At 40.0% G+C, this 72,089-nt stretch overlaps 2 protein-coding genes across 2 annotated transcripts; one reads left to right on the top strand and one right to left on the bottom strand.

Moving 5' to 3' along the window:
• Positions 1-15,183: 15,183 nt before the first annotated feature.
• tyrp1b (tyrosinase-related protein 1b) lies at positions 15,184-20,935 on the top strand. Its single transcript, XM_031747109.2, has 9 exons — positions 15,184-15,249; positions 16,124-16,479; positions 16,746-16,854; positions 17,656-17,869; positions 18,185-18,389; positions 19,632-19,799; positions 20,105-20,284; positions 20,367-20,513; positions 20,597-20,935. The coding sequence occupies exons 1-9, from the start codon at positions 15,236-15,238 to the stop codon at positions 20,800-20,802; spliced, it is 1,599 nt and encodes a 532-aa protein (XP_031602969.1). The 5' UTR covers positions 15,184-15,235; the 3' UTR covers positions 20,803-20,935.
• Positions 20,936-24,366: 3,431 nt separating this feature from the next.
• Positions 24,367-71,151, bottom strand: si:dkey-92j12.5 (multiple PDZ domain protein). Its single transcript, XM_039613492.1, has 44 exons — positions 70,960-71,151; positions 70,146-70,239; positions 69,267-69,433; positions 67,796-68,011; positions 67,423-67,491; positions 67,139-67,261; positions 66,594-66,677; positions 66,336-66,443; positions 65,460-65,562; positions 65,257-65,348; positions 64,931-65,144; positions 64,540-64,614; positions 63,893-63,972; positions 63,524-63,670; positions 57,462-57,515; positions 57,101-57,262; positions 56,428-56,637; positions 54,385-54,555; positions 51,662-51,776; positions 49,382-49,580; positions 42,756-43,061; positions 40,806-40,988; positions 40,139-40,316; positions 38,773-38,883; positions 38,354-38,419; positions 37,797-37,868; positions 37,240-37,333; positions 36,064-36,272; positions 35,544-35,635; positions 35,335-35,464; positions 34,345-34,437; positions 33,728-33,802; positions 33,286-33,636; positions 32,965-33,048; positions 30,703-30,896; positions 29,810-29,957; positions 29,645-29,716; positions 29,390-29,486; positions 29,225-29,265; positions 28,859-28,981; positions 28,020-28,124; positions 26,841-26,944; positions 26,559-26,682; positions 24,367-25,896 (listed from the first exon to the last, which is right to left on the bottom strand). Exons 2-44 carry the CDS (start codon positions 70,156-70,158, stop codon positions 25,750-25,752), a joined length of 5,601 nt encoding a protein of 1,866 aa, XP_039469426.1. The 5' UTR covers positions 70,159-70,239; positions 70,960-71,151; the 3' UTR covers positions 24,367-25,749.
• Positions 71,152-72,089: the final 938 nt, after the last annotated feature.

The raw sequence follows: 72,089 nt of genomic DNA, 5'->3' as shown, positions 1-72,089 counted from the left end.
CAATGGGGAGTTTGAGAGAGGAAGCCCACAACATAAATATCCAATTACTAAACACATCAAACGCACAGAGGATGAAATATTGATAACTTTGAGATATTTATGTAATCCACAATGGTGCCTTATATAAGTGTTCCATTTAGAAGGAGAAGCAGAAGTGTGCAGGGAGGTATTGTTTTTCTTTTTTTAACATCACAGAAAGAGAAAGAAACTCTGTTGTATGTTGGCAGACAATGGTGTGAGCATATGAGAGCACTGGCTGAAAGCAGTTGAAAATGTACTCCCTCTTCCTCCCTGCGGTTCTCTCTTATCCAAAGTGCTCGCACTGAAGATACATGTGTGAGCACTTTGGGTGAGATGTCTTAACCACGAGTGTAAACCACATTTGAGAGTGAGCTCCAGTTAGAGATCCCCCTCTCAGAAATAAGACAACAAATGAAAATGAAAGCAAAATGAGTGATGACTTAATCACTAGTGGGGCTCTACTCTGCTGTTGGGTGTACATTTATGAGGGGGAGTGACTGGGATGTTTTATTTGGCAGTTCATATTCGGCTGTCAATCTTTGGGTGATAAAGCACGTTCCAAGCATATGGAGCTGACGGGGGAAGGTTTCGGGCTTCTGTCTTCGCTGCTCTGCTTTGAGCTGCAGATCATAGAGTGTTTGCAAAAGCATAAACAAGCAAGAAAATATGGATTCTCTAATTAATTGTAAATTGTCACCGCTTGAAGTGGGGATGCTGAGTGATGTGTGCATGTAAAGTGTGTGCTTGTGTTTTCATGTGTGAGAGAAAACGAGAGGGGGAAAAAACAGAGGGGAAGGCTGAATAATTTGACTTAACTTTCGTGCCTTATCAACAAGCCACTCTTCATGGTTTTTCCTTTGAAACTGCTGTTCCCCACTAAGGCCGAATAAATTAGAACTCTAAATAGGAATAATAATGAGAGCATACATTATTTCTGTTGTTGGTACTGGTTGATGTTGTTGTTGTTTGTGTCGGCAGGAAGGCTCAGATCTCCATATATGCAAAAAGAAAAAAAAAGGTAACTTCCCCACATGCTTTACAAGTTTGGAGGATCATTTTAATGGTGACCCAAAAAGATGTCCTAGATATTTGGTGAACATCCTTTTGAAAAATTCCTGAAACTACAGACAGCGAAACAGAGGGAAGAGACGGAGAGAGAGAGAGTGGAGAAAAGGCAGAGAAAAGATAGAAGAGGAAAAGATTTGATGAAATGGAACGCCTCCCTGTGTCGCGAATGACTTAGAAATTCAAACAATTCCCTGCAATGTCAGTCAAAAACATTGTTCTATTTAGACTACAAAATCTTTGTTTATCTCCAGATCTGTACTCGGTATGTTAAGTACTTCCAGACCGAGTGAAAAATCATATGGAAGATTAACTACGACTAACCTATGATACACTAACCTATGATTCAAGCATGATGCCCTGCTCTGAATGAGCATCTTAGTCTCGGTGTGGTCCTACTGGCACTCCGCTTCAGGGAATTCCCTGATGCAATGTGGAAAATATATTCACACAAGAAAGCAAATCAAAACTTACATTCCCCAAACATCTTAAGTCTTTTTAAGTTCAATACATTGTTGCCTTTTGTATAACTGGTGTTTTAATGTCCAATGTCGGGTGAAGAGGCAAATTTTACTAAGATCAACTTTAACGTTACTTACTTGAGCTGTTTATGACATGTAAAAGCAACTGTAAATATTCTAATAATATAATAATTCAGATTTATTTGATACTGGTCATTTCACATGTTATCCGTTTCTTTGGTGTTTAGTTTGTCTTCCATGGGCTGGGACGGATGATGCAGGAGTCGACTATATGCTTAGACTGTGTAGCTTAATGGTGTAATAAATGAAAAATCATGGGCTCTTTTTTGTCTTAATTTCACTTCATTGTTTTCAGTTATTCTGCCTGCTTAAGGGCAAGTGCATTCCATTTTAAAAAAATATTTTCTTTGACCCTGACCACATATTTTGAAGAAGAGTAACTAAGTGCATCACTCCAGGAAATAAAGGAGGACAAATCCTTTCCCACGATGACATAAAATATGTGTAAAACACACACACCACTAGCAGACATAAAAAACGAAAGACAAGACTTAAAAAAAAAATTTGATCATGGATCGCCTACATGTGGCAAATGTCTCAAAACTAGTAAATTCATTGTTTTCCTTCTATGTGCTTGACACTCATTAGGGAGTCTACAGTGCTGCTGTTTTCTTGCATAAGAATGATACAGCCTAGAGTGGAGTTACATCTATCTGAAAATGTAGGCCTGACAATAATGACCTTATGTTCTGATATTTTATAGAAGTGTCAATGACTCAAGCCCAAAACACTGTTTTCTTAAACAAAAAGCTTCTTGAGCATTTTTGTTAACTTTTTTGGTGCAAAATTAAAATACATCTGTGAATGATTGAAATCTGTAAGTCTTTTCTGTTCAAATCAATTTAGAACCACATAAAACTGCGTGCTATGTGCTTAAAGTGATTGTTTTCTAGTATTTCTGCTGCTAACAAATAGGTCATGTTAGTGTAGGTAGAGGTTAATGTTGGTTCCTCACCTCCACTGCCCTTTCTTCATAGAGACCGCCTGTGAAATTCCAACACTGACATGCAAAATACAGACAGCAGCTCTTATGCACTCACAGCACTGCACAAGGTGCTGCTGCCCTCAGCCCTAAACACAGAGCAGCTTCAGAGGCCACGCACTTTCTAGAGTTTCCCTTTGGTTAGATGATGGGAATAAGATAAAATAATAGAATAAGGTCTATTTTATTCACCTTTGGGGAAATCCATTGCATAAATAGGGACAGTGTCAACTATGGGTCAGTGATCATTTACATTAATAAAGATCTAATTTCATTTTTAGCCTTGTCATGGTCCCATGTTTTTGCATTGTTTTTCTTGTGGTTTAGCAAGACAAGTTTGTGTTCCTCTTGTTTCGTGTGTGAGTTAGCTTTTGCTTGTTACCCTTTTCTATATTGTTTGGTTTCATTTTAGGTGATTGCTTTCACCTGTGTCTTGTCCGCATTTATTTGTCTTATTTTAAGCTATCATCAAACGTATCAGAAATATGTGTTAGGATGCATACAGTATGCATCTTGGTAATAATTCCCCTCTCCCAGACTCAGTCACAAGCTAAGTATGAGGTGCTACTGCCTGGTAGCACAAAGCACAATGTGAAGCTCATGTGACTGTATTAACCTTTCAGACCAAATCTCCTGGAGTCACGAATGAGAGCGAGCGAGATCAGAAAGTAAAAGTTGAAGAGACTTTAAAAGCATGAAACAAAGGAAGCAGAGAACAAAACAATTGAGTTATGTCTTGTTGCTCCTCTGAAGCAACCAAGTCTCAGTTTCTATCTCTGGTTTGTTTTGACACAGAGTGTCTTTAATATGCAGAAGTGCAGATTTGGCAGTGAATTGTCAAGAAAATCAAAATGAAGCAGGGAGCACTGCGCAGCACTACATGTGGCTTCAAAAGCAACACAAAGAACTACAGAGAATTACACTGACACATTCTTATAATAAAATTGATGTTTTGTTTTTTTAAAAAACATGATTATATCCATATTTGGTTTCATAACTCGGAACAGACCAATAGACTGATGAGTCTGAAAGATAATAAACTGGTAGATGAAGGAATCTTGCTGGTTTGATGACGGGAATTTATCATTTTGCCATGCTGGTCCTGTGGTGAAAGAATCAGTGTAGCCTTTGGTCAGGATCAGATGATTCATTGAAAAGCAAGATACATTAAAGTTTCCCAGAAGTCCTACTATTATTAGGCCGATCACAATGCAGCTATGGTATGAGCTATCAAAGACACTACTTTTTCTAACAGAGATCGAGGAATGGGGGTGGTGGTGGTGTGTGTGGTTGCGTCGGGGGTGGGGTAAAAAAAATGTTATATTCCAGTGCACACTGACGTGGGGGTGAATGAATAGAGGTATTTATGTTTAGTGAATGGCTCTAGTCATGCTACCAAAGTTGAGATGATAGCGAAAATCTAGCATGACGATAAATTGTGCTAATGAAATTACTCAGCTTATTTTAAAGTGTAAAGATGGAAAGTGCATACGATGTCATGTAATCCAAACCACACTGAATATGCTCCATAGTGTGGTGTTTACACATTTGCCTGGAAAGCAAAAGTTGCCGGTTCAATTCCAGCCAGAGATGCAAATCCCCTTTTGGGTTGTGTGAGCGAGGGGATCTGGTGTAAAACTGCTGTGGTGACCCTCGTCACAGGGTCAAGAGAGCAGCAGAAAGTTTCTTCACCAAAATCTCATTGACTTGGATTTGCTGGGTGTTTTTGGTCATGTTTCTGTCTTCCTAGGCAGTACATTGGTCTAATTTCTTCAGCTAAGATTACTATTTACTAATGATTGATCTCAGTTTTAAACTAACAAACTTCACAGACTTAGTGCTGTGTGCTGTTTTTTTGAGCTGTGACACTGACATCAGCATGCTACAATCAGGAAGTTTGACAGTTTTGCATTTATAGTTTGCAAAGCAAAGTTTGCAAGCATTTAATGCTTGAACAAATTCAAGCATTAGCAAAATTTGACGGTCATCCGATAAATTAGTTGGTCACTGTAGATTATTTGTCTCTTTACTCAAAGACATAAATCTGAATCTCCTAATGCCAATAGAGAAATTCGGGGGCAAGCAAAGTCATTAGGATGCATGCATGAATAGAAAGATACAAATGGCTGATGATCACCACAGTCAAGCTTTACATGCATCCAACCATCCAAAAAGTCCTCAGATATTGCTGTCTGTAACATAGAGGTGGACAGCCTAAGCAGCCCTAGATATATGGAGCTAGCATGTGATAAACTAGGTGTAGCAACAGAACAATGTTTGGTTACTTTATTTGGCTATTGTACTCTTACAATATGGATATGCATGCTTACTTCAATGACTGTATCCATATAAAAAACAAAACTATTCAAGTGGGTGTTTGGTGCTCTTGCAGTGCCCCTGTGATGCTAACCTAGACATGAATATAAATAAACTGCAGCAAAAAAAAACCCACCTGGGGATTTTTCATTGCCTCTAGCCATACACTATGTGCATTCACAGAAACAACCCAATTAATGAAACACCTGCTTCCAATTTCCTTGGATTTCCACACTAATCATGCAATCAAGAGACTGAATAGAAACACCCTAGATGCAACAATAGGAAACCATAAGGCATCACTGTGCTGTTCTACATCCTAGCTGTGCACATTGGACTGATAACAGAGAAGTGGGTATCTTAGTAGAAATAAATGCTTTATATAATAAAAAACCTGGTAACAACAAGGGATTCTTTTTACTCTGTAAACTAACTCATTAAATATTTTAAAATATTGTGAAATTTTGTTTGTAGTCTTTTGGGCTACAACTCAGATCTGCTTTCTCTAGCACTGTTTCAGGCCTAAATGGTTGCATCACTCACACTGTCCTTATAATTGCTCCTCCAGAGTTCACTGTGTGTGTGACATGCCGTCCATGCTTCACCACAACCCTTGTAAGAGTCTCGAAACCATTTAGCGCTGCGGTGCTACCTCATCTAACGACACCATAGGGACACCTGGTGGTACAGAGAAACCTTGAGGTGACAATATTTAACATGGCGATGTTTGCTTTCCACCCTCCCTCATTTCTTCGTCACCTGCTGGGATCACACTCCATCGGGTATTTGCTGTCCAACCATCCGGAGTCTCAGTGTATGTCTTGTGGTGGTGTACACACTCACACTTGGCATTTTGAGCAAGATTTCTAGAAACAAAAGACATTAAACGGATCTTCCTGGAAATTACTGTGATTGCTTTGGAGTACACATTTGGAGTACCCATGGAGTACTGCGCTTTGAAAGGATTCCTAGTGGTTTTAATAATACAAGGTAGGGAGGTAATACATAGGTGTGATTATGTATACAGTGATGTTCTGATGAACGAGTCACAACTGCTTACTGATTCCAAACCACTAGTTTATTTAACTATAATCTACAAATGAATAATTAATAGTATGACAAAGTGAAGGAACAAGTATAAATAGATCTGTTTAGATTGATCCACTGGCAATCTGAGATAATGCTACCACATATACTTTATATGTTCATTACATGTGAAAATGTAATGCATATTATATACAAAGATGTCATAACTAGTCCTTAGGTATGTTAAATTATCAATATTCATCACTATCAATAAAAATTAAATGTCATTAAACGTACTATATTCCCGTTTGTTCACTGTGTCCTCAGGTCTGATGACCTCTATCCAATCCTCCTCTGAGGGCAGCCACTATGGACGGACCTCACCACAGGAACCAGAGCTAACCTCTGCAGGGGTGGCACCAGCAGTACTGTCCCCTCCTAGCCTGATGGAGGTGCAGCAAGCTGTGCAGGAAGCCTCAGAGCAGGTGGAGGGTCGTAGGGCAGAGGAAGTGCTGAAACAGCTGCTGGAGAAGGTGGTGGAGGTCGCTCTGGGACGAGCGGATGGAGGGAGTGATGCAAAAGTGGATCCGGGCACAGTCCAGAAAGCAGCTGAGGAAGAAGCTGACTTTGAGGCAGAAGTGCTGGAGCAGAAAGTGGAGGATGAAAATATGGGCATCAGTGAAGAAGATGCTGGTGTTGAAGAGAAGCAGGATGAAGCAGGGGTGGATGCATCTGAAAATGTATCTGATAGAGGAGTTGTCAACGAAAAGCATGAAACGGTGGCTGGATCTGTGGAGAAAACCACAGCAGGTGCAGAAACTGGAGTCAGAGAAGCAGACACTGTGAGGGTTATTGATGAGACTCTAGGAACTGAATTCAGTGATGAGGTTGTAGAGGGAGTTGGAGCCACTTTAGACGAGCCAGGAGAGGATTCAGCTGTAATGGAGAAAATTCAGGAGGACAACAAAGATCAGGCTGTGCTCTCAGAAGAAAAAGGTGCAACACTAACAGAAATACAGGAGACAAAGGAAACTCTGGATGTTGAGGAGGTGGCAGTACACAGAGAGCCTGAACTCAATCTTGGAGAGGCTGATGTGGAACAGATAGGAGATGAGGAGGAAACTCAGCTAGACAAAACAGCAGGTGAGACAATAGCGCTGCTTTCGGACAGTTATCAGATAGAAGCCACACAAACTGCAGTCAGAGAGCCAGTACTTGAGGAGGAAGATGTAAACATAGCTAAAGAGCCAGATGGACCAGAAGAAAAACAAGAACAAGGTCATTTAGTGGAGGAAGGAGCTTCAGTAGAGGTAGAATTAGGAGGTACAACTGTGGGGGAAGCAAAAGTAGATGACAGAGATGGAGAGAGTGTGATCAAGGGGGAATCAGAGGTGCTGGTGAATAAAAGAGACGGCCAAAAAGAAGCAGAAGAGGAGCAGCTTGCTTCGGAGACTTCAATTGACACTACAAAAAAGGATCAAGGTGAGGTGGAGTTGCAAAAATGTAGAAAATGCACAGGAAGTGAAGTGTAACCTACACTAAGAAATAAGGTTTCAGTCTATAATCTTTCATCTTTTAGACAGAGTAAGTTTTATCTGTCATATTAACTTTACTCTTAGTTCATCTGTCTCTGAATATCTGAAATGTAGAATATCTAGAACCAGCTCATAATTTGGGTCACAAAAACTGCAATGGTCTTTAAAATTGCATTTGCATAAGACTCAGCAGATTTGGTTGAGCATTGCATTGTGTGCATCACAGCATACCTAAAGACCTTAAATTAGGACTATAACTGCTTTTAATGCAATAAAAAAAGGCTGGTTACCAGACTATGTCTGAAAACCCCTATAATGTAAATAAGAATATTTAACACTGGCTAGTCCTGTTGTTTTTGCTCAGAAAAATCTTTTGGTAGAAAACTGACATTTCTACTCTGAGTACATTGATATAAACATGAATCCTTTATCAGTCTAATCCTCCATTCCTTTATGGTCATTGGTCATTGAGACATATGCAAAAAAGAAAACACACTTTCTGCTACAAATGCATACAAATCATGACCCAACAGCATCTTTTAGCTACGGCACTCTGTACTTTAATCTACATTCCATTGCTCCACTTGACAAAATCTTAGTCTAGGCCTCTAGTCTTCATTTTCATGTGTGTGTCACATACCAAACCTCACTTCTAGATGTGGTGGGGATCTCTGGCCCAGAACCTGATGATGGTGCTGAAACCACCATATTGCAGAGCCCTGAGAACCAGGCTTCCACTGCGGATTTATTCCTCATTGATGTGGAGACTGAAGAAAGAAACCTAGATGATGAGAAATTTAACGGCAATGAGATCATCAACCCGACCAATGACCTTTTCCCATATGACTCAGCTGATGCCCATCCTACACTGGATAATTTTATGAATGATGATCTAGCCAAACACCCCAGGACTGAAGGAGAGGCACTGGGGGAGACCAATGAGCTAGTTAAAGATCCAGGTAAAAGCTAAACGTACAGTATAGTATATTTTACATAGCCCAAAGACATGCATGGTAGATTGATTGGTGATTGCAATGTGGTCTTTGCGTTTGCCCTGGGACTGACCTCTCTAAACTTTGTTGCACCTTTTTGTCTGTGTGTGTGTTTTCACAGCAGTCTCGCAATAGCAGCTGTAACTTTTCCCTCTAGAAGTCATATATTAGATTTGCTGTAGTTCTCAAACACTTTTAGAAACACATCCTGGGCTATAAATACTTTGGGAAATATTCAACAGGAGATTTTTTTTTCCACATTAAAAACTTGGGCAGAATAAAAAAGAAGAAAACAGATCATTATCATGATTCTGCCAGCAAAATATGCAGATGGCCAGCTTGATGTTTTTCCATTTCACTGAGCAATTGAGCAGGCTAACTATACCCTAACTGGTGGGGGAACACCAGAAAGTTTGGACCATCCTGTCACACAGGCTACAACATGCTGTTTTCTGCCTCTTGTATTTGCTTCATATTTTTTGTAGGAGCCAGTGCCATTACACACATGCCAGTTTGGGCTGGCACAATTTTACTGGCAGATTGTTTAAAATGACGTAGCGGTAGCAAAAAACAAAAGGTCTTTTCTTCTATGAAAAACCATCATGTGTAATTAGACTGCACATATTTCATATAAGAGCTTCCTGTTTGTACATTTGCTGGACACGTTGACATACTTGTGGCTGCCCATCAGCCACAAGTATGTCAAACTTTTTATTAAATCTAATGCTTCCACCTGCTCTGCCCTGCAATTTATCTCTCTCTGCCTTATTGTATCTGTTTAGAATCAACTGAATTAGGCTTGGAACCATGGAAAATCGGAGTTGTTACTGCTGCAGTTTTCCTGGTTTTGCAGACGGCTGTCATCATTATCTATATCGTCAAACGTCGTCACAAAAACAAGTAAGTTGCACCAGCTTCTGTGCACTTGATCTACAGGAACATTGATTCAAAACAGTTCTTTTATAGCCCCTGAGTTCCTAAAATTACAGCTCTAATCTTTGCTTGTTAGCAAAAATGCTTTGCTTGTTAACCTCTAGCCAGCAGTATTCCTTTAAAGCCTGCCTTCCATTATTATGCTTTGATTAGGTTAGACTACACATCAAACAGCCTCATTTTAAAGCAGATTTCTTTTACAACACAAATTTGTACAATACCATTGCATGAATATCTGTCTGACTCCGTATTTGTAAAGCAGACTCCCCCTCTTTTTTAAATACTTTTGTGAACATGAATACAACTAATATTTGTTGCATTTGCACTAGTGTCAGCCACCTTCCACTTCTTCTTCTCTGATATCCGAAACAAACCATTTGATTGCTACCTGTAACAACAAAAGTGCTACAATCACAGATGGGACTCAGAGCAGAACTGGCACATGATTGCTTTAGATGTTGCCTGCGCTCAAGGTAACATTTCAACACTGATACATGATGAAATCAGACCGCTGTATCCAGTGTTGGGTCAGAATTTCCTCCTCTGTTCACAAAAGAGAATGGTCTTGCTTCAGTTATATACTTGGCTACTTTTTTATTTCTCTACATGACTCATTGCAACGTGCAGTTAATTTGTAGAAGGTCAAGAGTAAGCAAGAAGAGCAATAATAGTGATAAAGGGATATTGTTTATGTGTTTGTGTGCGTGCAGCAGCCTGCCCCGACAGCGTGCATGTGAGGAAGAGTGTGTAGAACCAGAGGCAACTACAGGAGATGACTACAGTGATGATACACTGCCTGCGGGCAATGGTGACCCTCAACAGTATGTTCTCACCAGTGTTTCTTGCAGTGTTATAGATGCGTACAGCACACATGAGAGGATCTGCAAAAATAAAGGAAAGGGACAACATTAAGAGTCATAAAATGCTGCCAGAATTGTGTCATCTTGCAATCTAACACAACCTAACACACAATCTTCCACAGGTGTTTATTTGACTTGAGATCTGCTGACTGCAAAGTCACATTCAAAACCTTTTTTCTCTCTTCCCAACCTTTTTATTTTTCTTACACTGCTCAAAAGAACATTAAGGTAATGGTTCATTTTCACAGTATAACACAGAGCCAGTTAAACTTCAGGGACATCAATCTGTCTTGTTAGAAGTCATAAACCATTGTGAATCCAATTCACCCGCTTTGGTGCAAATGAAAATGACAACAGGCGTGCTGCAGAGGCAATAACAAGACTCCCTAAAAACAGAATGGCTTTCTAAGATTTGCTTTCTTCTTGTCCCTCCTTCCTCCCTTTTTCCTAGTTTTGCTTTTTGTTAGTGTCCTTGTTACTGCTAGTAACATGAGACAGTACCAGCAGTCAATTCAGGACACATCCATGCTTGCCGCCATAAGAAGGATTACTGTGTCTCCCTATACAGTCTCAGAACTGAGGAAGAGATACTGACCATTACACAAGAACAGCTTTGCAGGGCTTCGACCAGTAGCATGACTGATATCTGCTCTTTTGCATGATAGGAGCACCCTACAAAATGATCTCCAGTGGGCTACTGACCAGACTCCATGGGCATGGCATGCATTAAGTGATCCCTTAACTTTTTTGAGCAGTGCATTTATGCAAAGTGACATCTCTTAAACTATTTTAGGACTGACAAGCAAGCAGAAGATGCAAACAACCTTCACAGATGTTGAATTAAAATGGAATCTTAACTTTAAACTTTAAAAATAATCGAACGCAACAAAGCTTAAATTTTATTGGCAGCCTTCGCTGGACTTCATCACAGATTAACTTATATTGTATGAGAGTTCTTTCTCTTTCTTTTGTCTTTCTTTCCTCGGCTACACTTACTCTGACAGTTTTTCAGTCTCTTTGCCACTTACACTAGTAGTCAGACTTTTCCATTGTGACCTGACTAAATATCATGTACTGACCTGCAAACTTGTGGCTCATAGGAGCCACCAGTTGTGTGCTTCTCAGCTGATTCCCTCTTGGCGCTTTTATAGTGTACTAGCCCCGGGATTCTGCTCAAAATGTCACATGAGAATGTGAGTCCCGTGAACCAAGAGCATTACTGGCTAATACCACTGCTTTTGCTAATCAGACTGGCGGGCTGGGATCAGTAATTAAGCTACAGTTGTGTGCTTGCAGTGAGAGACCATGTGAAAAATATGCATGCGGTGAAAATCAACTGTAAACAAAAAATACTAAAAAATCAGAGATTTAGAGATTGAGAGTCTGTGTATAACATCACAGATGACGGTTTGTGTGCTGCTTCAGCGAGTGAATGTGTATAAGACACAAGTAGAAATGTGATGCCTGCCTTGCACAGACAATAACAAAGCAACACTGAATTATTAAACAGTCGACACAGTAATTTTGAAATGTGTCCTTGTTAAGAGTCTTTGCAGCAGCAGTGACAATCCAGTCGTCATCAGAAGAACCGAAATTCCTGTTAATAGAAAACAAAATTCACTTTTTAAAATACTTTTTTTTTTAAACTCTTCTTTAGCAATAAATGTTTCCCCCAAAAAAAGTATTTCAAGAGTCAAGGCAGCTGTAAACAACTGTACCTGAACAAAAGATGCCGGGATTTACAAACAGTTTGGTATTGCACTGAACTTGGCGTCCATGAGGTTTCACTTGGAAGGACGGCATCTGTCTTTGATACACAATTCAGAGGGTGCTTAGCTGAACTCATAGCTGCAGAAAAAAGATCTTACTTTATTATCCTTGGAACTTCAAGCAAACAGCTTGACAAAAAAATCTAACTCCACAGTGCTCTAAGATTATTTTTCAGTGAGCTTTAAACTGTAAACCAAATCCAGCTCCCACCTCCATCTGAGTGACTGGTAGTTTTAACACGATCACCTTTAGCTTAGCTGGTTCGGCCTAACAGGCCCCACTCTCTTATTCAGTCTTCCCATCCATATTGAATGTTTGCCTGCCACACTTAAATGCATGATGCACATCACCTTGAAAGTCAGAGACAAGAGGACCGAAATGTCTTAATATCCATTTGACAATAACCAACGTAAACCTCACCCGAGCCCAACACAAAACCCAAAGCAGCTGTGTGAACATTAAACTCATTAGGGATTCTGGGAAACGTGCAAATATTCAGCACCCAGGCAACATAATGGAACTGCTCTTAGGACAGTCGCTTTGTTGCCCTTGAGGGGTAGTCTACTAGGACATTTTAAAAATTTCAGCCAGGACGGTATCCCCTGCAATTATTCAATAATGTCAAGTGATCTGTTTGTATCTAGGTGTGTCATTAGCTCCCAGGTATCTCATTTCAGCACAGTTCGTAAGCTTTTCCATCTGGTGTGGAAATCATTAAATAAACAGACCTTCCAGTGAGAATATTAGCATTCGCTTAGAGCAGCATACTTAACAGCAGTTTGACAACCATTACGAACAAGCCATTTGAAACTGTGTTTCAATTTCATCGCTTGAAAGGTGCCTGTCTTTGTTTTTGTGTAAAGCAAAATAGATTTTCTCATTTGTGTGAAATTTATCCCATTTTCCTGCTAGCACTACCCTAATATTATACCATTGTACTCCATGTGAGTTGTTCCTGTTGTCAAACAGCTGTGTATTTTCTCCTTTTTTTTCTGTTTCAGCTGGTCTAATCACTGCCAACTGATCTTTTGTCCTTTCCACCAGGATTGCTGCAGTTGACCCAGCTAATATGTCTTCAACCCTGGCCAAAATAAATGACCAGCAAGGAGATGAGCATGCAATAGCTATGTCAGGCCTCCCGCCCAGCTCTACAGATGAGTGGACCAATATTGGGCCAGGACCAAATTCCTCACAAGACCTCAGGACTTCCTTTCTCTAGGGGGTCCAACTGTTTCCTCATTCATGCTATATCTGAATTAAGCTCAATGAGCACACAGAGAAAGCCAGTGAATTACCTAAAAATTTCACACCCTAACCAAACCCAGTAGTGACTGTCTCACATTCCCAAGTGTATTAACTACTGTATAATCATCTTACACTTAGTGCATATGACTTATTTGTGTTTTTGCATGTGTAAATTTGAAGAAAAAAAAAACCCTAACAATTTTGGCATATATGACTGTGTGACTGAGTGAACAGAGAAATGTGTGTTTGAAAATACTGTGTACATGTGCAAGTGTGCAAATGTGACAAACCTTTTATGTATCTACTGCTGTCTAGTGGTTTGATGTCTATAAACACTTTAGGCTGCACTGGAATTGTTGAGCAACGGTTTTCAAAGTGGCCACATCGCTCATGCTGTACAAAGCTGCTGAACTACCACGAGCAATCATCCCATTTTATCAGCAAGTCTGAAGTCTGAGAATGCTGGCTGCAACATGTGCCTCATCTGAAAAGTCTTTAAAATGTAAAATGATTTTTTAAAAATGGATTTGATTTTTATTCTGCATAAGTCTTGACTTGTGTATCATAAGTTTTGCTTTGAGTAGAACAAAATTAAGTGTCCAAAGAGGCAACTAGGTCCATAAATTGTCTGACAAAGGCTCGATTATTGTATTTTTGTCTCTACACACCTTATTTATTCATTTGCATTGTGAAGCTCTGTCCAATCCAGTTTTGCTATTTCTATCTGTAGTCACATCATCAGTAATCATTGACTCCAGTGCCAGGTTCCACTGGCAACCACACACCACAACCCTGCCCCTATCATATTTTTCTCTCCCCGTCATTCTTCTGCAAGTTAATCATCTGACCTTTTTTTCCTCAGAACTGTGCAGACTCTTTTAGAGGATTTCTAAAAAACTCTAATCTGACCTTCATGTTCTTGAGTGTAACCGGTGGTTTGCACCTTGTTGTAAACCCTCTGTCTTTCATGTTCGTGGACGTTAACAATGATATCACTAACATTTTGAGAGTGTTCTCATCTTGGTTAGATTTTTTAAAGTTGTTTTTCTTAACAGTTGAAATAATTCTGTCATCATCCACTTTAGGCATGGTCTTTCAGGCCTCTTGGGTTAGCTGCGTTGGCCAATGCATTCATCCTTTTTAGAATGCACCAGATTGTTGATTTGGCCACTCCTGAAGTTTTTGGTGTCTCTCTGTTAGATTTATTTAGATTTTTTTTCAGCCTAATGTGTACCTCCCTGTCTACAGAGAAAAGTGACAAAAATACAAACTTAGGACATTGACTCAACTTCAGATATTATGTTTGCTTCATTTATCGTGAAATAACAAGGGACCAGGCCTCGTGTCACCATGAAACCGCTTGTCAGTCAATTGTCCAATTATTTTTAAGCCTATGAAAACGAGGGACTGTGCATAAAATTGGCTGAATCTCCTAAAGTGCTAGTGTAAAAATACTGTAAAACTGCTGGAATTAAAGCTGACAGTCTGTACTTCAATCACTTCTTGATTGCTTAATTTAAAATCGTCTTTTGGAGTATACAGAAACAAAATGAAAACAAACAAAAACAAAACACAATTATGGAACTAACTTCTAGTTACGTCCATGATTTACATAAATGTAGAACTTGGCTTAAACCCCAGAAATTTTCTCTTGTAAGACTTCAGCATGAATGTCAACAATAGTTGTGTGAGTATCCACAGTCTGGCGTCATTTGGTCCATGATCACAAGGTTCATGAATGAGTTTTTGAAAAAACTCAAGTACCCTCAAGTGTACACATGTGTACGGTGTGTGTGTGTGTGTGTGTGTGTGTGTGTGTGTGTGTGTGTGTGTTTCCTTGCACAAGCTGCACAAAGGCCTGCTCATGTGCTCAATAGCTATTTAAGACAGAGAAGGGCAACGGGCTGATTCTTGGGGGGGACTTCAGTTCTGCAAACAGAGGAGCAGCATGTACAGTCAGAGGTAGGGGAACAAATGATACTGATTCCTTTTTCACCAAATGAACTGTAGAATCCAAAAAGTCTTACAACTCTGCGGTATGACTTACTGCTTTAGCACCTTTACAAATTAAAAGTGTATATTGGACTAATGCGCTACATCTTTGCAGAAGAAGTGAAGTTTTGTCTCATATGATGTTACAGAGCAGATTTCCACAGAACCCAGCAGGTGATGCACCGACTCGTTAAGTCGTGCATTCAAATACTTTTAATATGCTCAAACATGTGGAGCTATTCCCCCTTTTATATTGGTAGCATTTCTTGTTAAATAATTGCTCCTGCAAATTATTAGCCACTCCTTCATTCATTTCTAATCAACAAACTTCAAAAGGCACAAAAGGCAAGCAAATCTAACTGCAAAAAAAAAGGAAGAAAAAAGAAAAAAGGTTCAAGCAAATCATTGCTTGCTGTCTATTGTTGAAAGCATTTCTGAACTTGTAAGAGTTGAAAGCTAATGGCTTTGTGAATTATAAATAATGACTTGTGCTGCCTGCAGGGATGTGTAAGAACTGAAGTTTTGGAATAATGTTAAGACAATTGGCTTTAACAAGAGAACACATACTGAGTAAGTTGTTCTGGAGCTTAATTTCAGTGGATGTGGCGTGTATGTAGGGATGTTTTTTTTTATCTTCATCTTGCTAAATGTGTTCTGGGATGGTCACTGGTCCTTCACAACCGTGAACAAGACAAGTCCTTTAGAAAAAGAAGGAGGGCTGTATAACAGCAATTCTCAACATGTAAAAGATTTCCACACACTTTGTTCTAACCTTGTTCTCACATATAAATTACTGCATGGCCCTAAAAAACTCCTTACTTCACCTCATTCTCTACTTTGTCAGCTTGTGGAGTGTGGGTTTGGTGTGGACCTTGTGCACCACGCTCACCTTGGCCCAGTTCCCGAGGGAGTGTGTCACTCCTGAGGGGCTGCAGAGCGGCCAGTGCTGCCCATCCCCTACAGGGGTGGCAGGAGACGAGTGTGGCTTCAGCACAGGAAGAGGCCAGTGTGTGACCATTGAGGCTGACAGTCGGCGCCATGGACCTCAGTACCCTTATGCCGGGCGCGATGACAGAGAGAGGTGGCCGCTGAGATTCTTCAATCGCACTTGCCGCTGTAATGGGAATTTCACTGGCTACAACTGTGGGCGATGCAGACATGGGCTAACTGGACCAAACTGTGATCAGAGGATCTCTGTGGGTAAGAGAGCAGATGCTTTTTTAAGACGTAAAAATTCATGACAACTTAAAATTTCTATCTTCTACCGTGTCCTTCAAGATTTCACAGGTCTACATCAGCCTGGGGAATGAAGACAGCATTTATTGCTAGGAGCAGGAAAAAAGTGTTAATTTTTAATAGCACTTTCTTTCCTCTACTCTTCCTTCATTCCCCCCACACTTTAACAACACTTCATTGTCTCTCTTTTTTGCTCCCTGTCTTCCTCCGCCCCATTAACCTCCCCCCAGTAAGGAGAAACATCATGCAGATGAGCACAGCTGAGAAGCAGGCGTTTGTAAATGCTCTGGATCAAGCTAAAAGGACTGTCCACCCTGACCTCGTCATCTGTACAAGACGGTACATTGGAAAAATAACATGATAATCAAGCTGAGTATAAGTAGATGATTTTACAGGGTTGATTTTTACTCTGTGATTCTCTGGTCAACACGTGTAAAACACAGCATGTTTTGCCCAAGGACCTGCACGCTCAGACTCAGCTGAGTCTGGCAGTTGAAAGAAATATATGTCCAGTATTTGTGGCTGAACCACATGCTGTGATTTTGAAATTATTTGTAAAATCAGAGAATTTCTCATGGCAACTTTCTTTAAAAGCTGTAGAAAGTTGAGCAAATGATCACTTTTGGCATGAGTAAAGGGAAATACAGTCTTCTGAATCTGTGAATAACCTCCTTCTAAATCAGCTGAGGACTGCAATAGATTAATTTTTGAAGCCATTCTTGACTGCAGCTCAAAGAAAATCTCTTAACCTCTGGATCAGACAATTAAAACAATTAAAATCCCCCTTGTTACTAATGGTCATGCTCAAGATTCTTAGTTACATGCCACATAATGAATTCCAGCTACAGAGAATAAAATGTGTATTAATATCTATATATCTATTAGTGAGTTATTCACCAGTACCATCCCCAAGTTCTGAAGCAGTGTGTGAATGGATCAGTGAAAACAAAATTGTGAAAAGCACTTTGTAGATCTACTAAGATTGCAAAGCTTTATGCAACAGCAGAGCATTTAACATATGCATAGTTCATCTAAGGCCACGCATTCTCTTACTTCAAATCAATCAGGGTGAGTTTGGAGGATTCAGACAGAGCAATGTGGAGGAAAAGATACAACGTGACATTCACCCTTTATCTTTAGGTACCAGGAGTTGTTTGGGCCTGATGGCAACACCCCACAGTTTGAGAACATCACCATTTATAATTACTTTGTTTGGAGTCACTACTACTCTGTCAGTAAGACGTACCTGGGGCCAGGCCAGACCAGCTTTGGAGGTGTAGACTTCTCCCACGAGGGCCCAGGTTTTGTCACCTGGCATCGTTTTCATCTGCTGCAACTGGAGAGAGACATGCAGGTGAGCAGAGAGAAGGCAGGGAGAAAGAGGGGCGGTAGTGGAAAAGAGGAGAGACAGCAAGCTTTTGGGCTGATAAAGAAATGGATGAGGAGGTTAGGATAGGAGGAGTGGTGATGGAAAAAAAAAAAAGATCTGACACTGAGTGAAAAGCTAGCCTGAAGGAGAATGGGTTAATGCAAGGAGGAAATAAAAAAGGCAAAACAAAAGCAGGAATATATAGGAAGGGGACAAAAAATAAACAATTCAAGAAAGCAGTTCATTTACAGACAGTCCTTCCCTGAACACCTGCCTCCTTCCCTTGTTCGATCTTCACAGGACATGCTGGGCAACCCCACCTTTGCCCTGCCCTACTGGAACTTCGCCATTGGAGGCAGCGAATGCGACATCTGCACAGATGACCTGCTGGGAGCCAGGAGCACATTTGATATGAGCTCCATCAGCCCCAACTCTGTGTTCTCACAGTGGAGGGTCATCTGCGAGAGTGTGGATGACTACGACACTCTGGGCACCATCTGCAACAGTAAAGACAGTCACGGAAACACACACTATACCTCGCCGTGCAGCCGAGCGCTGCTGATATACGGCATCGTCTCAGCTGCATCAGAAAAGAGGGCAAAGAGCTCATAAAGAGAGCATGTAGAACATAGGCTGCTATAAATAATAGCTCACAGCTGTTGTGCTAAATTCGATATTGCTCGCTATTACTTCAGTTTGTTTGAAACTGCTCTAGTTGTTAAACATCGCCTTCTCTGTTGCCGTGTGTAACTGAAGTACTACACATCTCTAAATACTGCGGTTTGAAAGATTTTTTTGTTTTTATTCAATCAGCCTAGTTTTTCAGTGTTAATTCCTGATTGGTCACAAGATTTAACCTAGAATAAGGGAATTCTTATTCAGTAATAAGATAACACTGCGTAACCTAGACTTTAGGTGATCAGATTTGCAGGGATTGGCTCTCATTCCGCACTGGCACCAGATTACAAGCCTAATTCACTAAATTTCTTTCAGTGTTCAAATGCACCTAATTTATAAAGGATTTGGTTTTCATCTGGAATAGGCAAGTAATTGGGAACGTCAATCATCTTTCCCCGTGGAGCCTCAACAACAAACTTATAAAAAGAGGTCATAAGAAAAAGAAGTGTTTGGTAACAGGTTGAACACGTGAGTGGCCAACATGTGAGTGATCTATCTTGTTATTCCCTCCAGAGAGTCATGACAGGCCTGGTATTTCCTGCGTCAACAAGCAACATCTCCTTAAATGGGTTAAGGGGGTTGCCTCATTTGTGCATGTGCTTGTTGAAGACAGGAATCTAACAGTCTACTGGTTCCTTTGATCTGAGGGAATAATCTTCAAACAGACAGACAACTCGGTTATGTAGCCTTCTGTTTATGTGCTTGTGTGTAGGAGAGAAAGCCTGAAAAAAGAGAAAGAGATCATGCATGCAAGAGAGACAAAAAAAGAAAAAAAAACTTCTGTTCAGTCACAAAGCTCCCACTCACTACTGTTGACTTTTATTGAATAATTAAAAAAGAAAACTGCCATCCTGTCATGTTTAAGGCTGATCAAACTAGTAGAGTTTCCCACACACAGTTAGAAGGTGGTTAAATAATACATTTTCAATCAAGCCATGTCTGTAGGGACCTCTGTTTTGTGCCTGATCTTAGGTCTTAGTGTGCCAGTAATCAGAAGTTATCTTTATTATTTTAAACTAATTATATTTCACTAAACCCAGTTTTATTGAGTCCCTTCTTCATCTCCAAGGCACAGAGAGCAGTCCCATCAGGAGGAATCCAGCAGGCAACGTGGCGCGGCCCATGGTGCAGAGGCTGCCGGAGCCCAAGGATGTGCTGGACTGTCTGGAGATCAACACCTTTGATACCCCTCCTTACTACTCCACCTCCTCCGAGAGCTTCAGGAACACCATCGAAGGTGATCCACATTCAACATGACTCATAGGTCAGAGCCAAAGTGGAAGCTAAGATTTAGCATCCTCCCATCAACCCAATCCAAAGAAATATTCAGTTTCACTTGGGCTCAGCTCAGAAAATAAAGCTGCTGAATACTGTGTGAGTGTATAGATGAAACACAAAGCCAGAAAAACACTCACTCAATCCTCCACCCACATGCACATATGGTTAGCTCCAACACAACATTTGTTGTTCCTAATTTTGGTAAATCAGTCTTCATTAAATGTTTTCCTTTTTTTCTCCTTTTTTTTGTTCTATAATTTCAAGGCTACAGCGCCCCCCAGGGGATGTACGACCCGGTGATCCGCAGTCTTCACAATCTGGCCCACCTCTTCCTCAACGGGACGGGTGGACAGACTCACCTGTCGCCCAATGATCCCATCTTTGTCTTGCTTCACACCTTTACCGATGCAGTCTTTGACGAGTGGCTCCGCAGGCATCAACCGGGTACACCTTTGCGAATATTCAAACAACCAAATTCACTTTGGAGAATGAATAGATGGATTGACATATTCTTCACTCTCTCCAGGTGACACTGTTTACCCCGATGAGAACGCTCCCATTGGACACAACCGCAGGTTCAACATGGTTCCTTTCTGGCCGCCTGTCACCAATGCTGAGATGTTTGTGCCTGCCCCAGAAAACCTGGGATACTCATATGAGGTCCAGTGGCCGGGTGAGAAGCAGAGAACGTGTAAGCATGTGCAGATCCACAAAATCCAGGAATTCCTGATAACCGTCCGCTCTTTTCCTTCATAGCTCGTACCTTCACCCTCTCTGAGATCATCAGCGTAGCCGTTATTGCTGCAGTGTTGGTTGTGGTGGTGGTTGGTATCGTCATAGCCTGCGCCATGCGTTCTCACTCTTACAACTCTGCCGAGGCCCTGGAGCCGCTGCTGGCAGAAACCTACCGACGCTACTCAGAGGAAGACCGCAGGCTGGACAAATCACAGTCTGTTGTCTAACATTTTCAGTTATCTTGAGAGGACCCAACATTTACATACATAAATTTGTCTTGTTTTCCTTTTTTTTTTTTAAATGATTCCCCCATTTCTTCTAATAAAGGTGAACTGGTTTTGAACCCAGGCATAATTGTGAGTGTGTCTGTATCTATGAATTGAAAGGCGGAGAGGGTCTGGCGGATCTTTTGTTGAGCACATCCAGCAGATTTTCAGACTGCAGCCAAGATTATAATAACTGCAAGAGCTGATATCCAGTATTCAGATAAGTACACAGCAAGCATAGGAGCAGCTACTGGGACTGAACCCTCCAAAGCTACATGTCAGAGCTACACTAGTGACTCCACCTCGCTGCCCATTTTCAGCTGACAAATATAAGTTTATCCGTGCAGATGAAATGATCTCTTTCTATATGATTATGCTCCTATTCCTTTTCATTTTTTTTTAATAACTCACTCTGTTTTTGTGTGAACAAGCAGTATTTTGTGAAAACACCACTGCAGGCCTTTTTGCCGCAGGCATAAATTTGCTTGTCTCAAGCCTCAGGCCAACTGGCAAATCACACCACTTAGTCGTAATGTTACTTCTCAAATCAAGCCCATGCAAATTTCCATGTGTTCAAAACCGCAGATGTACCGCCCTCAAGTGGATCTAAAGGATTACTGCGAAAGGAGGAAATCGATTTTTTTCTTCATTTACACTCGTATCCTAAATTTGGACCGATTTTTTTTAAACAGCATGTAGGGAATATCAAAGACATAACTTAATATGACTTTAAGCGCACTGTGGAATTTTAAATCTTCATGACACCATAAAACTGCTAGATTGTCCACACCTATAAGCTATAAAAAAGCAGGGTTCGAGTACCCTCGAGTTGTAAGACTAGTTTGCCCTTTTGGCACAGATTTATTACTTTTATTTTTATAACTGTGGCTTTTGTGTGTGTGTGATAGTTTTACATACATAATATCGTTTGCCTTGAATAAATAAATATTCCTGTCCTGTCTGTCACAAAATGCGGCCACCTGTCACTGCATGCCTAATTACCACGAAGGCGCACAGTATGCACAATTTATGATCCTACGTTGCATCTTTGGAGGCTTACAGAAAGTCTTCAAGCTCGTACCTACAGCAAGGACGTCATGGAGGTGGAGGGTGGAGATGCTGTCTCATCTTTTTGATGTAAGGCTGCATTTTCAGCAGAAACTCCCCACCCCAAAACAAACACTTAACCACAGTGTCCTCAAATTTGAGGATGTTTAAGCCGAGGGTGATCAACGGACATTTAAAAACGAACATGTTTTTTTATTCTTTTTATTCAGAGTATCAAAAAGAATTTCATAAATAAGCTTTTGTGAATCGTTAGAAATTCAGTGGTTTATTGAATAAGCGTTAAAAAGATTTCTGTAATAACTACACAGTAGACTACGGAACTTTCATCACTTGAAATTTACTTTATTTCTGGATGAATTTATTGCTAAATTAATCCAAGCACAGATGTGTGTAGATATGATATGTAGAGGAAACCCTTGTATTTTAACATCCGTATGTAAAATTAATAGCATTATTCATTAGCATTGTTCGGTCGTTTTTCCAACTCCTAATCGGATGACGTCATCCAGTGTTTGCCTGCTGTTTCATGATTAGGTCTAACTATCTCTTGCTCTAGGCTATGTCACTGAATATCACTAAGCCACACCACCGTGCACGCTTTTTTGTGTCTGTGTGCCAAATGCCAACTCAGCCCAGGTCTTTCCCTCATTTGCTGGGAATGACGTGGACTTAGTGGCACCTAACTCTTCCTGTTGGGATATTTTGGGACATCTTGCTTTATGGGAATCAAGATTTTAACACTCAGCACTGACTGGAGTGAATTTCAAAGGACCGGTATTTTTGCAGTGCATGCTGATATCTTGAAAAAGGACCTCATGGGAAAGGATGGAGAAGACGACTTTTTGGACCCATCATAAGTTGGCTGTACTTTCTGTATCACCAGGTTACACTGACAGCAAAAAGACACAGTCCCCTATGTTTATGAATATGGATCGATGTGACAGTCACACATAGAACAATCATTTGGCCACTGCTATCCTCCAGAGACAGAGGCTCATTAGTGCCTTTCAAGCATGCTCTCATGAAAGTCACCTGCAGAAAAAAATGCATTGCAGTTTCTGCAGCCAAAGAAGTTACTGTGCTACATGGTGTATGACTAAGGATAGGAAAAAATGTCCTGTTCCCTGTGGCTGGACCTCTTCCCCTTTAAAATGTTTGTCATGAAATTTGAGGCTGGTTTTGAAAAGAGAAAAAAACAGCATTTAAGTCCTTTTGCTTCCTCTTAATGAAAAAGAAGAAAAACAGATGTAATTTCATCTGCTTCCCTGTCAGTTATTTGTATGGAACTGGAAATCCACAGAGGTCAAATGTTTGTGGATATGAAAAAAAATACCAAATATGACGTTTATTATTCTTATATTACAGCAAACATCCAAGTGAAATGCAAAAAAAAGAAAAAAAAAACATTACACCATTTCTCCATTTCTCCTTGTGCCAACAGGGAAGCAATTGTTCATCTGGAGAAGGATAAAGCAGACCGCGATGGCTGGGTTTCAATAAAGCTTGCAATGTGAACAGATGGCTTTGATTAATGCCGAGGCTCCAGACAGGATCTCCCTAGATGCCTCCTATTTCCTAAATGAGACATTTGTGTGCAAATGTATTGTTTATCAAGTTGTCACCAGTAACTCTGGTAATTAAAGTGAAAGTACTGAGGATTTTCCTTTAAAAAAAAGTCACAGGTTTCCTCTTCCTCTGTGATTGTCGGACCTCAGGTTTAAAATGTCTTTGTCCAAACTTTAGACTGATTTTCTTAACCTTCTATAAAATGTTGCCTTTTCTCTAATCTAGCTGATCCCCCTTCTTCTCTCCTCTCCTCACGACTCCTCCGTAATTCAGAGCTGCCTGTCATTCCAAGCACGACACGCACTTCATCCTGTCACCTTGACTAAACGTGAGTGATGCCGCATATGTACTCATGGCAGACAAAGACGGAGAAAAAGTGCGAGAGAGGGATAAAGACAAAGAGCATAACCGCTACAGGAAAACACCTCCAAGGCGAAATTCAGTTCACTGGTTTGGAAACATGCAAAAAATATGCCAAAAAATAAAGTATAAAAGAAAAGAAGACTCTTGCTTCTTCTATCCATTAAAAATGTGACTTTCAGCTCAGCTGTACTTGTTTAACAGTTCAGAGATTTTCTCAGATACTGGTGTGTGGCGTGCATGTGTGAAATTTGAAAACTGAAAAAAAAGGTTTATCCTACTCGGTGAGAGAAATCACAAAATATAACTTGTTGCTATTCATTTAAAAAAAAACGATGGAAAAAAACTCATCATATAAAACGTCTGTTTCGCTGACACATTGCATCCGGAGATAAATCAGAAGGTAAGAAAAACAGAAACACAAGGTCCTGAACTTCAAAAGGTTTTGGATACAAAATTTTAACAAATAACATTTAATAAGATCACTTACAGAACATTTGGTTACACAATACCAGTGCGTGTGTACCATGTTTATATATCTTTGTGAGGATCAACACAAATGGTCAGGGTTAGGCATTCATTTTTGATGGTTAGGGTTAAAGTAAGCAGCTAGGGAAAACATTATGTCAATTAGATGTCCTCACTAAGATATGAAAACGAGTGTGTGCATGCATGTGTGTATGTAAGTGTGAAGTGACTTCTCATATTAATGAAATTAATTACAGTGACGAAAACATAAGTATCACAGCCGTGTGAAGTCAGGTAAATAAATTCATATAAAACGGAGACGGTGTCTAATTTCACACTGAACTGTTAACATCAACAATCAAGTCCTAAAAAAACAGCTGCTAAAGTTAAAGACTATGAAAACACTGATTAATACTACACTGGTAAATAACAGTCGATACTCAGCAGCTGCTTCTAACAGATGCAGCAAAATGCAGTTTTTCCTATTCTTTGTCCCGTTTAACACAAGGTTGTCATCATTGCTAATTATCAACATGCCGCTTAAGACATTCATTATTCATGAAATCATGACACATTTTTAATTATTCGAACACAACAATGAAAAGAAAAGTACGACAGTCTTTCAAACCTATTGCCATACAAAAGATTGGCAGAAGCAGTTGGCATATTTTGAGTCTTAGGAGTTGTTTGTTTGTTAAAGTAATAATCAAAATCCAGCACTAGGCTGCTGTCAATTGAGGCTTCAATTTTATATATTAGTATGAACACGTAACGTATTGATGAGTGTGTTTACATGAAAAATAATGCACAGCAATGCTAAACTATCCATCCATCCATTTTCTTCCGCTCATCTGGGTCAGGGTCTCAGGGGCTCCTTAGCTATTTCCTTCTCCAGCTCTTCTTGGGGCTTACCTAAGCCACCTGAGGCATAAAATCTCTCTAGTGTGTCCTGCGTCCACCCTTGGGGTCTCCTGCCAGTTAGACATGCCACAAAACACCTCACCTAGAGGGCATTCTAGGCCTTCTGGACTGGAGGAGTAGCGTCTCTACTCTGAGTCCCTCCAGAATGACTGAGCTTAGTGGTCATTCTGAAGGGACTCAGACTGGACTCAGGCATCCAATCCACAAAGCCCAAGATGGAGGCCTTGGCAGCCCAATACCCGGCTGCTTAACTGGATTTAACTGGACATGCTCTGCTATATTTTTAAATACTGAGTGTAAATACAACAAAGCTGTGTTTGCAGTTGGAGGTAGAGTTCACAACTTAAATGCAAGTAAATTTAGACTTAAAATAAATACTCTTCTTATATTTATATGTATTGTTTTGACATGTAGAGTGTCCTCTACAAGAGGAGAATCACTCTACAGCTTTATAGGAAACAACCACAGCCCTCCAGAGCTGTTTTAGGAAGATGTCATCAAATTGAGGTTCAGTGGGCAGTTGTCTCATGAGAGCACGGTGAGGACGACAGTTCCTTTGGTCTTTTTCAGAATGTCCACAGCTTCTGCATGGGTCACACCTTCCAGGCAGTGTCCATTAACAGCAATTATCTGATCGCCACGTTTCAGCCTGCCATCCTCAATGGCTGCACCCTGAAGTACAAAGTCATCATTATATATAAACAAGAGCTTTTAAACACTAATATGGCAACACATATGTTAGGGAAAAGAATGAATGTGAGATTAAATGAACGTTGGTAATGATCACAAAGGAATTGGTCGCAACAGATGCTCAGAAATGGAATCAAGAAACAAAACAAAGGAAAGCAATCAGGTAAAAACTGACATAATGCAACAGGTGGCATTAAAACAGAATGCTTTACTACAGCATGGCACTAAGAGTTTACCACCTGTTACGAAACAAAAGCTATTTAACAAGTTATAACTGGGGCCTTTTTGCTTTGTTTCTTACATTGAGCATTGCAGTTAGGGACAAATTGCTACTTTTATGTGTTGAATTACAAAAAAAGGCACTATAACTTAAAACCACACAAGAATCTCTGTCTCCTATGTGGCTTACATAGGTAGTCACAAAACAACAACATATATAGAGCGAAACCACAAACGGTGAAACTGCCTGCTTTTTTACCCGCTGATGATCGGAGAAAGTTTTGTTTTGAACAGAGAAAACGCTATAAGAAGATGTGAGGGAGTGACTCAGTGAGTGACATACAGACTGCTGCTAAACTGTCTTTCCTAACATTAAAACTCTTCAGTTTTCACAACAAAAGGAGACCTGGCAGATGCTTTCTCACCTTGTCAAAGACAGTTTTGATGTAGATAGGCAGGTCTCCGTGAGGGCTGCCAAAACCTCCTACAATGCTGAAGCCGAGACCTGAGGAGCCTCTCTCCAGAGTGATGGTCTTATACATGCGAGCGCTGTGAAGAATACGATGCGAAACAATGGATGTCGGCTTCTGAGCGCACCGATGTGCATGCATTTAAAAATAAGCGTTGCACCAACTGTTTAGTAAAGTTTGAGGCCTGCTTTTGTCTTTTTTCATTAATTAAAGTGGAGAAAGCGAACCACTTCTTACCAGAGGCTGTTGTGAAAGCAGGGCAGGCTGCTCGGCTGGCCTAATGACCATGCATGCACATCGCTGTTACCCTGTGTGCTGCATCCCTGAGAAGCTGCAGCCACCTTGACAAACATAGATCCACACAAACAGCATGTTATGAGTGCAAAGTGTAAAGGTTCTAGCCATTTAGGACTACACGAAGAGACCAAAGTAAGCAGGACAGCCTGAATCCAAGGAATAGCACACAAATAGTGACAGTAACATGTAATTAAAAATATATCTCATTATTTTTGACTTGTATGCGATTACTCTGGAGAACAGTGAGTTTCTCCTGACTGACATCAGCAAGACAGGAGTGCTTTTCTTCACAGCTTTCTTTTAGGAGTATGCAGAGCATCACTTTGAAAATGCCTATTTGTGCTGAATAGGCAATCTGGCAGACCAGCCTACATGTGGTGCCAGTTTCACTTCAATAAAAGACAATGAAGGAACAATGAAACCAACACAGGAGAAGTCATCATAACAGAACATGTGTAACATTTGAGCTAGTGTATAGTACATGTCTACTAAAAATACAAGCTTCTCAAACAAATCTGCAAAACCGATGCATTGCAAACCAACAACGTGTATTATCCAGAAGAAGTTTTGCTAACAACAGATTAATCAGGATTTCTACAAAAAGTTAACATTTCTATAGTTGGACAATGATCAAATATCTTATTGATGCAACAGCGGTCTTATGCCCATCCAAATATTAGCAGAGTAGGAGTGATACAAGTCTAAAACCTTTTGATGTTTATTTTAAACACAAATTACTTGCCAAAAACAAGCGACATGCGCTTCCATAGATACAAATAAAGTTTCTTCCCTTACAGCACAAGTCTTTTTAGAGGAGATGGTGTGAAATCAATGTCATAAACACTGTTGTCTTGAAATTAACATACACTGACTGTGCAAAATCCTGATAATGAAGGGCCTCCTTTTTGTTAAAGACTTTTTTTTTTTAGTTGTCTGTATGTAAAATTATGTCTTGGGGAAATATGGAAGATGATAAAAAGCCCTACGGGGAGCTGGCTGTGAACCATTACTGTGTTTCTCTGACAAAACAGAACTAAAACCTGCTGACGTTATCGCACAGAAACTTACTGCCTTACAGGCATTACATATCAGTTACTGGATGTCTCACTGTGACAGTACCTGCAAAATGATGGTTCCAGTGGTGTTCTTGAGCAGGGCTTCAGCATGGACATGAGTCATTCCCTCAGTGGAAACATCATTGATACTGAGGATCCTGTCTCCCGTCTAGATGATGCACACACAAACACAAACACACATTTGTCCTAGACTTAACACTATCCCCCCTTCTCCATTTTGCCTGCAAAGTCTCCTTTTCTTTTCTGTCACTATCTTTTTTTCTTCAGGATTTAATAAAGGTTTACTTTTGGTATGTCACTCCATTTTCTATATTTATGTCTAGAATGCATTTTATGTTACATGTGTCTGAAATTTGATCATGGAGAAACATTTATGTCCTCTGCCCCTTGCATCCCAATCTATTCCAACCTTTATATTTGTTTTATGAGATGTATTTCAGGAAGAAAATGATGTAAAAATATCGACCTCTTTTCCAATAAACATGTAACACAGTTAAGGCAGTCCATATATTTGTCTCAGTGTTGGAAAACTTCATTTTGGTAACCTTTAGTTAACCAGGAAAAACGGCCTCTTCAGATTCTAAATGTCTCTGCGATTACAGAAGAATACACAGTAAAACAACAGTCACCTCTTAAGAAAAAGGCATCTTGTGCCTCCTTCACATTATTTTTTATGGTGCCCTTAAATTTATCAATGCATACCAGAGAGTCTAAGTTTACAGCTTTTTGCAGATGTTTCAGCCTCTAAGGGACACAGTAAGAGTAAGAAAGTGCAATTTTCCTTATTTAAGGCCCAGTCCACATGCGACTAGTCACAATGTGAAGCATACATGAGACACACATGCATGCACGCACTGGTGTATATACATGGTCACTCCCCACCTGTAATTTCTGTGTTTTGGCAGCCAGTCCATTGGTATCCATGGTAGCAATAAAAAGAGGAAGGTTGCCATGGGGACTGCCCACTCCTCCAGCTACGCTGATGCCCAAGGAGTCGTATGGACCCTGGAGCGCACAGACACACAAACACACACATTTGCAACCTTTTCAAATGGCAGATTCGAGCATAAAATAAACACCCGTTACACTAGCATGATATCCAGTCAGGAAGCAGGTTGTTTTCAGTATATAACTAATTTATACTAATTTGTAACTTCTAAAAATAAGTTGAATTATCACTACTCAGTTTCTCCAGTACAGTATGGGGCCAAAAAAGACATTGCTTTTATTACTATAAGAGTGTTTTACCTTTTTTATTATCACTTTTCTGATGTCAGAGTCTTTGAATGCTGCAGAAGAAAATGACACATAACTATGGATAGAAAGATGCAAGAGTATATTTTCCATTCAAAGCAAATTGTTGGACTCCACATTGTAACTCAGATGATACTCGTGAACTTAGCTGACACTCACTGTAGCTCCCTATTTTGTTATCTGTCTCCCTCTGGTGGCCAAAAGAAGCATCGCATACACTTGAGGGTGTAAGTGTGGAGCAGTCAGAGTCTTCGCTCTGGATAAAACACAACTTAAGGTACTCCTACGTTCACAGAGTAATATTGTTAAAATAGTGTATAAACACAATAGTTGACCTACAAACTACAGTCTGAACTATAATTTCACTAGGAATCATATCACTAAAGAAATACGTAGGCAAGAGAAACAGTTTACCTGACTCCGCAGTGTGTACTGCACCCCGGCTTTAAAACGAGCCACCTCCAGGTGGACTCCTCCACTGCAATTCTGAGAGCAAAGTGACACATCGCACATAATGATGAGGCCACAAAAATGCCTACCTATCTGTGCATTTGTTTATAAACTGTGAATGCGACAGACCTGCAGAAGCGTCTGTGCACGCTCCTGTGATGCTGCACGCACGTCTTCCCCATTGATTGACAGAATCTGGTCACCTAGCAACAACCTGCCATCCGAATCTGCTACACCTCCTCTGATGATATCTGACACAAAGATGCCAGTGTCATTACTGTTGGAAGAAAACAGAGGTCAAAAGCTGTGCCTGCCCCAGGCTTATAAATAATGTGACCTGTGCACCGCCTGTTTTGCATAATGTCACACCTGATTGTGCAAATACATAAAGCTGCGAGAAAATTGGCACCCGAGCTCTTTGGAAATGATGCGTCTTGCGACTTCTTTGCAGTGAGACCCTATCTAACCTTTATGGTAATTATCGAATGCTGGAGAGATCTGTGAAGTAGTTACAGAACATGTAAAAGGAGTTTGCCATGAAAATAGTCAATCTACTAGGGTCTATTAAGGGGTTTTTGTTTTTTTTAGAATATAATTTTCAGAATTATATGTAAAAGGAACAGGAATTCTGCAATTTAAACTAACTAAGCAGCCTAACTACAGCTTACAAACAAAAGTTGATTAAGAATAAAATTGTGTTAAAAATAGGCAACAAGACTAATCACTCACTAATATAGTCGCATTTATTTATTTTTAACCTATTTCTCATCTTTAAAGGTTGCGAGGAGGAGTACTCCCACTTGCCATATGTTATATTTGAAGCCGATATATTAACAACTTCATCAGCCTCTTAGACTTCAGGCTCTTTCAGCAAGTGACATCACCTAGGTTGCGAACAGGATGGTTCTGAACAAAATTTGATTTTGTCTTTGTTGTACTTTAAAGCACAGTGTTAGATAACACGGGCTAAAACCTGCTGTGAACATACCAAGTTGGAGGTTTCAAAAGCATCCTGACTGTACCTCTTCCCCACAGTAGTGAAGCCCAGTCCTTCTCCAGGACGAGGCCTCAGCTCCAGACTGAACACATCCCACAGGTCCTCCTCCCTGTAGGATTCCTGGTGCCTGAAGACGCACAGCTGGACACGCTGGGTGGTGAGCCGTAGCACGGCAATAGCTTCGTCATGACTGGCCTGCCGCATATCTATGCCATTTACCTAGAAGACAGTGACAGTGCGAGAAACGGGGAAAGATGTATGAAAATACGTTCTGTGGATACAAAACACAAAACACAAAAAGAGACAGATTATTATCAGGCTGTGCAGTAGTTAACACTGACAGAAAGAAGGTCTGAGGTGTGGCATTTGTACCTATGTCAGTTTCTCTCTCACAGTTCAGAAATGATCGTTAAATTAACTGGTGATAGTGTGGTTGTTTTTCTATTTCTAGCTGTTTGCTCAGCATACCCAGGGTATCTTTTCCTTACGCAGCTTCACTTACCCTAACACTGCCATTAGGCTAAGCAGTCACATGAAGGTGGTTATGAACTCGACAAGCTAACCCGTGGTCTATCAATGTAGGTAAGGCTGTGTTATATTGGTAGTAATAGATGACCAATCAGAAATATAGAAGAGTCTGCTGGTAGAAAAGCAACTGATTTTACATAGCAAGATAAAACACACAGACTGAAAGCAACAGAGCTGCTGCACTCAGTGTTAGTGTATGTGAGAAAAAGCACTGAATAGAAGTGCATCATTAAAAACACTTTGTGAATGTGTGTGCTTTAATGTCTAGACTATTTGAAACTGAAAAGAATGCAGGAAAAATGCCAATTATGTAAGTGAACAGACATATCAGTATGATAGCTCTATCATTAAATCACAGGCGAATCTGATGGATTGCAGATATTATTATAGTGTATAGTTATAAAAATACAAATGCTCTAGGTGCTCTGTTTTAGGATCATATATTAATCTTTATATAACAATAAAATTGTTTTAAAATTGGAAGGAGTAAAGCTGCATAGAAATAAAGACTTCAATGCTTTTTAGTCTAAATGGAAATTCCAGGAATGGTGACACTATTTTCTTGGTGGTGACTTTATCATGAACATAACCTAAACTGTAGCAGGTTAGGCCTGCAGCCATGGTGATGTGCCCAGGTAAAAAAGTAAACCTTTCATATGCAGTTCGTATCCCTGAAGTTGCCTGGAGAAATCCTGCTTATCCTCTCTGTACTCCCTCTTTAATTCTATGACAGCTGAGACTGGCTCAAGCCTCTCTGCAAATTCTAAGTTGGATAAGTTGGTAGATCAATGGACGATTATTATTAGAATTTTGTATTTATTTATTTTAGTTGCTCTATTTAACTAGGAGAGATGACAGAAGCTACCAGAGCTTTACAGTCTCTTAGTTCAACAAGTATCTCTGTTAGTGTTTCTCGAGTTGTACTGCAGTTTGTTCAGTAGTGATGCATACAGTGCTGGTAGCCAGTTTTCCAATTCACTGTTTGTGTGATGATCTCTAGTGGTATAGTGGTATAAGAATCTAATTTATCCAGAATCCAGTTTTTGAGCAAGATGTTCATGAGTTTAGTAGGACAATCTGTTCTCTATAGTTTTTATATATATAGTTTTTTTTCATTTTGGAGTTTAGTATAAACATTAAATTAAAGACTGATATTCTGAAATGGCTGAAAGCAGTCCCCTCGAGAAGGTTTTAGGGGGATCAGTAGCATCCAAGATGGTATTATTAGTGTTCCACAGGCCAGTGGAAAATGTCATTTACATAAGAAGCAAAAAGTAGTGGACCTTATATAAAACCCTGAGGATGCACTAGTTGGGGGTCTTTATTTTTAACCGCTGGGAACCACATTCTCTATAAAACAGGTTTTTGAGCTTGTAACCAGTAGTAAACATTAAACCCCTCGCTTTTTAATCATGTGAGTAAACAATTTTTAAGGCAGATTTCTTTTTTTCAGGTTTTTTTTGTTTGTTTGTTTCATTTCTGTGACTTTCTGGTTTTCACTATAAACTGAAGCTTGATTCTGTTATATCTGGCAAAGCAATCTGAGTTTGAGTTCTGAAAAAATTAGTTTCTGAATTGGAAAAAAATAGTGCATAAATAAAAAAGAACACAGATGCATCACTGCTGCGTTCTTCATACTGAAAAATATTGCAAAAACAAACAACAGAAATAAAAATAAATGCTGTGCGGTTAGAAATAATTTATTCACATGCACCGCTGTTTGTTTTGGTGTTTGTGTGCACATGTATCAATGTTATACCTCTAATATCTGATCTCCAGCCTGCAGTCTACCATCTCTCTGTGCTGCTCCTCCATCATTCACTTCATGGATTATTACTGCCCCCTGGTGTAAAAACCAGAAACCACTTCCATCATTACACAACTCCACAACTGAATATTGAAACAACAAACAAACAAACAAATGCACAACTTTTTGGCCTAATTCGAGTACAAACTTTGCTTCCATCTGTGGATTTTTCATTTGCAAACATAAACAAATGACATAAATTTCCCTTCATGTCACAATGACAAATAATGAATAACAAAATCTTTACGTTAAAAATCATTTAGCTGTTCTCACCAGCAGAGTGTCACATCCACCTACAATGCTGAGACCCAGGCCTACGTTTCCTTTATAAATCTCTATGGTAGTTTCCTTTCCTGCAACAATTGGACAGCTGACAGGGTCGGAAGTTGTGGGAGCTGATCCTGGCCAATCAGACTGTTCCACTGGAGAGGTCTGCATGGGTTTTAGAGACGAAGAGGAGGAGGAGGCGACAGGAAGGCTTAGAGAGGACACTGGAGTGAGTGAGCGGGGACTGGAGAGTGATGCAGGGAGAGGGAGAGAAGAAGAGGAGGAGGAGGAGAGACTCTTGGAACGGTTGATGGAGAGCTTGACAGTGACCCGGTGTTTGAGAATCAAACTGGACACCTGAATACAAAAAAGACAGCTGAGTCATAAATCATTAAATCAACTTGACCTTGAAGAGCATATATTTCACAGCCCGCGTGTGTGCTTGCACCTTTTTTACTGACAGTCCAGCCACGGGTTCATCACCCACTGCTACGATTCTGTCTCCAATCTTTATCCTGCCATCCTGCATAAAGAGGCATGAATAAAATATGTAAGATAAGCAAAATGTATGAAAGTGAGTGTGTAGAAGAAAGATGGTGGGGGAGTGTGATTAAAAATCAAACACACCCTCTGGACAAATATATGAATAACTGTTCCCTTAGGCCGGACATGAAAACGTATTAGTACATGATGACATCACTTGAAAAAATGGCAGCCATCATCTGTTTCACATAATATTCATAATGCCAAGAAGGCAGAACCATCACATCAGACTTGTACAACCCTTTATAATTCAAATATGCTATGAGACAGGCGAGTTCTGCCCTGGTGAAGGCCAAAATTGCAATCGATTATACGTTTTGTGGGTAAAAAAGGAATAATACATATTTATTAATAACAGCATTTTTATTCATTTAAAAATTACCGAGTAAATTTACTCAGAGAGAACCAAAGAGAAAACTGAAAGTGATTAAATTACTTAAAAGGCTTACATAGTATAGATACTTATAAATAGTATAGATAGTATAGATGATATATGGGCATATGATGTTGATGATGTCATACTTTGCTGGCAGTGCCGTGCTGGATCAGGGACGTGACCACCAGTCCTCCCTTAGAGTTGTCCTCTTCCAAGCAAAGGCCAAGACCTGCATAATCCTGGAATGAGAAGCAACAATGTAAGAAAAAAAACTTAAACACTTACCTCTTATCAAGAACAAATAATAATACTCATATGTAAAAAATGACTGTGCCAGTTTTAAGAGGTGCGCTTTAAGATGGGATTTTTTGGCTTTATTAGACAGACAGTGAAGAGCGACAGGAAAGTGGAGGAAAAAAAGCAGCAAAGGGCCGCAGGCCGGACTCGAACCTGGGCTGGCCGACCTCAGCCATGCGGTCGCCTGCTCATCCAACTTTGCTAAACCGGCACATTTAAGATGGGATTTAAAAGTGTTAAGAGAGTCAGTGTTACAGATCTCTGGTGGGAGGGGATTCCAGAGGCAAGGAGCAAAGGAACTGAAGGTTATAGATCCCAGTGTAGTCAAAAGGGCAGAAGGGACAGTGAGGAGTTCAGAGAGGTACTGCGCAGCGAGGTTATGGATTGCCTTAAAGGTGAGGAGCGGAATCTTGAAATCAATACGACATTTAACCGGGAGCCGGTGAAGCTGCTGAAGGACAGGCGTGACATGACTAATGCAGGGAGATCTGGTGATGCTCCAAGCGGCAGAATCCTGAACCAGTTGAAGTTTATGAATGAACTTGAGAAGGGAGTTAGAGAATGGCAGTACTATTGGGTATGAGAGATGGATGGAGGCGAATACTGGTACAGAGATGGAAATATGAGACTAGTGAAACCAATAACAGCATGTTATTGGCAAACAAAATGTGTTTTTGTGATTGAAGTTAAATTTTGTACAATTACTCAGGTACTTGTCTATCTATCAAGATTTTGATACAAAAGTACCTGCTATCAGGCTGCCTTTGATACACAAAAATGTGCAACTGCAGTATAGACAACTGACAGTGGTTTGCAGAGACCTACTGGATGTATTGTACCTGAGGTAGAATAATGTGTTCAATGTCACTGGAGATTTGTCCACAGCCTCCAGTGTCAGTCTGGGAGTCGATCGTGTCCTCACAGTCTTTCCTGAGTCCCTGGACCGTTTCACCTAGAGCTGCTTTATTTCTATTAAAACAACAGCAATTATTCCAGAAGCAGGTTACAAAAACCTTTAGTGTGTAAAACCAAAAAGCAATCATGTTACCTGATGAGAATGATCTTGACTTTACATGGAGCATTACTGATGATGGCGGAGGCATTCTGGTGACTCCGGCCGTACAAAATCTGACCGTTAATCTAGAAGAAACACAGCGTCATGTAGTTCCTTTTCAACAACGCCTTTTCCCCCCTATTCACCTCCACATTAATCTTCCTTTCTGTCATCTCCTTCTAACCTCTCCTCCCCCGCCGACTCATCAGCTGCTCCTCTCCCACTACTCTCCTCCTCATCTCTATTACACGGTTGTTCATTACAAAAATCCAGCCCAGCACCAACTATCATTCAAATGGTAATTTGCATGATAAATCTACTGTGCAGGTACTCAACGCTCTCATCCATGTCTCCAACTCCCTTCTATTCTTCTCCTGCTTTAATTTTTGACTTCACTATTTTGTCTCTCTCCAATGGCTCAAGCCATTCTTGGAGTCTTCAATCTCACACCATTAATCTGTTAATCCCTACTCACTCATTCTCCCGTATTGTTCCCATAGCCTGTCTTCCTTACCTCTAGAAGCTCATCCCCGATCTGTATCCTCCCATCTAAACCAGCGGGGCCTAGAGGGTCTATATCTGCCACATAGACACCCATACGGGCCCTAGAGCCATCCTTGTTGCCCGTGAGGCTGATTCCCAGGCCGTGAGCTGCAGGGTCCTTCTCTAGCTCAATCATTTGGAGCTTTCCAGACAGACTGCCATAACGCTGAAGCATCTTTTCTAGGACACAGTTAGCAGACAGAAAATTGTTAGGAGAATGATATGATTGTTAAGCCAAGAAACAAGTGTGGCAAACTACACGTAATGAGTGACACATGGAGACATGGAGAAAAGCATTACACCCTGGAGGAGAATGTGTGTGGGCTGCTGCATTTTGCCTGGAAGGGACTTGTTGAGGGTGTTTTTGTATAATGCCTATATACAGCATGATAGTATGCGCCTTGTGTGCACAACTGTGCAAGGAAAAAGGAATATAGTGGCACGACTGTGATTTATATATGCATACAAAGCATTTCAAACCACTTGTAGCATCATGGGGCAACGCTTTAATGAATGGATTCATATTTTGTTTGCTTGCATGCATGTGCAAGAGATGCACAGTTTCCTTCCAATAGTTTTACACTGTTTTACTAATCAACAGTATAAAGCAGTATAACAAGGGAGGCTGAGGAGTATGATCACCCTGAAGCTGAAACACAATAGAGCCAGCTCCAGAGTGGGATCCTGATAACCCTGATCCAGGCGAGGTAATATGTCTCATAGTTACGGTCGTAAGAAATAAAACAATAGATGCAATTTGAATACAGGTTTTTTTTTCCTGCCAAAAAATAGACAGATAAAACATTATTTGGAAACTAAAATGTATTCATACAGAGGGATGTTTCTCTTTCAAATGATGCTATACAGGAATAATATTTTTAAAAAGTTTTTTCTTACGCTTTAATCTGTTCTTGGTACATTATTTATGCAAACTGGCTTGAAATGAAGATGGTTTAAGTGTCATATTGCTTAAAGTATGTCCCAGAATTTGACAATTCAACATCTGTGAGTGTCAGAAAATGTTTATCACTATTAAAATCTATAATGGATGAGTTTGGTACATAGGCTCTAGTTCCATGGGGCTTTTGAGGATTCATATATATATATGTATGTGTGTGTGTGAGGCATCTTGATGATGGAGTCTTACTTCTGCCAGAGTCGTCAGCATCTTCAACTGCGACTGGTGTTGTGAAATTCGTAGGGCTTCTCTGATCCATTCTATCGGATGCTGGTGAAGGTACCTTGGGATAAATTTTGCATTATTGAACAAGCAGAGTTTGAGATGCCTCAGGGGTCCTTCAGGCATAAGTTGGACTACCCCTGAGGCCTGTTCAGTGCGCTTGATAAAGCACTGGGAAATAACTGATGAAGAGGATGAATTAATGAACGCTGTTTTAATGTCAGCTAAAAATAACATGAAAGATGACCAGAATCATGCATTATTTTGCAACTAACTTACAAGTGGATGGAAAAATAACTTCAAAAGAATGCACTGACTCTATTTAGAGTCATGCATCTCCATCAAAGGCAAAAAACAAAGGGTTTAAACAAACAAGGTAGCTGCGAGGGACTACAAGGGTTCTATGTACAAAAATGCATGTTAATTAAGTTTCTGGAAGTTGGTTTGATGCAAATGCAAAAATGCTTTTACAGTGTGGCACACTTGTGGTAACACACACACACATACACACACAGTGCACCAACCTTAAACGGGGTGGGAATGAAGGGGTTTGCAGGGGAAGGACTAAGGAACAGACCACCAAGGTTCTCTGCTTCCTAGTATCATGTGGGGAAACACAGACATAGCTCTATATCTATGAAAAAAGAAATCCCTGTCTCAAAAAAAAAGCTCTTTAAAGCTTCCCCATTCTTTTTTGGATTGCTGTGTAGGTGTTAATGACTCATCTATCTATATATAATATGGTGTGCACGAAACATTTTCTATACACTACAGCAACACACAGCCAAATATCAGTAACTGTGTAGGAACACAAAGTGAGAACTTCACAGCTTGTGTTCTCTCCCAGTGAAAACTAAAGATGTGGTCGCAACCTTTAAAAAACCATGAAAAGTAGCTACTGCTCTTTAGCTCCAACGAGTAGTACTTCATATTCTAATGGACATGATTGTCTATACTAGAAAAGTAGTGGAAAGCACTATTATATCAAGGCTGGTGTAAATTTGAAATAAGATTTATGTATGCCATTGAAACAGGAAAAACCTTAATGCGAAGCTTAAAATATGAAGTAGAGCGGCGTTACCCTGATGCTGTGTGAGTTGGACAGCAGTGTTGGAGTTAGTCTTTCATGGTTGATGAGAGAAGGAGACTGTGGGCGAAACACAAGACGCAGAGTAGGCATATGATTTTCTATAGAACTATACACGTAATGCTGAATAATTACTTATTCTGTCAGTCAAATGCATTTTTACCTAATATGCATTGTGTCCACAAGACATAATAATGCAACGCCCATGCACAACGCTGCTGCAACTTCTGGTGGGGCTTTCCAATAGAATATGCATTGCACCTTCGCTTTACTGAGTGTTGAGATTCAATGTGAAAGAATCTGAACCTCAGGAGACTCAAATTCATGCATGCATGCCAGAATATACAGAGTGTGCAGGATGCATTAAGCCACCAAAAATCTGCTATTTTTGGTTGTTTTCTGAGGCGCTGTACCTGAGATCTGTCTTGTCCAGACTGCACTAGAAAGGTCACAGTGTCTCCAGCTCTGCGGATGGCCTCCACTGCTTGCTCATGGCTGGCACTTCTCAGGTCCACACCACATACCTTAGCAACATCAACAGAAATGCGCGTAAATACAATTTTCAGATCAGATCAGTGTAGATCTGTTTTTAAAGAACACATTGATCATCTAAAATCCAAGTTGCCTTAAAATAGCCATGCCCATTTATTTGCAATGCTGTCGGCTGTCTTTTTCGAAGAGACAGCTAGTGAAAAATTATATATCAAAATTTCTGACAGTTGACAATTTCTTTTATCTTGCAGTGTTGTACACACAGCTCAAACCTAATACAGCAGAATGGCATGTTTTCCCAGTCTTCACTTCACTCTGGTGAGTGTGTGCCCGCCGCTGCAGCTTCAGATTTCTGTTCTTGGCTGACAGGAGTGGAACCTGACATTAGTCTTCTGCTGCTGCAGCCCATCTGCCTCAACATGACATGTTGTGCATTCTGATGCTATTGTGCTTACAATGTGTGTTTTTCTTTAAGGACAGAGAATTTTTATTTAAGCTACTGTTTTTCTGTCTTTCTGTTCCCTGCAATCAGTCTGACTGCTCTTTTCTGACCTCTCACATCAACAAAGCCTTTCTGTCCACAGAAGTGCTCATTGAATGCTTTTTCAGAAAAAATATTTCACACCATTCGCGATGAACTCTAGAGACTGTCATGCACAGAAATCCCAGGAGATCAGCAGTTTCAGAAATATTCAAACCAGCCCATCTGGCACCATCAATCAAGCCACAGTCAAAGTCAATTTGACTGTGTTTCCCCATCTGATGTGCGATGTGAACATTAACTGAAGCTCCTGACCTCCATTTGCATGATTTTATGCATTGTACTGCTGCTACATGATTACCTGATTGGATAACTGCATGAATAACCAAGTATGTTATGGCGGAGGGGGTATAACTGCATTTTATTGTGCAGTCCTGTATTATATAATGACAGTGGAGCTGAACCTTCAATCTTTGACCAATAACAAATAATGGGCTGCTGCGAATAACATTTTATGAGCATTTAAACAACAAATTGGCCATTAGTGTGTCATATTACAATCAAATTGGCACCTTTTAATACAGCAGAGACCACAAACAATATTGAATTCCAGTACCACATACACAGTATGTATTATATAAATACATGCTTATGCAGTGTGCACAATACCTTCTCTCTCTACCACACACAGACACCACCGGGTACTCAAACACACACACACAGACCTCTTTCCTGCAATTTCTGATAACTGCGCCTCCTTCTCTGCTACACACCAACACACATGTCAGTTCCAGGCATTCGCGTACCTCCAGTATCCTGTCTCCAGCCCGCAGGGTCCCATTACGTGCTGCCGGGCTGTCTGGGCTGATGTTCTTGATGAAGACTCCCCTCATCATCTCACCGCTGCTCAGTCTTCGGCCCATGCCTCTACCTCCCATTATGCTGATACCTAGGGACTGACCTGGTGCTCGCGTTAGTCGCACACTGAAACACAGAGTGTAATGCAAGAAACATCACCGCACACTGCAGAGCTGAGATTGTTCTAACATTACTTTACGTATTTTAAAAACAGTGCTGCATAATTTATCCAATGTGTATTTTTGTTTTTTTCAGTCTCACAATCACAATCTGCTGCTTAGTGTTGCAGATGGAGATTCAGTGATTTAGTCAAACAATAAAATAAAACTTATAGGGAAACACAGAATAGTTTTTTTTTTAATGATTTTCTTTCTTCTTCTTTTTTACGCAGTGCAATTTTTGTATCCAAGTGGGATGCATTCTTTAATGCAATAAATGCAAGCTGAAAATGAAATTCTGTACTGTAGTCGCTTTCTCTAAACCCAAGAAATATGAGCATGTAGAGTCTGCTGTGCACCATTAGCGCTGCTGTGATCATGACCTGAAGTTGCCTGAACACACCAGGAAAATCTGAATAATATCTCATGATAATTATTAGATGACAAATTCACTAACCTTTTAGGCTGGTCCCAAGACACTGTAGAAAGAAGCTCCTCCTCCTTTCCTTCTTCTGCACCATCCACCTTTATCTCCACGTCTGGCTTTGATGCTGTTCCACCTGTATTAACATTGACCCTTTTCTCTGCTGTAATATCTCCATCTTTGCTCTTCAGAGGTAGAGATTTTGCTATCTGCCAGCTGGGGATGAACAAAAAGATTACTTTATATAACGGGTTTTAATGTATGTTTTTGAATGATTATTTTTGTGCTACAATGACTTAAATCATCTAAATTTTAAATCATCTCTTTTAAAAAGAGACATATTTTATTTACATACATTACCGACATTTTCTAATTGCAAATGTTTCTATTACATTTATGTTTACTGTGACTGTATGCACACAAACACAGGCAACCAAATGATGTGATTTTTTGATTAGTCATCTATTGGTATAACATGGATTTACAGAAAACTGGCACTTAATTTGTCATTGAATGAATTATTTAGCTTATTTATTCCGAAAAGTGCTTGGGTAACTTTCGGAAGTGAGAATCAACATTTTTGTGTTGTGTTATATAAATTTAAATGTTCTTTGCTTTTAGTCTGCTTGGAGAAAAAAATCTTTAAGTTTAAGATAATTCCCAATCCAACAATCACAAATTAATAATCTAATAACATCACACAAGCAGAACTGGTGAGTCACTTGTCACTTGTATTTGTATTTGATCATGAGGTAGTGACTCTATGTTTGCTATATATATAACCATATATATATAGTTTACTACTACTACTTTACTATATATATATAGTTATACTAAAATGTACTAAAATGTATTCACATATATATATATATATATACACATATATATATATATATATATATATATACACATCTATATATATATATATACACACATATATATATATATATATATATATATATATATATGTCTATATATATATATATATATATATATATATATATATATATATATATATATATATATATATATATACACACACACACACACATATACTGCAAGGGTGGAAGAAAAAGGTACAAAAGCAGAGAATTTTTCATGAATATGTTTAACGGTGGAGGGCTGTAATAAGCCCATGGATGTGAGTGATAGTGGTGCTATCTGCACAGCAGGAGCCTATAGCCAGTTAAGTTACAGAAGAGGGCAGAACAAATGGTTCCACCAGGGCTGAAAGAGGAGCGAGGAGAAGGGGGATAGGAGCCAGGCAGGGAGGAGAGGGAAAATGAGGTGAAGAGAAAAACACCAGCGCAAGATGACTGAGAGTGCGAAAGAAATGAAAGACAGATGTAAGCACACACAGAGAAAGAAACAAAGACAACACATTGAAAGATAAGAGCGAAGAAAAGGCTGCAGAGAAAAATGGGAGTGAGGGAGGGAGGAGAAAGGCAGAGGTACGAAGACAGAGTGAAAGCAGGGACAGACAGAAGCGAAACAATTCATTTTCGCTGACAGTCAGCACTGAGATCCATAAGCGAACAGCTAAATATAACTCAGAGATTCAACAGTGAGAGAAGCTTTTGCCTTTACAACACAGAAGAATGGAGAAGAGAAAATACGTGCTGGAGGAGACTCACACCGAGCTGGCTGCATTCTGAAAACAATTGTTTCCTCATGGATACGGTTAATTAAAGTGTCAGATCATAATTCAGATCATTAGCATGACTTAAGCAGCTGGGTAACTGAATGATGTGTTACAGTAATAAAACCATAGCTGCTACAGCAATCAAAAGCCTATGGTTAAAGCGTTAAGAATGTATAGCTATTTCTTAGTCTGAATTCCCTGCAGCAAATGTTTCAACTTGTAATAAAACTGGAGCCTTGAAGTCTAATAAACCTTTAGACAGGTTTATCTTGCACTCTGGGACCTGGGAAGGGATTAGGTGACCGTAAATAATAGGCTAAGACCTCTGGCTCTTATATTACCTCGAGTCTGAGGCTGGGGTGATGGTTGGAACTGTGACCGGGTCTTTATGGGGAGTTCTGAAGGATGCAGAAGATCTGATTGAAGTTGGATCCGGGGTTGTAGCTTTAAACTTGTGTGAGGAAGAAAGCTTGAGCATAGACAAAGCCGGGTGACTCGAGGATCCGGCCGGGTCTGCTGCTGGCTCCGGAGAAGCAGTCGCTAGAGTGGGTGAGGAAGAGGGGCTGTCTGTTGCAACTGATGCCAGAGGGGGCAAACACAGTCGAGTACGGTGTTCATCCACCTGGTGGGCTGGGACATAGGTTATACTGGGGGCAGGGGAATGTGGGAAAAGAAGTGTGGGAATGGGGTGAAAGCATTATAAACATTATTTACTTGAGTTTTACCAACACTGTTTTCTCAGCAGCACATTTGCTTTACTTCTTCACCAAAGAATGAGCAACGGGTTCTTAAGGAATGAAAAAACAGTCCCAGTAGTGAGAAACGTCTATAAATCATAAATTAAATATCAATTGAATAAGGCAATAATTGCATTTTATCCTCTGAAGTAATGGCAAGTTTTTAAAATGACTTTTATTCACTGTCTTATCAAGATAAGATGAGTTTAGTAACATTTTCATTTCTATAAAGAGGATTTTTAAGCAACCTCCAGCTTAGCTAAGCATAAAGCTCATGCAGGGGGAAAACAGTGTGTCCAAAATCCACACAAAAGATAACAGATAAAACAAAATGTGTCAGTTAGTTAAGTTATTAAAAGAGATTAAGTTATAGATTTTTTTTGTTTTAAGTTTATAAAGAAGCTAGAAGTGGTGACTTCCAGAAATCTTTAGTTTATTTTCCAGCTTTAAGTTTTATGTGATTGCTCAGTGGTCTCAAAGCAGGACACGCAAACCATAGCCAATAAAACAGCAAAGAAATGTGCTATAAATGGTAAAATTATTTTACAATAATACATATAGAGATGATTTTGCCAGTCAAACATTACTCGCTGTTTCATCCTTTGCCAAACAGAAACTGACAAATCACGGCAGTCTTCATGAAATCACTCACTTCTCTCAGAATGCAAATAAACCACTTCTGCTGTCAAGCAGCTTGGCCTATTAGCCAGCTAGCTTGCCTACAAGCATGGAGACATGTCTGATCAATTTAGGCTAACCAGTAGTGGGTTAGGGGATGTTTTCAGAAATTTTGCTTTCTTGTAAGCTGTCCGTTTTGTCAAAATCAATCAGTTAGCCTGGATACTATCCTGGCTGTCATAGGGTAAAAGTGGGGTACCTCCTGGACAGGTCACCAGTTTATCATAGATAGAAGCTAACGTGGAAAGACGGACAAGCATTCATACTTACATTCACCTGCAGCTAATTTAGAATTGCCAATTAACCTAAACCCACACATGGCTTTGGACTGTGGGAGGCAACTGGAGACATGCAAACTCCCCACAAACAGGCCCAGCTAGCCAGTGTATTCAAACCCCAGACCTGCTTGCTGTGAGGCAACAGCACTAACAACAACCCCCCCCCCTACTATTATTCAGACAGTTTTACTTGTTGACAATTTAACATTGAACTGAAGACAAATTAAGCCATATTGATGGACAAATACCAAATAATAGCTAAGCAACTAATAATAAACCCTTTTTGTATGTCATACATGAATATATTTTTTTTCTTTTACAAACAACCTCTAATCCACAACAAAAACTGAAGTTGTCGGTCAAACGATATTTAGAGCTCTGAAAATACGGATGTGTCCCTTTCCATCTGAAAAATGGAAAAATCTTCTCAGCGTTTTTGTTTTACATAATCCCAGATCTGCCTAAGCCATGCTGTAAAAGATGTCAAGGACATCATTCAGCCCCCTCCTCCCACTTTTATTTTTCTTCTTTTACACGGTGTGATGCTACTAGCAGACATGCTTTTTGAATCTGCTGAAAAAGCCAATTTCTATGTTTCATTCAGGGTGGTAGATTGAATACGGTAGTCTACACTAAGCTGTTGTGACTGAGCCATGTGGACAGCCTGTCTTGTCTGAAAGAAGGCAGTTTGATGGTGACAAGCCCTCACCCGTCTATGTGTCTTATTCTGAGGCTGCCAAAGCAACTCATCTGCCTCCACTCGCTCTTAGTTTATCTGAAGTGCTGTTTAGGAGGAGGCAGTGTGAGCACACGGTATGTGTATACTGATGAGTGTTTTTGTGTGTATATGATAGAGAAAGGCAAAACGCGTGTGTGTATTCGTCCGCGTGTGTGTATTCGTCCGCGTGTGTATTGTGTGCGCATCTATGAGAGGCTCTTTAAAACGTTCTTTTATTCAGAAGCACACTGTTCAAGGTGAGATGAGTGATGAATTATTCAGAGATATTTCCCATAGCAGGAAAAGGTGTTTTTGGAGGTTAGACCATTGAAAGGCTGGTATGTGTGTTAATGTTTGTATGTGTGTGCCCATAAATGCAACACAGAGCGGAAGAGAGAGAGGGAGGGAGGGAGAGAGAAAGAGAGAGAGACACTGGGGCTGGGAGAAAGTGAGTGGGTGTTCTGCAGGGCAGTGGGGTGGTGGGGGTGGAGCACATCTCCAATCAGCCAAACAAGCATTGCCAATGTGGAGCCATAACTGCTGATGTTAGAACAAGTAATAATTTATCCAATTTCCCCTTAGGCAATCTTTAAAATTTCATCACCTAATCTAATCTAACATGACTGCACTGCCTCAGTCAGCTATGACTGCAGTGTCAAAAAAACAAGGTGGTAATGGAGATCCAAAGTGAGACGAGATCATTTATAGGTGATGATGCGGTCAAAGTCATGTTTGTGACTGCGGAGATGACGATATTGATGACATGCTTGTACACACTGCAGATGCAGGTTGTCACATTTTGCACGGGCAGATCTAACAAATACGAGTGGTATTCAGTTACTTTTTCAGCAGCTGGTTGTTCTCAACATTCCCAAAAGACCGTTCCTTGTTCTCTCCAAACTAATACCTTTGGTTTTCTTGTTTCTCAAACAAAAATGTCTTTAAACTATGACAGCATGGAAAGTGCATATAAATGCAATATAAATAATTGCATTAAGTAACTACTGTAACCCGCTAGAGTCTATTCAGTTGGGAAAAACACTCACTTTATAGTTTTGGTAATTGCCTGAGGCCTTGAACCACAAGTTTTAAGTAAACAAACAGTTTTATTTTTTTAGTGGTGCCTGAAAAACTTTAAGAAACCCCAAAACTTAAATTGTGTATCTGCCTTGTTTAACGAATGTATTAAACCACCTATCACAAAACAAGCAAACACAAATAATTCAGAAAGTGTTTAAAACTAAAAATTATATTGTTATTTATTTGGCAAATAACCAGCTGAACGCACATTTTTATACCAAAATCTGAGAACATCTGGACTTCAGTCAGAAATGTATCAATTGAACCATCACATGTTTTCTCTTTAGAAATGCAAGTAAATAAATGTAATTTGGCATCTTAATCAAAAATAATATTGAATGGTGGATTAAGCTTTACAGAAACATTGTGGTAATCAAAAATATTGTTAATTACAGGCAGCTATGACATAAAACTTATATTGGATGGAGCATTGTTTATATCATTAATATACTCATGGGCTTTAATCGGTGTTTGTTGATCAGTGGTCAGGACAATTTGCATATTGATGATCAAGGAACTGACCTCACAGCGCATTGTTCAGTCAGTAGGCTGGTTTCAGTTATTGTGAAAATGTACTGTTTACAAGGTTGGGGAAACCTGCAGTCAGCTGAGCCTGAAGAAGTCACTCGGATGAGTGACGAAACGTTTCTCCCATTGAAAACACTACGTCCAGTTGAACAGAATGGGATTTACTTACCTGGATGACTGAGCATGCATCAAGATATATTTTAGACATTTTTGCAAACTGAAACTCAAAAAGTGAAAAATATTAAAGTATTCTGATCTTTAATTTAGAACTATGAAGGCATCCCTTTGGCAGCAATTACAGCCTCAAGTGTTTTTGGGTAAGTCTTTAGTCAGCTCGTTTGCTACACAGCTTGATCTGGGCAGTTATCCCAATCTTCCTGACAGGGTTCTCAAGCTCTTTCAGTCATCTTCATTTTTCCACACAAATGCATCCGTGGTCTGAGCCAGAACTTTGGTTTGATGACTCAACGACTGCCCTTTACTTGACCTGAAGCCACTCTAATGCTGCCTCGCTGTATGCCTCCATTCATTGTTGTGCAGAAAGGTAAGTCATTGCACCAAACTAAGATCACTTACACTTGGAACCTCTCTGTTGTGTATGCATCCACTACATACTCAATAACCGACAATGATAAAACTATAAAACATATTTTAGACATTTTTGCAAATGGAAGATCAAAAACTAAAATCTCGCACAAACGTTTTCTGATCTTTAATTTAGAAATATGAAGGAATCCCTTTGGCAGCAGTTTATAGCCTCAAGTATTTCAGATTTTAGGGTAAGTCTTAGTTGTGCACTGGATTGCTACACAGCTGGGTCTGGGCAGTTATCCCATTTTTTCTGGCAGATTTCTCAAGCTCCTTCGGTCGCCTTGAACTTTCTCCACAGATATTGAAGTGGTTTTAGGCTAAACTTAAAGACGGTCCTTGACCTGACCTGAAACCACACTAGTGCTATCATGGCTGTCTGTTTCAGATCATTGTTGAGCAGAAAGATGAATCACTGCCCTAAACTCAGGTCATTTACATTTGGAACATCTCTGTATTTAGCTGAGAAGCACACACAGCGTGTTGCCTTGTCACTGGTTTTAGACAGGTGATAAGCAATAAGCAGTGTCTAGTGCCCAACAGAGATGGTGCTTAGAAATGTGCAAGAGAATCATCCCGGAGAATCTTGTTCCTTTAGTCCTCTAAATATCCCTTGTGGGAGGTTGTATGCTTTTTAATCAAGAGTGGCTTCAATCTTGCTGCTGTATTATAAAAGCCTGTTCTCCACAAAGGACTTCTGAAGCTTTGTTTGAGTGACTTTGCGATTCCTTTTATCTGTATGACACTGACACAACTTTAGGATAAAGCAAAAATAATCTGCTGTACCTGACCACAATTTGGATGTGATAGAAAAGATTTTGTAAATGTAGAAAAATTCAAATGTAATTTAAAAAATGCACAGTTCTAAAATCACATTTTTTTGGTCATTGTAGTTTATGGTCATTATAATTTATGGCATTTTTAAAATTAAAATTAAATCTACCGGACAAGTATGAAAAAAGCAAAGAGGTCTGAACGCTTCCTTTTTTTTGTACATCCCAGAAAGTTGATTTTGTTCATCTGGACGTATCAACTTTTTGACATTTCTTTACCTGGATGATTGAGCAAGCATCAAGACTTTTTTTGTGCCTTTTACACTCTGCAAAAATATTAAAACATCGAAATAAGCAATTCAAAAAATACAGTTTTTGTAATTTGGAGTAAAATGAAATAAAAAGTAATCTCAAAAAGCTGTACTGAATGTAATGTAAAAAAATAACACAGCTGAAATCAAGGAAAGTTAGCTGCCATGGTTAGCTTTAGGTTTTAAAATAAAACGTAAAAAAGTGTGAAAAAGTAAACATGGAGTTATTGATTTTTTCCTGGTTTTTTTTAAATTATTTATAGACATTATAAAACAAGGATGTAGCTCCCAAACCTGACAAATGAAGCCTGTGTGAAAGTGTGTTAAACCTGCTACCTGAAGTCTACAAGATGACACCAGCTGTAGTTGCAATACACTTTCAGTCTTATTAAAGTCTGCGAGAAAACTGTAGAAGCTTATTTCTGTTAGTGAAAGAAATAAGCAGAACAGCAGTGTCTGTGTTTCTTAGGTTTTGTGTATACTTTAGGTGAGTGGTTTTTAGGGGTAAAAAAGAGTAGTACTGTCCACTCAGGTGTTTTTAGTTCTCGTGGATGACCTGCACTGAGGACTTTGTGGGCATGTGTACTAGACCATGTTCTTGACTAATATCATACTGATCTGACAGTTTTGCTACATTAAGGTTGAGAAGCTACATCTTCCTAATTTTCAGAGGTTCTTTTGCAGTGACTTATCCCAGTTTTAACTTGAATAGAGGTCTAATTAGCCATATTGAATATATTTTTGTGAGTGCTCTTTAAAACGAGATAATTTGGCATTTCACAAGAACAATGGCTCTTTGTTTTTATTAAAATGTCCCAGTAGGTCACTGTACCACAAAATACCAAACACCCCACCTGGAGCAAGAAACTGAGACAGCTTGATACAAGTAGTTCATTTTTTCATTTGCACCTGTGATATTTCTGCTGTAAGATCATGTCTGCTGTGTTTTTTTGTCAAGAGACCTTCAGAAATGTAATTAGTTTCTAAATATACTTTACTCGAGCCACAATCGTCAAAATAATTTTGCAAGCACAATTACTAAATATGTGCACTAAGTAGAAGAAATCCAAAGGTTCAAGCAGCACTTGAAACACTGTAAAGGATGTAAACTGTACTGCACAGCCAGTCAAACAGTGTGTTTGTTTAGGGATTAAGGATTACTGAGAAAAAAAGGGGCTCTGTTATGTACAGTAAAAAAAGCCCTAGAGTGCTTTAGCACTTTTGTTGAGCTTGACCATGTTTTCTTGGGGCTGTGGGGATGTGACTGTCTCCTTACCTCATTTCTGGACCTATGACAGAGTGCCTGCGGAGCATGGCCCTGGCCTTGGCGCTGGTCAGGTTGGAGGTAGATTCTCCATTGATGGCCAAGATGGCGTCCCCCACCCCGAGCCTGCCATCCTGGCTAACAGCCCCCCCGTGGACCACACTGCGCACCAGCATGCCTGAACCGTCCTTGATAGCACTCACTGTCATCCCTGCCAACACGCACATTAACACACACACACAAGCACACAAAAGCACAGGTGAACCGAGGGCTGGCTAAGGCTGCTTTGAATGCATGCCAAACACAGAGACAGTCGCCCAAACAAACACCTGACAGTGGTATAATCAGCATAATCAAGACAGACACTAGGCAGATTAGCACACAAACATGGCTACAAATGCTTGACATTTACACAGCATCATCCCTCACAGTCACACCCACAAAAGGTGCACAAAGAGCGTCATGCGCACTCACATCCACAGAGGGCAGAGGGCACAGGTGACTGAGGAGTAACACATGCCTGTCACATAAACACCCGACTTTGGCATTATCAATTTGGACACTAGGAGGATTACACAAACACTTCATTAATGCAAACAGACAGAAGCAGGTAAATCAGGCGTCCACGCACACGCACGCCTCATGCACGCACGTACACAAACCACAGAAAGGGAAGCCAGCCAGCCTGCAACGAATTAGGCAGTCTGGTCTATAGCTGCTGGCATACTACAGTGCTATCTAACTACAATCCACAACACTATGGTCGTACATAATTTGAAATTCGTCAAAGAAATGACTTTGTGCTTATTTTTGATCATATAAATAGTTTATTGTCTTTTTCTTATTACATTCAAATTACAATACAATCATAGTGCATGGAATACAGTCAACAGAAGACATAGCTACCGATTTTGACAGGACAAACAGAAGACACACGTTTTAAAGACATTCAAAGAAATTATGGTGAATGTTTTAAATGTGCTCAATACTATGACACTCTAACCAGACAGATTTAAACATTACAAACTCTGCCAAAACAATGCTTAAAATACGTTACGGTTAAATCCAAATGAAATATTCTACATGGAAATCTAAACCTCTTCAAAAAGTAAGTCAAACAAATTCACACCAACTGGTTCACGCCAGGAATAAGCAACTACTAAATTGGCTGTTTATAGTCATGTTTTAGATGAGCAAGGCAAGAAAAAAACCCTTTTCACACCATCAAACCTTTTTCTTTGACAACCTGCTCTAAAGAATATCCAAACTCTAGCACAAAGCAGCCATATACGGTATGTGCATGTCTCACTTGGGTAAAAAGTCATAGTCATGGATCGCATTGCACATGGCACCTATTGGAAAATGGTAAAGTAGCACAAAAAATGTTGCACTACATTATCATTGCTCATAAAAATAAGCCCATATTCAAGCCTTATGGATAAACACTGTAACCCTGTCTATGCTGAGGCTTTTGCCTCAGATCAAACATATGTAAATTCACAAAACCAGAAACAAACTAAATATGCAAACCCTCCAAACTTGGATATCCAGAAGACAGAACTTCAATAAATATCTCAGTAAGAGGATCTACAATATTTTTAAACAGATAAAAACCAAAGAATACAGTGGTGCAACACACAGACACAGACTGTAGGTTATGACCTTGATATTCTCTACCTGTGAACATTTGCATAATTTCAAACTTTCTCACACACACACACACACACACACTCACACACACATACACACACACACACACACACACACACACACACACACACACACACACACACACACACACACACACACACACACACACACACACTCACACACACACATAGTGTGGTGCCTTATTAGAGCACGTTTGGAGAATACAAATGACTTTGTTTCCTTATACTTTGCATAGAGCAGGACTGCCTCGCACTCTTTGTTCGCCTCCTGTGTTTGAAGAGCCAAACATTTCTCTTGGAGCAGTTAAGACAATGCAGTCTCAATACTGGAGTATAAAAAATATAATCATATATTAGGACCAACATTCAAATTAATATGTCATTTTTTAAATTAATGTTACGTTTTCATTCTCTTTTATGTCACTTCATTGCTTCTTACCCCAAAAACACACACATGCGGTACACACACGGATCATATTTTTCTCAGGAATGAGGAACACATTGCTTCATCATTCCTCTTCAGGGCAGTCGTCATCACCGCCTCCTATTAGTGTCATTATCGCCATGCCTGCGATGTACACACACCAAGACACCACCACCATGAGAAAGACGGAGAACATACCAAGGCTACGATTGCCCCGCACAACAGTGATTGTCCTCTCAAAGCTGGTGCGGGGGGGCAGAGGTGGCGGTTGCTGCATGTCGTCATCGTCCATGTTGGTGAAGCGATGATGCAGCTGGTGTTCCAGAGAGAGAGAGAGAGTGACAAGGGGGCATGGGTGAGTGAGAGCATAAAAGTGTGTTTTCATGCTAGTGAACAATAATGCAGCACAGCTCCACTTTGAGTTCCACGCTAACAAATCAAATCAAATCAAATCAAATCACCTTTATTGTCACATCACATGTGCAGGTACACTGGTACAGTACATGCGAGTGAAATTCTTGTGTGCAAGCTTCACAAGCAACAGAGTTGTGCAAAATACAATAACGTGCAACAAGCAAAATATAAAAATGGTTAATCTAAAAAGTAATAAATATATGTACCATATATAAAGGTATATACATTACTGAATGTGTGTACTAAATATGTTTTTCTACGTGTGTGTGTGTGTGTGTGTGTGTGAGTGTGTATATACATGTTTTACAAATGAAATAGAGTAAACAATAAAATAAGATATATAAAATATAAAATATACAGAGGTAGGTATGTACAACGACAGTGTTAACAGATTTATATTCACCAGCTTTTCAGTGTTCCAGTTTGGCACACTAGCAGTCTAACATCTTTTAAAACAACTAAACACAAAGTGAAGTGCAGGCTGATCGAAAGGTCAATAATTCTGCAGGTGTTTGGTGAATGTTTTGTCCTAGACACCAAATTTTTGTGGGTGATTCATCCAGTAAATGGGTGAAAAGTGACCTGCTGGTGGTGTTAATGACATAGTCACACAATTATCAAATCATCTGAATCTGTCATGATTGTTAGTGTCAGACAGGTATTTAGGAAACTGCTTCTGCTGGGGTTTTCCCACATAGCATCTCTAGGGTTTACAGATAATGGTCAGACAATGAGAAAATATACATATAAAAAATATAAAATAATATGAAATATAAATATAGGAGAGTGGCAGTTCTCTGTGTGAAAATGCCTTGTCAATAGGAGAGGTCAAAGGAGAATGGCCAAGCTGATAGGAAGGACAAAGCAACTCAAATAACCACCTATTTCAACCAAAGTATGCAAAAAAACATGAATGGACAACATTTTAAACCTTTGAGAAGATGGGCTTCTGCAGCAGAAGGCCACACTGGGTACCCCTCCTGTCAGCCAAGAACAGAAAACTGAGAGTTCAGTTCACATAGGTTCACCAACAGAAGACTGGAAACATGTTTCTTGGTCTAATGAGTCTCGATTTTTGCTTCGACATTCAGATGGCAGGGTCAGAATTTGGCATAAACATCACGGAAGGTCCGCCCTGCCTTGATTAATTGAGATCTAACTGTATGGGGTATTTTTAGTACCAGTTAAGCATCATTTAAAACTCACAGCCTGCCTCAGTATTATCACTAATCATGTCCATCCTTGATGACCACAGGGTAACCACCAATCCAACCTGGTACTAGAAAGGTTTACCGAATATAGTGTCTGTGAGTATATGTAGCACCTTTAATGGGACTCTTAATATGACTTATGACTTGTCAGAGAAGAAATGAAATGGACCCTTCACAGCCAACAACAGCAACACTTCAACAAGGAATTGTGTTGCAAAGATAACCTGGCACTGAAATGTGAAATTATCATTACCACTATCAGCATTCTTGTATGACACAGTAATTATTTCAAAGAGCTTTTACTGTAACTCTCTGTGGTTGAGGCCTTTGGAGTTACTCTTAAATGTAAAACACGCAGAAAGTTCGAGTTTTAATGTCCCCTCGGGCACTTCACAAAGAAAAACGGCAACAAAGACATCTTCTTTGAATCTTTACAGAAAGTAAAAGCAGCACTGAAGTTCTGAGGCTACCTTTTGCAACAAGCCCATCTTTGATGAAAACACTGACACTTGCTCCGAGTCTCTTGTGTGTGTATGCGTGAGCGTGAGACAAAACTGTATGTCCTTGTGTTCGACCATGTGCCAAAGCTGTGCAAGCAGTAAGCACTTTTCATTGAGAGGCAATTGTTGGTAATTAAGCAAAGTAGAGTACAAAAGGCCAGCTCAATAGGACAGAGCTGAGGCCACAATGCAGGAACAACTCTGTGACACCGAGTACTTTTCTCTATCCCCAACCCAGTAATACTGATACAGCCAGGTCTAATCTCCCCACTATAGAATGTGAATGAAGCGAACACACACTGACATGGTAATCTCCTTCAGAGCAGCTAGAATGGCTACCCACAGAATCTCAGGTTTGCATGGTAATGAGCAATGTTTCCTCTGTGACAGATTACAAGATCCAGACCACCGCAGTTTCGCTGTATGTGTCACCGCAAATATGCAAACACTATGCAAATACTGCAAATATGCAAATACTCATTGACAAGCATCCTGAGAGGATTTTGCTTATGATTATACAAAATATTATTAAGATCAAGGACCAAATAATACATTTTAAACTTTATTTAAAATTGTATTTAATCCAGATCTACGTACGGTACACAGAATACCAAGACAACCTGTTCTGCTTTCTGCTGACAAATAAATAAATGTGCAAACAGCCCAAATACAGACAAATTCTACCTCTGTATTATTTTTCTACCTCATAAAGTGTGCAAAAAGTATTTATCAAGTACTGCCCAATGGCAGAAATATCATTTCATGACTGGTGCTAATTTTGTTTAGCTGAACATACCGTGTAACACAGCTGACTGGTGCTGTTGTCCTCTGAGTTTGAAGCGGTGGCGTTGACGTTAGCCTCGGCTGCTTCAGCTACCAGGCTGACCTGAGTGTGGCTGTCATTGTCGTCGCAGGAAGCCTGTGTGCTCCTCTCTGAGATGGGAGTTAAGCCACCGCACAGTTCCAGCTGAGAATACAATATTCAAAAGTTGAAATTTAGGACTTTGAGAAAATAAAGGCAAAAGTAGCTGTGTTGCTTTGAAAGTAAATTTGCATCGAAGCAAACAGGCTAAAGGGGGTGACTATAAATTAGACACCCTGTACTCCTCTCCCCTTCTCTCCATCTGTAGAGTGGTCGAGCATTGTGTTTATCTCTCAGCAGCATTAAAAATTCAGAAGGCCTGTAACTAGATTCTCTGTTCCTTGTTACTAAGCCACAGTCCACAACAAAAAGGAGAAGAAATAATGTGCTTATTAAGAGAAAACATACATGCAAGTAATGATCTTGCATATCTCTGCAAATTATAATACATTTTATTATACATCACCAAACTGATAAAGATTTAATGAAGTCATAACAGTAAAATAAAATATCTTTTGAACTGAAAGTATGTTTTGAATGTGCAATGTGTGATAATGAGTATGACTCAGAATACAAGCACCTAACCATGCAGCAGCCTCACAAACATTTGAGAACGTAAAGAGCTCAATGAAGTTGAGTGTGGAACTGTAATGAGATGCCACCATTGCAACAAGTCAGTTTGTGAATTTTGTGCCCTCCTAGCTATTCCACGATCAACTGTAAGTGGTATTACTGCAAAGTGAAACACTATACACAGTTACAGAGTGGGTTTGCCAGGTACTGAGACTCATATTGTGTAAAAGTCGTCAAGGTTCAGCTGATTTAGTAATGCCAGAGTTCCAAACCAGCTTGTTCATTAACATCAGCACAAAAACTACGCGCTGGAAGCTTCATGCATGGGTTTCCACGGTCAAGTGGCTCCTGTAGGTGTGATGCTTCTGTGTTTAATCTATGCAGGTACATCGCAAACACAAACCTCCTAACATCCTCTCTAAAAATGTAAATACATCATGGGTGGATGCGGCATGCAATGATTATGACCATCATACACAAACATGTGGCCCCCTGTGTAGGCTACACTAAAGACTCTGAATATAAATTAGCCATAATGTGTAGGTGGCCCAATACTTTTTGTCTATATAGTGTATATGCCATGTAAGATGTACCATACCATTTATTATGGAAGGCAACATCTTACATGGCACACTGTTAAGTAAACTTCAGTATATTTGGACCATTATGATAAATAATGTATAATAAAGTACTGTTAGTATTTGCAGGATTAGCTGTAGGTGATTAGCTGAAGGTTCTAATAAACCGTTTATTCATTCACAGTTTACTTTTTACTTTATCACAGCATTCAGCATACAAGTTAGCTCCAATGCAATATTACGAAACATTTTTACAAATCAAAATTTTAAAATCTTCCAATATTGCTGTCATTTTTATATCAAATGATAGGGTATCAAACATTATGCACAGTATATATATAAACAGGTTGACTACTTTGAGAGGCCCAACAGTAAAACCTTAGTTAGGCGTTTTACTTATTTTACATATTTTTATGTGTTTTGTATATCATCCTGGGCATAAACACAACGTGTGCACAAATATGAGGCAGTCCTGAGAACAGACTATTGCTTTCCATGCAGTGTCATGTTGAACTAGACATTATAACTCAGAATTAAATTCAAAAAGCTTTAGTTTTGGCAGGTAGTATTTAACCTTGCTCCTGCGTTTAGCTTTATGTTTAAATCATATATATAATCAGCTTGCTGAAAATGATCACACTTTTCTTTCACTAAGTTTGCCATTTGTAGTCTTTTCAATTGGTATGCTTTTAAATATACTTAAGATTAAATGCCCTATATTTCATTAATCATTTACTGTTTTACAGGGCACAGGGGTGTACTTGAATTTTTATGTATACTGTACAGTAATAAAAATCATAAAACCTCATGATTTATCTGCACATACCGGCAGGGGTTTGGCAACACCAATGCGGACAGCGCCATAGCCTGTGGACTTTAGGACATGCACAGCATAATCCAGGCTGGAGCCTTCTAGGTCAGTTTCATTGACAAACATGAGCCGGTCCCCAGGAAGGAGGCGACCGTCCCGATCGGCTACACCTCCAGGCACCAAAGACCGGATTACCAGAACTGTTTTAGAGGCATCTTCTGGATCCTAGAGTTAAACAGAAAGAAGAAAGATTTGCTTAAATATGCACAGAAAATTAAAGTTAAAACGAGAAAAATGAGAATGAGAAGATGAGGCGTGAATGCAGGTAAACAAAGTGACGAGGGCTTAATTAACACATGAAAAGCAAAAGCATTGGTTAGCTTCACAGAAGGGAAACCAGCTACAGTTGCTTTTTCTTTATAGCTTGAAAGCTTTTGAAAGGATTGATTTTTTGTTGTGTAAAAAGGTTTCATTATCTAACATTTAAATAGAAACCGTCAGGGCACTTCAATATGACGGTGATTTAGAGTACAAAAACACAAAATACAAAAATCTTCCCTACAGGATACAGAAGTCAACTCTTCCAATTTCTTAGTATTCACTGAGAAACTCGAACACTGATATTCTTAGACTGCAGCCTATTACAGCCAGTTCTATTTGTAGAAAGGCTCAGAGGCATGTCTCTGACCTGATAGTCCAGGATACTGAAGCCCAGGCCCGACTCTCCTTTCTCCAGCTCGACCACCTGAGCCTCTCTCTCCCACATGGCCAAAGGAGGTGACATGGGGGGCACGCCACGCTTGGTGATGTCCTCAGCTGTAGGACAGGGAATGACACAACCCTGGTCCAACTGGAACAAACAGAAAGAAGAGAGAGAGAACACAAAATGTAGAATGATTTACAGCAGTAGAGCACATCAGCGGTATTTCAGAGTTTCTTTTTACATGCTGATCTACTGTTATTCATGCTGTTTTCAAGCTAAAGGATTTCAATATTAAATCTACTCCTCTCAGTTTACCACCTCTTCAGGCCTTCTTTCAGGCTGAGACAGACATCATCATCGTCTTCCTCATCACTGTTGGGAACTGAGGAATTCCATTCACCTGCCAGCTCCTTCAAGATACATACCAAAGAGGAATTCCACAGCAAGATATTTCAAAAAAAATACATGTTCTCGTAGTCAGGGATTGGTTGAGTCGTGTTTGTAGCTTTTTAAAAAATGTGCTCTTTACTGTGCTGTGTACCCAAGGTTAAAGATGCTGTGTGTGAAAATGTTTTCCCATAAAGCGCTGGCTGCAAATCATCTGACGTTTGTGTATATCCCTAACTCCGTTTCTCTCTGCATGTGTGTGAGCATACTTGGCTGAAAATTCTGTTTTGTGGATCAAGGAGAAATTGCTGGCTGCAGTACATCGAGTCACAGCAGAAACAATTAAAGCTGGAAGCAATAACCCAACCGGGTGAAGCTCATTTAAAAACAGAGATGAACAATGGCTTTGGCATCACTTAAGCCATGTGAAGGAGATCAAAGGGTCGAGCTGCGTCACAGCTGTCGGTTTGTCCCCACAAAGATATGAAAGACAATCTGGAGTGTGTCTTTAAAGCGAGTAAAGCAGCTATAATTCATCCAAGAGTTCATCCGATTGCTCATCACAATGAGTCACATGTGAGTGAACCTGTCCCCAAAGAAGTGGATGTGTCGTGTTTGGGTTTACATTTTTGTTTTAATTCCTAGATTCATTCCTTTTTTCTTTTTTTTAATGTGTTTGCCTTCCCCCCCAATTTGTTCCAGATTGCAGGTTTCCCCAAGTCCAAGTCTGAGTTAATTAACCCTGAGATGGGAAACTCAAAAGTTTCAGGCAGCTGATCAATCAACTCTATGTTGATCCAGATTTGTGTGGGTGTGTGAGTAATGAAAGACAAAAACAAAAAACCCTCATCAGTGAAGGTCTGATGGCATGTTTTACCATGGCAACATGCAAAGAAAGAGTAGTGAAGTTAGACTGTGACATTTATCTTAAGGAGAAAGGAGTTAATAAGTTATATTGATTAGATTTTAGCCAGTATAGGTCCATCAGTTAAACATTTCTTCACTTTTCTTAATGGATGACATTGCTGAAATCCTTCTTGAATCCTACTGTAGATTACATTTAATACATGCTTTTTTAATTGATCTATTTAGCAGTAACCTGATGAGGATAAAATGCAAGTGGCAGCAGCTGACAGTGAAAAACACTGTGGCACTGATACTAGTGTTAGTCTAGTGCCTGGTTGCACTTGCTGCTGATTGGCCAGGAGCCTGCCAGTCCAACCCAGCAATCAGGGCATCCACGTGGTTGCTGAAGTATTTGCCATAGATGTGAACGGCAATATAATGTGAGCAGGTGGCCTTCAATGCTTTTTGATTTAGTTTATGTATGATACAAGCAGAAACTCAAATGATACAGTTTAAGGTTGGATGCAGATACTAGGTACCGTTAATGTTCAAGGTGCTTGTTACTGCCTGAGGCTGAGACAGATTTCACACACACACACACACACACACACACACACACACACACACACACACACACACACACACTTTAGTGTGTGTGTGTGTGACTATCCAGAGACTATCCAGAGTTGGGACCAGGAAGCAGAGTTGCAGTCTTACACGCCTCTCTGCAGCTTCTCTCCTCCTGCTACCCCCCCAAAAACCCATCTCCATTGAGACTGTGTCAGCTCCCAAAAAGACAAAAAACAAACCAAAAACCAGCAATAAACAACTTAAACACAAAAAATCACAAAGAAAGAACAATACAGTATCCACATCTGAACCAAAGAGTAAAACAGTGAAATGTGGATTATTAAATATTAGGTCTCTCTCCTCCAAGTCTCTGTTAGTACATGACTTAATAATTGATCAACAAATCGATTTACTCTGCCTTACAGAAACCTGGTTGCAGCAGGATGATTATGTTAGTTTAAATGAATCAACACCCCCAAGTCATTCTAACTACCAGAAACCTCGAAGCACAGGCCGAGGGGGCGGTGTGGCAGCAATTTTTCACACCAGCCTATTAATTAACGAAAGACCAAGACAGACTTTTAATTCATTTGAAAGCCTGATGCTTAGCCTCGTCCACCCCAGCTGTAAAACTCAGAAACCAGTCTTACTTGTTATCATATATCGTCCACCTGGGCCTTACACAGAGTTTCTCTCTGATTTCTCAGACTTTTTATCTGATTTAGTGCTCAGCTCAGATAAAATAATTATTGTGGGTGATTTTAACATCCATGTAGATGCTAAAATGACAGCCTCAACATCGCATTTAATCTGTTATTAGACTCAATTGGCTTCTCTCAAAATGTAAAAGAACCCACCCACCACTTTAATCACACTCTAGATCTTGTTTTAACATATGGCATAGAAACTGAACATTTAACAGTGTTTCCTGAAAACCCTCTGCTGTCTGATCATTTCCTGATAACATTTACATTTACAATAATTGATTACACAGCAGTGGAGAGTAGACTTTATCAAAGTAGATGTCTTTCTGAAAGCGCTGTAACTAAGTTTAAGAATATAATCCACCCACTGTTATCATCTTCAGTGCCCTGTACCAACATAGAGCAGAGCAGCTATCTGAACGCTACTCCAACAGAGGTCGATTATCTTGTTAATAATTTTACCTCCTCACTACGTGCGACTCTGGATACTGTAGCTCCTGTGAAAACTAAGGCCTCAAATCCAAAGTCCCTGACTCCGTGGTATAATTCTCAAACACGTAGCCTAAAGCAGATAACTCGTAAGCTGGAGAGGAAATGACGTGTCACAAATTTAGAGGATCATCATTTAGCCTGGAGAAATAGTTTGCTGCTTTATAAGAAAGCCCTCCATAAAGCCAGAACATCTTACTATTCGTCACTGATTGAAGAAAATAAGAACAACCCCAGGTTTCTCTTCAGCACTGTAGCCAGGCTGACAAAAAGTCAGAGCTCTACTGAGCCAACCATCCCTTTAACATTAACTAGTGATGACTTCATGAACTTCTTCACAAATAAAATTTTTATCATTAGAGAAAAATTACCAATAATCATCCCACAGATGTAATATTATCTACAGCTACTTTTAGTACCATCAATGTTAAGTTAGACTCTTTTTCTCCAATTGATCTTTCTGAGTTAACTTCAATAATTAATTCCTCCAAACCATCAACGTGTCTTTTAGACCCCATTCCTACAAAACTGCTCAAAGAAGTCCTGCCATTAATTAATTCTTCGATCTTAAATATGATCAACCTATCTCTAATAATCGGCTATGTACCACAGGCCTTCAAGGTGGCTGTAGTTAAACCTTTACTTAAAAAGCCATCTCTAGACCCAGCTGTCTTAGCTAATTATAGGCCAATCTCCAACCTTCCTTTCATATCAAAAATCCTTGAAAGAGTAGTTGTCAAACAGCTAACTGATCATCTGCAGAGGAATGGCTTATTTGAAGCGTTTCAGTCAGGTTTCAGAGCTCAGCACAGCACAGAAACAGCTTTAGTGAAGGTTACAAATGATCTTCTTATGGCCTCTGACAGTGGACTCATCTCTGTGCTTGTCCTGTAGACCTCAGTGCTGCATTCGATACTGTTGACCATAATATCCTATTAGAGCGATTAGAACATGCTGTAGGTATTACAGGTACTGCACTGCAGTGGTTTGTATCATATCTATCTAATAGACTCCAATTTGTACATGTAAATGGAGAGTCCTCTTCAGACACTAAGGTCAATTATGGTGTTCCACAGGGTTCAGTGCTAGGACCAATTCTATTTACATTATACATGCTTCCCCTAGGCAGCATCATTAGAAGACATAGCATAAATTTTCACTGCTATGCAGATGACACGCAGCTCTATCTATCCATGAAGCCAGGTAACACACACCAATTAGTTAAACTGCAGGAATGTCTTAAAGACATAAAGACCTGGATGGCCGCTAACTTTCTGCTTCTTAATTCAGATAAAACTGAGGTTATTGTACTCGGCCCTGAAAATCTTAGAAATATGGTATCTAAGCAGATTCTTACTCTGGATGGCATTACCTTGGCCTCCAGTAATGCTGTGAGAAACCTTGGAGTCATTTTTGACCAGGACATGTCCTTCAACGCACATATTAAACAAATATGTAAGACTGCTTTCTTCCATTTGCGCAACATCTCTAAAATTAGAAATATCCTGTCTCAGAGTGATGCTGAAAAACTAGTTCATGCATTTATTACTTCCAGGCTGGACTACTGTAATTCACTATTATCAGGAAGTCCTAAAAACTCGCTGAAAAGCCTTCAGCTAATCCAAAATGCTGCAGCAAGAGTCCTGACAGGGACTAGAAAGAGAGAGCATATTTCTCCTGTTTTGGCTTCCTTCATTGGCTTCCTGTTAAATCCAGAATTGAATTCAAAATCCTGCTCCTCACATACAAGGTCTTAAATAATCAGGCCCCATCTTATCTTAATGACCTTGTAGTACCATATCACCCTATTAGAGCACTTCGCTCTTGCACTGCAGGCCTACTTGTTGTTCCTAGAGTATTTAAAAGTAGAATGGGAGGCAGAGCCTTCAGTTTTCAGGCCCCTCTTCTGTGGAATCAACTTCCAGTTTGGATTCGGAGACAGACACTATCTCTACTTTCAAGATTAGGCTTAAAACTTTCCTTTTGCTAAAGCATATAGTTAGGGCTGGACCAGGTGACCCTGAATCCTCCCTTAGTTATGCTGCAATAGACGTAGGCTGCCGGGATTCCCATGATGCATTGAGTTTTTCCTTCCAGTCACCTTTCTCACTCACTATGTGCTAATAGACCTCTCTGCATCGAATCATATCTGTTATTAATCTCTGTCTCTCTTCCACAGCATGTCTTTCATCCTGTTTTCCTTCTTTCACCCCAACCGGTCGCAGCAGATGGCCGCCCCTCCCTGAGCCTGGTTCTGCCGGAGGTTTCTTCCTGTTAAAGGGAGTTTTTCCTTCCCACTGTCGCCAAAGTGCTTGCTCATAGGGGTCATATGATTGTTGGGTTTTTCTCTGTATTTATTATTGTGCTATCTACTGTACAATATAAAGCGCCTTGAGGCGACTTTTGTTGTGATTTGGCGCTATATAAATAAAATTGAATTGAATTGAATAGTTGTCCTTTTGTTTAGAGACATTAGAGAAAAAGATGTGGTTGACCTGTATTTTATTTTGGGAAGAGAGTTGACTGTGTTTACTTTCTATTTTCTTTTGCTGATCTGGAAACACCTATAGACCATGTTGTCCCTGTAGTTTGTTTCCAAGTCATTTTTTGATTTTATATCTTGTGGTTGAGCAATAAATATCCTTAGTGAAACTGACAACATGTGGTTCTGTGTCGCTTCTCTCCAATCCAGCTGAGCCATAGCGGCCATAAAAGAAGGTGGTGGTATTCCTAATGTCTTGCCCACGATTTTCAGAAAACACTTTTAAAAGTAATGCAATTCACTACATCCATACTACACACCGTGACCTTATAAAACAGCTGGTGAGTGTATGTTATCATTACCATTTTATTAACAATGTGTAGAAATGAAACGATCGACCAGCGCAGCAACATTTACAGTGCTCTCTGTTCTGACTGGTGATTGGCTGACCAGCCATTCACCAGAGGCTTCACCAGAAGCCTTGGTAAAAAACATGGACGAAGCTTATAGGTTTGAAAAATTAAACCATTGCAGAAGTGCCTAAAACCTGCATTCTATATGAGGGTCAACAGGTGGTGATAGCTATGGTTTCACGATACTTCCGGACCAACAGAAGTCGGTGGGAAAATGGTTGTCAAGATTTGACTTTTATAAACACTTTTGTGATGAGTTTATAAGCTCAATAACTTGGTCATATTATTTTTTAAAATGGAAGATTATCTGTGGTATGAAACCATATGATATGAAAACATATCAATGATGGAACCTTATATAATAAGTAATCCAAAAATAACTCACAGATGTGACAAATCAATCAGTTCCACACAGATCGTATTATAACCTAGTTTGCATAATCTCATATTGTTATCAAATGAGAAAATGATGAGTTCAACATGTGGAGGCTGAAAGGGCCTGAAGTATCAGAGTTACCTCTAATATCTGGTCTCCTATGAAGATCTTGCCACTTTGGCCGACGGGCCCCTCAGGTAAGATGGAACACAGATAGTGATGCCCTGCCCGAGCCTCCAGACTGATGCCCAGACCGCTTGTCTCACTGAATCGCTCCAGCTGGCACACCTAAAACAAGTGGAGATTGTGGAAAATAGAAACAAAGAAAGCTACGTTTAGTGGGTAAGTCTGACGGAGAAGACGTTTGAGCATTGTTACATCAAAAAAACTGTGATTTTTCAATGGTTGTTTTTCTTTGTACTGATGCACAAATATTCACAAACATAAAATACACATTTTTATATTCAATTTATTCACATGAGAGTTACTCAGCATTACAGTGACACTTACAACCACTTCATATCGCGGCCCCACTGCTTGCTGCCACCTCTTTCTCAGGTTTTCCTCCTCAGCTGGAGTCAGTTTCACATCTGTAAAATGTGCACACACAGAAAATCTGCCTCACAGATATATGAACCCAGGCACATACACACCAATTCAAATCACCCCAAGCCCCCAGATGACCCAATCAATAAATAATGGGATCCTATATGAAAGAATCCACTTGGCTGTATTATAGAGAGATGACAGCATCATTCTCCTTGTGGCAAAGCAGGATGTCAACATACACCCACAGCTCAGGCACATAGGATGTGCATATTCACATGCACCATCTTGTGATTTCTTGGCAAACCAATGTTTTCTCATTCATCTAATAAAGCCTCACAGCAATCAGGGCTTATTTAACTGTGCTCTCTAATCAAGCCCAAAAATTCTTGTCTAAATAAAGCCATATAGACAGGCGGGGTGAGAGACAAATCATCTGGAATTAGCTGAATGAGTTGGATAAACACATGATTGCACAATACTATAAATAGACTCCCATCAAAGAGCACGCTTCACTGGCACATTGCTGTTCCCTGAGTCCAATCAGCATATCACACCAAGTCCCATGATCTAGTTCCAGACTGCAGTGCAGTATGGGAAGCGGAGCTTACAGTTTTTGGAATCGTGTCTGGGTCGTCTGCTGGCGTATGCTGCTCTCCTGGAGATTTCACGCAGAGAGCAAATGCCTGGGAGACGTTTGAGCACACGTGCAGGGATCCAAACAGACATACCACACAAACACACAAAAGAAAAGGTCTGTTTTTCCCCAGCAATCAAGCAAGCAAGTTCAACATCAGTACAGAGATTCAATATCATATTCCGATCCAATATTACAAAGTTAATTAGGTCACAGTTTAACTCAACTATGAAGGTAGCACAAGATAATCAATGATCCTTTGAATTATAGATTAATAATCAACACGTTCTTGAGTTTCTCGGGTACAACAAAAATGATTCGACCGTGACACCACTGAGCCAATGTGTTTCCCCTTCACAAATCACCTGTCTCCTGAATCTTGTTGAGGCCCCATTTGTAGGGATTCCCTTCATGGAAGCTGTGGGAGTGTCTGAGGCGCTGCAGAGGAGGAACTGGAGGCAGGATGTTACTAAGACGGACGGCTTTTCTCAGCAACTTAAGTCTGACCAATGGACCTGTCCTCCTCAGCACTTCCATGGCACGCTGTTCACTGCAGCCCTGCAGGCTCACCCCATCGACCTGAGTCAGGTGACAAAAGATGTGGATGGAGTAGACCGTATAGATGTACACAACTACAAGTAGATTTAATGTCAGTGTAGGTTAAAAGAGAGAGAGAGAAAGAGAAGCTCACAGACAAGATGATGTCTCCAACGTGTATGCGTCCATCTTGATCAGCAGTGCTGCCTTTTACTATGCTCTTCACCATCACGCCGGCACTGTATACTGAGGAAAGAACAATATATGAAATATATAAAATCTGAAATGAAACTGAGAAGTGATTGCATAAATGTGGCACTGTATTTTTATTTTTTATTGGATAAAGATGAAACTTACCTGAGTTTAGGTCACCCACATAGCTAGAGATAGTGAATCCCAGGCCCCGATTGTTCTTAGTGAACTGCACACTGAACTCATAGTCATCATTCAAGTCACTGACCTGGAAAGAAGTCCAGAAGAAAAAAAACCCATAATTACCACCTTGCAGTTGTATGCCTTCACCAACCAGTCAAGATGACATTTGCAACCACGTCTGTCCAGACTTATACAGCCTAATATATAGCGTGATATTTAAAGGAGTTTAATAGGTGGGCACCAAAGATTAGTGTCATGATATGGTCACAACCTCATCTTCTGTCCCTAAGTTACAGCACAGCAGACAGGAAAAGTGTTTTCAAAGAGCATTTTTATATCAAAGTGACGTTCACTTTCAGCCCTTTGGTAATAAATTCAAATCTCATCATCATTTTACCCTATTGCACATGTGAGTGATATTTTGTCAGAATTAGCATATTAATTTTTGAGCTATAGCCAGATGACCTATTTTAAATCAGTTCAGAATTGAATTATAAAAATTTGTGCATGACGTAAAGAAATTACAGATTTTCCGAACACATTACAATCATCAATTTGGGATGGACATGAGAAGACACGGAGAAACTGTCCTTTGACCATTACATCTATTATATGCCTATTCAGGTTTTCCTTGAGTCCACGTACTAAAGGAAGAAGGGACAGAATATCCAAAAACATCAGCTTCGCTGGCACAGATGCATAAAGATATTTGGGCTGGAAGAATATTTGATTCCCCATTTAAATCACTGAGTAATCAATTAGATTTGAATTACACTGTAATATTTTTTTGATACCCCTCCCCTCCCACCCCTTCTCTTCCACACACACACATACACACACACATACACACACACCCACCATGCCATCCAGGTTTTCCTGGTTAAACACAGGGGAGGAACAGTGGTTGTCCTTAGGACCATCCCGGGCAATGAGCAATTTCACCCTGGTACCAGCATTTCGCAGCACCTAGGCCAGGCGAGCATAAATGAATAAGATGAAATGAAAAACCAGTTAAAAGTCACCTATTCTCAAACAGAGAAACCGCAAAAACAGATTAAACAATGATTTAATCACCAATTTCACGAAGCGTTATTATAATTTGAAATTACGCCTCACCTGTGCCACCTGCTCGCTGTTCATGCCCGCCAAATCCGTATCGCCAATGCGCAGGATCTGATCTCCGCTGTGCAGGCGCTTATCCTGATGAGCAAAAGAAACTTGTTTTGATAACAATGCTTGGCTAAAAAACACGGATCCAACACTGTGCTGACTGAACCATTTTATTTGTGTACAAATTAGATAAATGAGACATAAAGGACTAATAGTTCATTAATTGATCATAAGAGGATTCATTTGTATTATCGAACAAGATCCAAGCTAGCGGTTCCCCTCTGCTTCTCCTCTTTCTAATCTTTTTATACCTTACAGTTGTATGTCTTTGCATACAACTCTAAGGTGGTATTTATGGTTCTTTCTATGCTTCTTTCCAGGTCAGTGACTTGAATTATGAGTAGGCTAACCAAAGCTTGACTCTCCATTTGATTAGTCTTCTCATCTAAGTAATGGTGAAAATAAAAACAAGAAAGCAAAGAATACGGAATTTTTTTGTGTAAATGGCTATGTAAACTTTAGCTATGTGATTCAGTCACAGGCTCACTTACCCTTCCAGCAGCTCCTCCAGGGAGAATGGTCTTGACCATGACTCCTGTGCTCCGTCCTCCTATGATGCCAAAACCAAGTCCTTTCCCATCATTGATCAGCTCTATCATCTCCACATGACGCCTCTAACAGGGCACAGGTTACAATAAGTGGGAGGGAGACAGAAAAGGGGGAGTGAATAAATAATTTCTCATTAAATGCTTGAAAAAGGAGAAGAGTATTAGGTGTTTCATTCAGTTATTTTTTACATACATAAGAGATACAAAAGTATTAAGACTTTCTGTACCTCGTGTGCAAAAGCAGAAAGGTTTCTCCCCATTGACATGGTACGGGAGATCCGAGGTGGAGTGCAGTACTAAAAGAAATGCCGCGTGTTAAATAAAAGCAAACTGGAATTATATTAAGTGAACTGAGAAGTCTTCTTATGATCAGATAAGACTCTCATTTGATGATAGCCAACTGGGCCTGACGTACAAAATGCAAAGAGATATTCTCTAATGTGAAATGTGACATTTCAAATAGTAATGTGCTCATTTTTACAACAGAATAAAAGAAATTATTTGATTGATTCGTAGTCTGTGCATGTTGAAAATAAAAGACTCCCTAATGTTAAACTACTCCTGAGTGACCTCTCTTTTATCGTGGCTATTTTTATATACCTGAGATTCAGTTGGAACATTGTTATCTGGGCAGATGTCTGAGAAGGACAACTCCTGTGAGCCATGAGAGGAGATGCTGCCGTCCCTGCCAGAGCTGGGCCTTCTGTTCTCCACGGCCCATGTGTACGAGTCACTGTGGCTCAGCGTCTTTGTGCCCAGTGCTTCACCCTGGCATGGGCCACAGTTCATGGACACGGACTTGGAAATGCCCTTCCCCTGGTTAGATTTACAGAACAGGAAGGAAGGGTTTAAATTGAATGCATGAAGCAACAGAAGAGAATGCATATAGAAGAGATGGATTGGGTGGAGTGCATGGAGAGAGGATATATAAGAGAAGGATACAAGGGAAAGAAGGAAAAAAAGATGGGTGACAAGAAGATGGGTAACGGGGTTGACACAAATTGAAGAATGGAGACGTGCAGTCAGAGAGGAACAGGATGATGGTAAGAGAGCGATGGAGGCAAATTAAAAAGCATAGAGCAATTGAGAAAGGAGGCCAATGTGAGACAATGGAGAAAGATGTGAGAAGGAGAAGAGGGAGAGAGAAGAATGGGTTGGGTGGGGGTGGGGTTAATGTGTGTTAACTGAAAGGGAAAAAAATACAGAAAGATGTAAAATGGAGCAGAGAGGGAAAAGATTGCAGAGTGGAAACTTAAGGATCTGAGATAAAGGCTTCTTTTCAATACCACATAACCACAAAAGTGTTCTCTTTTGTCTGCAAGGTTTTCTGTTTCAGAGTTTAAAAGCAAGTTTCAGTGGGTGCCTATTTGTGATTTGTATTCCAGCCTAACAATTTTGACACCTGTTGAAATGGCAGAAAGAGCGTTAAACAGAGAACGCTATAAAAAAATATACCAACAGGAAACTTTACCCTCACATTCCAAATGCTATGCATAAAAAAAAGAAATGTGCAAAGAATCACAACTAATAAAAACCATGTCAGCGTCTGTCCTGTTAAAAATATCTAGAGATCTTTGACACACTCCAGTGCCGCGCTTCCCAGAATGCAAAGATGCCAGAACGCTACAAGCCCAAACCACATGGCAATCTAATATTCCCTGTGTGTTTAAACTTTGCCTATTAGAGGATGTCACAACTGGTAGACACCAAATGAGTACGCAGATACATGTGCCATGGAAGTGCAGGATTGTATGCATAAAAACTCTTGGATGAGTAGCATCCAGAGCTGCAGACCTCACAACTCAAACACACACACAAACAGACACACACATCAGCTCAAAACTTCTGACAATGTTACAGACGACTTCTGTAAACTCTTCAACATGATATATCCACTTCTTCCCTCCTCCTCCCCTCTCTCCCTCTTTCTCAGGGCTTTAGTGGTAAGCTTAGGTAAGCTGATTACTCATCCAGTCTGGTTCCTGCATTCAGTATTTTGGGAATGATTCCGGGCTCCTTCCTCACCATTCAAACGTACCAAACGCCCACACATTCTGGCTTTTCGCTATACCTTCGCCGCAGGCTTCTGTTGAGCTTGCTGTAAGCTCAGTATATGAAGGAACAGTGGGCTCTGCAGGACAGTCTTCAGCAGGGATAGTTTCTCCTGAGTGGGGGCCTCTCCTCTTTCCTTCAATTTGGCTTGCAGTCTCTCCACCGCCGCCAAGGCACACTGGGTATCTGCGAAGAAATTGTAGATTATTTGTGTCATTCAGAAACAGGATTTATCCCATTTGGCTTTGCATTAGTTTTCGCATGCTGTGGCAGCTGCTGAGACCGTGACACAAAGCCAGGTATTTGATATTAAGCTATTAAATGTCAACACTTACTAGTACCGGTGGGAAAGTAAAAGAGTAAACAATAAAAACAACTGTGCTTTCGAGGTTCGAGTGCTTGTCTGAAAAAAGAAAAATCCATGAACCAAGGCTGCCACAGTGTGAGTTATTTTGATTTAAAATCTGTGGCTTGATATGGAGGCAGAAACTGAAGTAAAGTGGTTACACACACACACACAAAACAAAAACCTATACTTCATCATACTAAAGGAGGCGTTCGACAACACCGCAGAGCGAACGCAAAACGATGAAGCGTTTCATCAGGTCATACTGCCCTTGTTTATTTAGCTGAGTAGCAGCTGATGACCACAAGCCACAACTGCAGTAATTGTACTTGGCAGAAGGTTAAAACCCCGTAACTCTTCACCGCAAAGTTTTGACTACTGACCAGATTGTGAGTTCTTTCGCCACCTGCACGTGTAACTGTTCCCTTACCTTCTGGCTGAAGCAGACATGCCTGACACCTTGATTGTAAGACCTTGATGAGGGCAGTGGTGTGCAGTCTGACAGCGGTAACTGAGAGTGCTCTACATCTTCAGCTGTTTGAATTCACTTACCTATGATTTCCATCGCTGCCTCACGGATCGGTATGAGTGAAAATTTCCTCCCGCTTCTTCCCTCAGTTAAATGTCATACTTGTCTGTTTGAAAACTGCAAGATGAATAAAAACAAAGGTGATTGTGCAGATTTTTTAATACGTTCTTTTTCACATTTTTAATGAAACTGGAAGGGATGAATGCATAAGATGATTTCAATAAAGTTTAGAAAATTACTACTAATATTACTTCATAGTGTCTTTTTACACCTGTTCAGCACCATGTATCATTTTTACCCTACATCTTGTAGGCCCGTGCCATGCTTGTTTGCAAGCGCCTTGCTTGTCACCTAATGCTCTTTAGCGGGATTTAAATCTTTTCCAAAAGGCTTTATCGACCAATGATGCTAATTAACAGCGACACATAGCCTCCATCATTCTGACTTGAGGAGGGGGGGGCAGTCTGTATGGCTTCGAAGCATGATACCAGTGGCATGATTTGATTTGCAAAACGATCGACTAGAAATGACAACGACTCATCTTAAATCTAATTAGAAGCCATTGATAGGCAAGAGGGGTATGCGCAGTAATACATACCCTTCACGGCACGGTAATTAAATCTTTAGCTTGTCCCTGCTGATATTAAAGCAATGCTGACAGCTTCCAAATATTACTAAAATATATTAGAGATTAATGGTTTACAGTAGAATTACACGTCCCCATTAGCAGTTCACCTGATGTTTAATCGAAAACACTGGTAATTTCTATTTATTTATTTATTTTTAAATTTCTAATCCATAGCACTGAAACGCCATGTGCAGAAAGCTTCATCTCACCTCCATTGCAGCGCCTGTGGACGATCAACAGGTCCCCACTGAGCTCCAAGCACAGCACACACACCACTTTCGAGAGTACACGGGGCAGATTTGCCTTTGCCGAGTAGAAGAAATGAGTCTGTCCTAATAGAATAAGTCATAACAGCTTATTGAGAGACGGGAAAATGTCAAGAAGCGAGCTCTGGGCTTTATTTTCCTGCATTGTGTCCGCAGCTTGTGAGCGCTCCGTGCAGTGCGCATGTCACACCCTCTGATCTTCAGGCGCACAGGGCTCATCCCTACTGATAAAGAGCTAGCCATCAGTAATCCCGTAGCCACAGGTGGGAAGTAATTAAGTTAGGCACTCAGTACAAATTTGAGTATTTATGTTTTCTGCTACTTTCTACGCTATTAGCTTTATTAGACTTTCTTTGACACTTTACTTCTAAGATGAAGATTTTACACAAGCTAACAAGTTTTAATTTTTTGTTTAATTATTAAGTGATGACTTCTATATGACATAACAGGATTTTCAAATACAACACACTTTTTTGGCATCGCAGAAACAAAGCGGTATGTGGCCTCAGTTACATTTTGGATGTATGTGAGGCTGTTTTTCAGTTTTTAACAGATCCAATGAGATATCTCGCCAAAAATGACCGGAAACAGCGTTTTTGAACGCCGTTTTCCTCCTTTTGACTTCCTGTCATCATCTCAAGAACCCTCAGTATCTGTGTCCTGTCCCTGTAGGCTACGTAAATCTGTTTATGGGGAGCTTGAAATTGTTATCACACGCTTATTAATAACATCATGATGTTACATACAGTAAATTTGTTAGAAGAACCAAACCACAGGCTTTCCCCCCAAACCTATAGTATCTACTTTACTACTTTAACCACGTTTTCATCTCGTAGCTGTTTTTCTGTCGCGCTTTTCATTCATATAGAAATGTTACGATAATGCGTTACTTTAATTTAATGTTACCTTAATTTAGTAATGTATTTACATTTTTATGCTACTACTTTTCCTTATGCAAAGAATCTAATATACATCTTCTGTCGTTGCTTTCAGCACATTTCAGTAGGGCACATGCTTTTGAGAAAATGATGGTTGACGTTGTTGTAAACAAATTGGCGTATTTATTTCGCAGT

The sequence above is a fragment of the Oreochromis aureus genome, linkage group 6 (assembly GCF_013358895.1).
Source record: "Oreochromis aureus strain Israel breed Guangdong linkage group 6, ZZ_aureus, whole genome shotgun sequence".
Lineage (NCBI taxonomy): Eukaryota > Metazoa > Chordata > Actinopteri > Cichliformes > Cichlidae > Oreochromis > Oreochromis aureus.
The sequence above is the reverse complement of the archived record's forward strand: the minus strand, read 5'-3'. Positions and strand labels throughout refer to the sequence as shown.

Coding starts and splice junctions, on each gene's coding strand:
- tyrp1b (XM_031747109.2), top strand. Junction 16,855..17,655: donor CTCGTCATCTGTACAAGACG/GTACATTGGAAA, acceptor CTTTATCTTTAG/GTACCAGGAGTTGTTTGGGC. Junction 18,390..19,631: donor TCTGGGCACCATCTGCAACA/GTAAAGACAGTC, acceptor TTCATCTCCAAG/GCACAGAGAGCAGTCCCATC.
- si:dkey-92j12.5 (XM_039613492.1), bottom strand. Junction 65,349..65,459: donor TGTGGGTGACCTAAACTCAG/GTAAGTTTCATC, acceptor TTCTTTCCTCAG/TATACAGTGCCGGCGTGATG. Junction 29,487..29,644: donor AGTACACACTGCGGAGTCAG/GTAAACTGTTTC, acceptor TGTTTTATCCAG/AGCGAAGACTCTGACTGCTC.